At 33.8% G+C, this 51120-nt stretch overlaps 1 protein-coding gene across 1 annotated transcript; it reads left to right on the top strand.

The window, feature by feature from the left end:
• Positions 1–12988: 12988 nt before the first annotated feature.
• LOC107014201 (mediator of RNA polymerase II transcription subunit 18-like) lies at positions 12989–14336 on the top strand. Its single transcript, XM_015214050.1, has 5 exons — positions 12989–13024; positions 13146–13245; positions 13620–13677; positions 13754–14110; positions 14237–14336. The coding sequence occupies exons 1-5, from the start codon at positions 12989–12991 to the stop codon at positions 14334–14336; spliced, it is 651 nt and encodes a 216-aa protein (XP_015069536.1).
• Positions 14337–51120: the final 36784 nt, after the last annotated feature.

Raw genomic sequence — 51120 nt, forward strand, 5'->3', positions numbered from 1 at the left:
TGTTTCAAATATTATATGTATGTAATTGTTGATGATTTAGGAATGTGGATATTCGGATTAAGGTGGAAGTGACTTTTAAATTGTATATGACAAAAATACTTTAAAAATTATGCTAATTAAACAACTTATTAAAGTACTTCGCAAAAACTTTACTTAGTCATTAAAAAGTATCCTACTAGAAAAAAAAGGTTAAGATTTGAAGTTTGAACTTTGATAAAATTTGTAGAATGCAAGATTGCGTGTAGCTTACTTTTCATTTTAAAAGTTCTTTGTTTTGTTTGTGAAAATTTCACCTCNAAGATTTCTATAAAAAAGAAGAGAATTTGAGAAAAATTATGCTTGATTTGAAGTTTGAACTTTGATAAAATTTGTAGAATGCAAGATTGCGTGTAGCTTACTTTTCATTTTAAAAGTTCTTTGTTTTGTTTGTGAAAATTTCACCTCTTCCAAATGGTAATATTCACGCACATGCAAATATCAAAATTCAAACGACAAGAAATTTTAATACATGAAGTATTAGGTAGCAAATACAATATCAAATAAAATGTCTTAAAATCCTCTTTCCAAAGCCACTGAGTTTGATAATTTTCAAACTTGTATGAGGGAGATATGCCCGTTTGAAGTTGGGTTGTCTAGATAAGGAAAATTATCTGAACTTAAAATGAGTATTATGGTCTTTTCAATACCCAATTAATTTATTTAATTTTTTGTAATTAAGTTGGGGTCTAAACTGAATTTTTTCAGTTTAGGCACTCAAAACTCCCCGCTAGAGTTGCAGAGAAAAGAACTCAAGAGGAGAAAAGAGAAGAAAATGTCAAGATTCTTCAAGTTCTTGAGATTTTGGTTGCGGATTACACCAAGGATTTGTCCCTAAGAGGTATGTGAGTTCACGGAGCGTTGAGTTCGTTCACCCACATACAAAATATGTTTAGTTCAACGTAAACAACATCCTAAAAAGTTTAAAGTTTGATGTTCTTGATGTGTGTTCTTCAATTTGCTTTCGTTCTTGAATTGGCCTGAGATCGGTAAGTTTCTTGAGATAATTGTGTTGATTATTAGAGTTGTTTTGAGTTAGATTATTGTGTACATGTTTTGGGTAATTGGATCTATAGAAAGATTGAGAAAAAGAATAGAAATTAATCGAATTAAGATCAGAAAAATAGTTGAAAAATTCTTCAGGAAAGCCTAAGGAAAAGTTGCTGCAGCACGCCCCAGATGCGCCAGAGAGGCTGGGAGGCGCGCCACCAGTGCGCTTGAAATGGGTCTCTGAACTTTAAGGCTAGCGCGCTGCTCCAACACTGCGCTTGGGATGTTTGCCCCAACCCATTTTCACAGCTTTGCCCGTTTTAGTCCTTGCGAAGTGTATAAACACTTCCTATTGATTCTAACTTCGCTGAATGAGTTCTAAACATATAGAAATTATCCATAAAGATGAGTGAAGAGCCAAGTCTATAGAGTTTTTAGAGTCATTTGAAAAGTATTTTAAAATTATTTTTTGAACTTGTTTCAAGACTTGAGAGTTGAATTGAGTAAGAGTAAGAGTGAAGTTTATTTTCTTTAAAAGATTATATGTGAACTAAGTACTCCGACCCAAAGAGTAAATGCTTTCACATTTAAGAAAGAGAGGAAACATCGATTTCCAAGAGAGCCTTTGAGCTATTTTTTGAGTCATTATTTCAAACCACAGAACGTCATATTTTATACATATGATTTAAGAATTTAGGGAGTAGCATTGAGAAATGATATGGCAATGAGTTTACAGTAACTCAAGTCTCCATAAATCACATAACCAACGTGTGTAGAAAAAATGATACTTTTTAGATGATAACCTCTGACAACTTCTACTTCTCTTTTGTATGGTGGGAGATGTATATTATTTCATTATACATTGTACTATCTTAGTAGCTCTTGTACCTGTTTAGATTAGTTCATTGGGAAGATTTTTCGGTTAATTGTAAAAAAGAAAGATTCTTACATTCGAGTTTCATGTTTATGATATAGTACTATATTAAAGAGATCTCTTGTTTATTGATTTCCGCATTGCTTGTTTTAAATTGGATAGCAATAATTTTCCTTTCTAGGTGTTATAGTAGGTGACCGAACGACCCGGTTGTGACATATTTTGACTCAATCATTTCATCCTCCGAATTATTTTCACTTTCTCCAATCAATAGAGTTATCTTTCATAGAATAAAATGATTTTCTAGCTCTACTTAAGCTAATAATTTCGTAGTTATAAATTACAATGAGAAATGGACGAAAGTATAAATTTTGATGGTGCATGAACGTATATTTTTTTTAAACAAAAATTCACCAATACAATATTTTTTATACAAGAAGTGAACCAATACAATTTAATATTTCAAGACTAAAATAAAAATCAAATATACATTTTTATATAATACAAATTAAAGTTATTCACCCTTGTATCGATAAATCATTAAATATAAAATTTTATACTAGTAGCAAACTATTAATACGATAATTCAACACTAATAAGCCAATTAACCAAGTTCAAGATTAGCTTATCAATTATAATTCTATTTTAAATAGCCCTATCTTTTATCATCTATACCGGTTGTTATGAAATTACAATATCTTATTTTTAGAGATAAGAATGAACAGTATAGAAGAGATATTTTTTTTAAAATATAATAAATAATAATAATACATAAATAATTTTTTTGTGAAGATTTTATGTCGAGAAAACAAGCAAATTCTTTATGGTCAAATGCCTACTTAATTGTAGATATATTTAAAAAAATATAATAACAAAAAAAATATTTATTTTTGAATGTTTGAATAGCGAAAATAAGGAAATTCTTTAAAATATATTTCTTAAAGATATATTTATTTTCGAATGAATAGAGAAAATAAGGAAATTGTCAGTGTGACATTTCTGTTGTGATAGAATATATGCCTTCACTTAACAGAACAATGGACCAGGTCCCTTACTACACGAATAAGTATAACAGAAAGTTAAATGCAGTTTGAACCAACACAATGATTTTACGTGGAAACCTCCTTGCTTAAGGGAGTAAAACCACGACCTGTTTCACAGGATTTTCAATCGTTTTCACTAATCTTCAAAAGCAAAAGTAAAACACGATTACAACAAATGTGAGAAGAAGTTTTTAATCTCACGTTCAAGCAATAGTCTCTATTGCTTAACAAGCCTAAGTAGAAATGAATCTACCCACTAAGCTATCCCACTTAGACAACTTAGAATTTCAACACTACCCACTGATTCCTTTATAGATTCAGGAATAGTTTACAATGTATGAACAAGAGAATATATTCTTAAACAGCTACACTAAATGCTCCAAAGATTTCTGTTGTTCTTAGAATAATTCTGTCGTTTTCTTGGTAATGGCCTTTGCAAGAGTTCTTGAAAAGTTCTTTGTCAAGTTGCAAAAACCACCGATGATGTTTAGGAAAGTGCCTTTTATATGGACAAGTCACTTTCCTTAAACTCTTTGCCATTGGTTGGAGAAGTCCCACTTTCTGACGCCGTTGGGAAGAGTGCACCTACTTTCTGTACCTTCTCCAGCTGGCAGTCAACCGGCTCGTCACATTGAGAGCCTGGTACCTTTACAAGGTCCCTGAGTTTGTTTTCATCTTCAACACTCAAGTAAGAAACCTGGTACCTTTACAAGGTCCCTAAGTTTGTCAAATCATCAAAACTGCAAATAACATGTTGTGTGTGTGAGATTATTACTTCAGTCATGACATTCTGTTGTGTGTGTGAGATCATAACTTCAGTCATGACATGTGCTAGATGATAAAAATTAAATTTAATACTTTGAGAAATGTGCTAGATGATAAAAATTATTTAATAGTAAAAATAAAATAGACATAAAGTGTAATTTATCTCTTGATTTTCTAAGCTGGACAAATATTGTTGAACATAATATAGTGGACAACTATTATTGGACGGATGGAGTAATTAGAGTAACACTTGCATGTTTGTTTGTTACATTATAATTACATATGTATTGTTTGAATGTACAATGCGATCATAAGATTATATTAACTTTTAAAAATAATATTTAAATACTAAAATTTTATATTAGACAAATAAGAAACTTTATAAATAAAATTAAGTTAAATATTTAAGATATATTGTCTTAATAAATGTATTAATCAATAAACATATGCTCTTAACCAATATTATTTAAAAAATGAGTTATTGTGACGACATGTTCCCGTCGTTATAAATAAACCAATAGGGAAGAATTTGGGCAAGAAAGCTTTTGAGTAGTAACTTGGAAATTTCCAGCATAGGCTAGACATGGACGGAATCTAAGTCAGGTGCGGTCTACAATAATTCGGTAATGGATGGAGAATTTTTTATGAATTTAATGATTTGAGTGATATTCAAGATGATCAGGAGCATGTACGACTTTACAAAATCGAGAGTCGAACTCCTTTAATTGATCTTAGCGTGTGAAATGATGGTTTTACAACGTCAATGTTTGAGGGTGTGCTGTAAGATGGAGACTCGGAACATATATTTTGAGTCTCTGTGTCGTGCAACATGCCTCGGTGGGATTATTTCCTCTATGGCGGAGCTGCTAAACGTTATTTTTCTGCAAACTTCGTTCTTGGAGAGAAAAAAGGGCGACCTAGGACTATTTCTTCTGGTATTTCATTAATCTCGCACTAAAATTTTTTTACTTAGAACTTGTGGGTGTTACAAGGTACCATGTTGATATACTAATGATTGGATAGGATGCCACACATGTGCATTAACATTTTTTTGTGAATTAGGTTCGATGAGAGATTTGAGCTTACTTTTTCATGACATGATTGTTACATGTTGGTACTGTGTGTCGACCAAATTTATCACAATTCATATTTTTACATACGTGTCATGAGGGATAGGGTTGGCGTATTTAGATGTTGGGGTGGCTGTTGTGTAGACAAGGATGAGATACTAAATATCGTAATGGTAATTTTAGGGATCTTTGGAGGTGTGGGCTATTTTATACTTATAGGTATAAATGTATATATGTTTTGCTAAACTGTATTGCATGTTTATATCTCATTTAATTTAAATGTCGTTAAGCAAGTTGTTGGCATGAGAGCTTGAGGGGAATAATAGATTGATTATCAGAGTTAGTGGTGGTCTTGTATTGGTGGAAATCTCTATGTGATATAAGAGTTAGACTATGGTTTAATATGATGATAGAAGGGCTTATATAGAAGAGTCGACAACAGAAGGAGGTGGGTGACTTGGGTGAAGTGTGTGGATCCTAATGGCATTTTTAAGTTCTTGTTCTTGATTATGTGCATGATATCATGTGATTGATTTAGGTTGACTAATGATCCTAACAATATGTGTTGTTTGTACTGATACTACTCTTGTATGCCATTTGGGGTAGTCTAGTTGCAGGATTCAATAATGTTTCTGAGGTGAAGAAATGATAACCTCCGGCAACTTCTACTTCTATTTTCTTATGGTGGGAGTTGTGTATTATATCATTATACATTGTACTACCTTAGTAGCTCTTGTACCTATTTAGACTAGTTCTTTGGGAGGGTTTTTAGTTAATTGTAAAAAAAGATTTTTATATTCGAGTTTCATGTTTATTAATTTGTATTATATTAAAAAAATCTCTTGTTATTCATTTCCGCATTGCCTGTTTTAAATTGGATAGCAAGAGTTCTCCTATCTAGGTGTTATAGTAGGTGATCGAATGATCCGATTGTGACATATATTGACTCAATCATTTCATCCTCCAAATTATTTTCACTTTCACCAATCAATATAGTTATATTTCATAGAATAAAATGATTTTTCTAGCTCCACTTAAGCTAATAATTCTGTAGTTATAAATTACAATGAGAAATGGATAAAAATCTAAATTTTGAGGGTGCATGAACATATGTTTTTTTTTAAAACAAATATTCACCAATAAAATAATTTAATATTTCAAGGCTAAAATACACTTGAAATATACATATAATATATACCTAAAAATATTACCTTATACTATATACCTAGGATTAAAAATATAGTAAATAATTCTTAACAGATTGACAGGTTTTTCTAATAAAGAATTGAAGTTATTCACCCAATAACGATAAACCATTATATATAGAAGATATATTTTAAGAAATATAACAAATAATAATAATAAAGAAATAATTTTTTTGTGAAGATTTTATGTGGAGAAAATAAGGAAATTTCTTTATAGTCAAACACCTAAGATATATTTTGAGAAATATAATAATAAAAATTCTTTGTGACCGCACCAGCTTCATCTACAAATTATAATGAAGTTGTTACGTCTGTATCGTCTTTTGTGAATATCGTCTTTAGTGAATATCGTCTTCTGTGAATATCTTGAAGCGTAAGCATCTTTATATTGGTTTGTTGTCCGTAATAATAATTGGCTAGTTGTCTCTGGTATAATATATTTTATCACTTTCTTCAATGATCATATGTTGAACATAAAAATAATTTTTATTGTTTTCAGGCTCATTCATTTGTCAAAACCTGGTGTCTCAACAAGGGTTGTTCCTACCGCTGCTGCAGCTGCTGGTCTCTCATCTCGGATGGTTGAGGCACCAAGTAACTAAAATGTAGTATTACTCAGTGCCCCATATTTCTGTCTCAAAAAATTGGAACAAAAAAACTAAGTTTGTTATCCCAGTGACTGCTAAATTGCTGGAGGACTCTTGCTCTCTTTGATCTATAATAGTTCTCTCTTAGGTATTTTATACTTTCTTTGTTGATGTATTAAGCGCACATGAAATGTTTAAATGTTTTTGGCTTGTGATTATTACAGTAAGCTATCTGTTTCAAATATTATATGTATGTAACTGTCGATGATTTAGGAATGTGGATATTCGAATTTAAGGCGGAAGTGACTTTTAAATTGTCTATCACAAAAGTACTTTAAACATTAAGCAAATTAAACAACTTATTAAAATACTTCACAAAAACTGTACTTAGTAATTCAAAAGTATCCTACTAAAAAAAAGGTTAAGATTTCTATCAAAAAGAAAATAATTTTGAGAAAAATTATGCTTGATTTGAAGTTTGACTTTGATCAAATTTGTAGAATGCAAGATTTCTATGTGTAGCTTACTTTTCATTTTAAAAGTTCTTCGTTTTGTTTGTGAAAATTTCACCTCCTCCAAATGGTAATATTCATGCACATACAAAGAGCAAACTTCAAACGGCAAGAACTTTTAGTACAGGAAGTATTAGGTAGCAAATACAATATCAAATAAAAGGTCTTAAAATTCTCTTTCCAAAGCCACTGAGTTTGCTAATTTTCAAACTCGTATGAAGGAGATATGCCCATTTGAAGTTGAGTTGTCTAGATAAGGAAAATTACCTGAATTTAAAAGGGGTATTTTGGTCTTTTTCATTACCCAATTAAGTTATTTAATTTTTGGTAATTAAGTAGGGGTCTAAATTGAATTTGTTCAGTTTATGCACTAAAAGTTCCCCGCTAGAGTTGTAGAGAAAAGAACTCAAGAGGAGAAAGGAGAAGAAAATGTCAAGATTCTTCAAGTTCTAGAGATTTTTGTTGCAAATTTCGCCAAGGATTGATCCTTAAGAGGTATGTGAGTTCACGGACCGTTGAGTTTGTTCACCCACGCACCAAATATGTTTAGTTCAGCATGAAAATCATCCTAAAAAGTTTAAGGTTTGATGTTTTTGATGTGTGTTCTTGAATTTGATTTCGTTCTTGAATTGGCCTAAAATTGGTGAGTTTCTTGAGATAATTGTATCGATTATTAGAGTTGTTTTGAGTTAGATTCTTGTGTACATGTTTTGGGTATTTGAATCTAAAGAAAGATTGAGAAAAAAAATAGAAATTAATCGAATTAAGGTAAGAAAATGAGTTGAAAAATTCGCCAGGAAAGCCTAGGGAGGAGTTGCTGCGGCATGCCCCAGATGCGCCAGATAGGCTGGGCGGCGCGCCACCAGTACTCTTGAAATGGGTCTCTGAACTTTAGGGCTGGCGCGCTGCGCCAACACTGCGCCCGGGACGTTTGCCTCTACCCAATTTCACAGTTTAGCCCGTTTGAGTCCTTGCAAAGTGTACTAACACTTCCTATCGATTCTTACTACGCTGAATGAGTTCTAAACATCTAGAAATTATCCATAAAGATGAGTGAAGAGCAAAGTCTATAGTGTTCTTAGAGTCATTTCAAAAGTATTTTACAATTGTTTTTTCAACTTGTTTCAAGACTTGAGCGATGAATTGAGTAAGAGTAAGAGTGAAGTTTATTTTCTTTAAAAGATTATATGCGAACTAAGTGCTCCTGCCCAAAGAGTAAGGGGTTGTTTGGTTAATGGTTAGAGTTATGCAGGTATTAGCTATGCAGGATTTAGTTATGCAGGTATTAGTTATATAGGGTTTGGTTATGCAGGTATTAGCTATACAAGGTTTAGTTATGTAGGGTTTAGAGATTACAATACATGAACTATTTATTATTGAATATTAAACTTGTTGTAAATTATTAATATATACTAGGTAATTTGTCCGCGCTTCCGCGGTCATAAATAATGATTGCATTGATCTTGCAAATGATTTTTTTACTAATATCCATACATTAAAAATAATGGAAAATAGGTTCTTAAAAACTATTTACAATTTTCAAACATAAATTTGATTATTTATCATTATCAGATAACTCAAGAACCTTTAATGAATGAATTATTCATGAAATAATGAATCATTGATTCTTTAATCAACATTAAAAGGAAAATAAATAAGAAAATAAGAGTATATACAAAGGTATTTCATAATAAAAATAAATATTTAAGTTGCATAGATTATAGAATTGTGATTATATGTCTTAGGAGAAAATTCAAAAAATTGTTAACGTATTAAAAAAATAGAAATTAAGCTTGAACATGAAATAAATTATAACTTTTGAACTTGCATAATGATTTTCTTCAATTGATAAGTGAGAATTTTCATATCTATGTAAACATAGATAATATATAAGCTTATATATAGTACTTTTAAGTCATAGAATTTGATATAGAATATCAAAACATGAATTCTTGGAACTGAGTACAATAATTTTTTTTTGCACAATGAATATACATATTATATGTGTATATGTTCAATATCACCGGAGACAATAACATTGCAGAATCATAAAGAACAGAGTTTAAAACATGTACTCAAAAACAACAATTTATATCATAAGAATAAATTAATGAGTGTAAGAAAACTACACCAGCATATGTAAAATAGAATGAAAAAAAATTGAGTCCACTGAATGCACATTGTCCAATTAAAAAATTATTTCTCTTTAATACCATATGTTTAAAGAATTACATCAGCAAAGTACACGAATATTTAATTTTGCGGAAGTTGAAGAAGAAAATCACAATTTTGGTTGTTTTAAAATTAGAGGAAATCCCTCTATTTATATACAACAAAGGGTAGTGTGAACAAATGTTCATTGTGCCTTATCAGAAAGGTAACAACTATTTGGAAAAGTTTCAACCCTTCGGAAAGTTCACAACCTTTTATAAAAGCCACAACTTTTCATAAAGTCGCAACTTTTCATAAAAGTTGCAACTCTTCATTAAAGTCGCAATTTTTCAAAAAAGTCACAACTTTTGATAAAAGTCGCAATTCTTCATTAAAGTCGTAACTTTTCATAAAAGTCTCAACTCTTCATTACAGTCACAACTTTTCATAAACGTCACATCTTTTCATGAAAGACGAAGACTAGTCTTGAATATAAATAAATTTAACAGAAAATTCTTGCTTGTGGTGGCGCCACGTAGGCGGGCCTAGGGTTCTCTTTTATATAAAGATATGATTATTTACAAAATAATAATACATACTAATAAAATGTGAAATACATGAAATAATATATAATGCAAATATTTGATTTGCATATGTACCGTTAAAAAATATACAATCAATTTCTAATATTTACCAAATATTTATATTTATATAAATCAATCAAAAGATAAGTATATAAAAAGATAAGAAATAAAAACAACACATGTTGATAGGGAACAATAAAGTTTCCAATTAAAAGAATAAAAGAAATAAATATGGTCTAAATATAAAAAAGAAATAAAAACAACAAACTTATAATAAGAAATAAAAACAACACATGTTGATAGGAAACAATAAAGTTTCAAATTAAAAAAATTAAAGAAGTAAAAATGGTCTAAATATAAAAAAGAAATAAAAACAACAAACTTGTATATAGGAAAACAATAAAGTTTCCAATTAAAAATAATAAAATAAATTAATAGGGTAAATATGTAATTTATCATTTTAGTACATGCATTATTAATACCCACATAATTTTTTTTACCTTCTACCCTACATAAATTTATACATATACTCCCACATAAGTTATGTTGGTATTAATTATGTAGAAGGACAAAAATGCAACCAAACATGGTATAAGTAATGTTGACATTTCTACTTAAACAAAAATTTCAACCAAACATTGTATAACTTAATACACTATTTTATACATGAATAAGAGGCAAGTTATACCATAACCAAACGACCCCTAAATGCTTTCACATTTAAGAAAGAGAGGAAACAACGATTTCCAAGAGAGCCTTTGAGCTAGTTTTTGAGTCATTATATCATACCACAGAAAGAGTCATATTTTAGACATATGATCTAAGAATATTTAGGGAGTAGCATTGAGAAACGATAACCGACGTGGGTAGAAAAGGTGATACTTTTTAGATGATAACCTCCGACAACTTCTACTTCTATTTTCTTATGGTGGGAGTTGTATATTATATCATTATACATTGTACTACCTTTGTAGCTCTTGTACCTATTTAGACTAGTTCTTTGGGAGGGTTTTTAGTTAATTGTAAAAAAATATTCTTATATTCGAGTTTCATGTTTATTAATTTGTATTATATTAAAAAGATCTCTTGTTATTAATTTTTGCATTGCCAGTTTTCAATTGGATAGTAAGAGTTCTCCTATCTAGGTGTTATAGTAGGTTATCGAATGACCCGATTGTGACATATATTGACTCAATCATTTCATCCTCCGAATTATTTTCACTTTCATCAATCAATAGAGTTATCTTCCATAGAATAAAATGATTTTTCTAGCTCTACTTAAGCTAATAATTCCGTAGTTATAAATTACAATGAGAAATGGATGAAAGTCTAAATTTTTGAGGATACATGAACGTATATTTTTTTAAAACAAATATTCACCAATACAATATTTTTTTTATACAAGAAGTGAACCAATACAATTTAATATTTCAAGTCTAAGATACAAATCAAATATACATTTTTTATATACAAGAAGTGAAGATTCGTCCATTATGATATATATTTTCTAACTTGTAGATCTGGAAGAATTTTAACTCACAAATACGTATCAAGTAATATAAAGAACGGCAAAATATTAATGAAATTTTAGGTCTAATAATTTGTATGTTATACTATATACCTAGGGTTCAAAATATAAGTAAATAATTCATAACAGATTGACCGGTTTATGTAATACAGAATTGAAGTTATTCACCCCCGTATTGATAAACCATTAAATCATTAAATATAAAATTTTAAACCAGTTGCCAACTATTAGTACGATAATTCAACACTAATAAGCCAATTAACCAAGTTCAAGATTAGCTTATCAATTATAATTCTATTTTAAATAGTCCTATCTTTTAGTATCTGTACCGGTTGTCATGTAATTACAATATCTTCTTTTTAGAAAGAAAAATAAACCATATAAAAGAGATATTTTAAGAAATATAATAAATAATAATAATACAGAAATAACTTTTTTGTGAAGATTTTATGTGGAGAAAATAAGGAAAATTCTTTATGGTCAAACGTCTACTTAATTGAAGTTATATTTTAAGAAATATAATAATAAATATATATTTATTTTTGAAGATTTGAATAGAGAAAATAAGGAAATTCTTTAAAATATATTTATTTTTGAATATTATAGAGAAAATAAAGAAAATTCTTTAAAATCTATACTCATTTTTCTTCTCTTCTTTTCCTCCATTTTTTTTGCAGTCATTCTCTGAATTTTTGCTGAGCTTGTTAAGTGGAATATCGATGATAACCGTAAGTTTTGTTTCTTTACTTATATATTTACTATTTGAATGAATCATTGCATAAACAATCGATTTTGATGGATACTTGTTCTTTCATGTCTCTGTATTTTTTCTTTTTCTTGTTTGTTGGTTACCTGGTGGCTTGTGTGTGTGGATTTTTGAGTTAAGTATATAATTTTACTTTAAGATAAAAGGAAGGTGCTTGATCCTTTGGACTCAAATCATGCATTAGTATTAGCAAATTTTGAGAACATGTCAGTGAAATTTTACTAGTCGAGTCTAGAGAGGATAGAGTGTACATAAGCTGCTATACGTATGTAGAAATACATTTGCCGAACAAGGGGTTCAACTATGTGTACAGTGACTTAATTGATAGAACCTGATAGCATTCCAACATTACCACCTAATTTCTTGAAGGAACTTAGTAAGTTTGATGTTGTTATAGCTAATGATAGGAGCAAGTCTGATAGTTTATTGTGCATATTGGATCAAACATTCCATCCAAAAGTAAATTCATATGAAAATCCATTAATGTCAACGCTAATATGGTAAATCAATTACTTCGCTTTAACTATTCTATGTTCCAAGTATGATGTATTTGATTGTATAACTTTCTTTTATATTAATTATAAATCGTCTATTTGACTGCAAGCAAGAGTTTGATAAACAAAAAACTCACTTGTAAGAGGTTTACTTATAAGAACATTAAACTTATTTACTCGTTTGGCAAACAGCAAAAGTACTTATAAGCCAATATTTTCAAGTAATGCACTTCTCATATGAAGAGTGTTCACTCTGTTATGATTTCGGTTAGGTATCAGATTTTTCTTTTTTTACTCTTCAGTTCAACTTAATTTCTTTTTTAATTCACAGGTGTGTTATAAAGAATTTGTTGCACGTGTGTTAGAATAAATTGAAGTGAGAAATGGAGTGTGTTGTTCAAGGAATTATTGAGACTCAAGTAAGTTCCCCCTATCTCTCTTTTTTCTTCTTTTATAATTAGTAAGGTAAAGTATGTTACTTCTAAAAACTGGCCCTGCAACATTTTGAAAAGATATTGATACTGCTAATCATACCTGCAGCATGTCGAAGCCCTTGAAATTCTGCTTCAAGGGCTTTGTGGTGTGCGTAAACAAGGCTTAAGGATCCATGAATTGTGCCTCAAAAGTGTTCCAAACTTAGGTAAGTGAGATTTCTCGTTGAACTGTTAGGTACTAAGAATTAACTTAATGGTCAGGTATGTATTGATGTGATTGAGACAAATGTTTGCAACCATCAATGCATTCGTATGGAGGTTTGCTCGCCTTAGAGTTTTGACATATATAACTGTCTTCGCAGTTGTCTACATATGATCACAATTCACATATTTGTTTAAGACTAATTTCTCCTCTTGGTTAGACAAGAATAAAAAACAAATTATGATCATTCAAATGTAATTGGTAAAATAATGTCTAAAAATCATTTATGGCTTCTCCCATTATTTTCCTTTTCCCCTTTCCTGCTTGTTTTGTCTGTGGGTTATATTGACCATGTGGTCTGTTGCTTACCATTCTCAGGGTCAGTAGAATCAGAAATACGGCTTGTATGTGATCTTGAGAAGCCAGAAGACACATGGTAAGAGATTTGGTTCGTTGTGCGCCTGTCTCTGAGGATACGTGAAGCCTAACATTTTTTATGTGATCAACAATAGGACTGTTAGGCATGTTGGTGGTCCGATGAGAGGTTCTGGCGCTGAAAAAATCTCATTCTTGGTGAGACCAGTGCAAGAAAGGAAAATAACCAAGAATGCACTAATCTTCTTTAAAAATATTGGCTACAAGCTAGACCACGAGCATCTGAGAGTCGGTTTTGCATTTCATTTCCAAAGAGATGCCCTGATAACTGTAACAGTTTCATCCATCAATAAGATGTTGAAACTTCATGCTATCGATGATGCAGTGCCCGTTACTCCGGGCATTCATCTAGTTGAAGTGACTGCACCAACTTCATCTACAAATTATAATGAAGTTGTCGCGTCTGTATCGTCCTTCTGTGAATATCTTGCACCGTAAGCATCTTTATATTGGTTTGTTGTCCATAATAATAATTGGCTAGTTGTACCTAGTATAATATATTTTATCACTTTTTTCAATGATCATATGTTGCACATAAAAATGATTTTTTTTGACTTCAGGCTCCTTCATTTGTCAAAACCTGGTGTCTCAACAGGGGTTGTTCCTACCGCTGCTGCAGCTGCTGCATCTCTCATGTCGGATGGTAGAGGCACCAAGTAACTAAAATGTAGTTTTACTCAGTGCCATATTTCTGTCTCAAAAAAACTAAGTTTGTTATCCAGTGACTGCTAAATGGCTGGAGGACTCTTGCTCTCTTTGATCTATAATCGTTTTCTCTTAGGTATTTTATACTTTCCTTGTTGATGTGTTAAGCTCAAAGCACATGAAATTTTTAAATGTTTTTGGTCTGTGATTATTACAGTAAGCTATCTGTTTCAAATATTATATGTATGTAATTGTTGATGATTTAGGAATGTGGATATTCGGATTAAGGCGGAAGTGACTTTTGAATTGTATATGACAAAAATACTATAAAAATTATGCTAATTAAACAACTTATTAAAGTACTTCACAAAAACTGTACTTAGTCATTAAAAAGTATCCTACTAGAAAAAAAAGGTTAAGATTTCTATAAAAAAGAAGAGAATTTGAGAAAAATTATGCTTGATTTGAAGTTTGAACTTTGATAAAATTTGTAGAATGCAAGATTGCGTGTAGCTTACTTTTCATTTTAAAAGTTCTTTGTTTTGTTTGTGAAAATATCACCTCTTCCAAATGGTAATATTCACGCACATGCAAATATCAAACTTCAAACTACAAGAAATTTTAGTACATGAAGTATTAGGTAGCAAATACAATATCAAATAAAATGTCTTAAAATCCTCTTTCCAAAGCCACTGAGTTTGCTAATATTCAAACTTGTATGAGGGAGATATGCCCGTTTGAAGTTGGGTTGTCTAGATAAGGAAAATTATCTGAACTTAAAAGGAGTATTATGGTCTTTTCAATACCCAATTAATTTATTTAATTTTTTGTAATTAAGTAGGGGTCTAAACTGATTTTTTTCAGTTTAGGCACTCAAAACTCCCCGCTAGAGTTGCAGAGAAAAGAACTCAAGAGGAGAAAAGAGAAGAAAATGTCAAGATTCTTCAAGTTCTTGGGATTTTGGTTGCGGATTACACCAAGGATTTGTCCCTAAGAGGTATGTGAGTTCACGGAGCGTTGAGTTCGTTCACCCACATACAAAATATGTTTAGTTCAACGTAAACAACATCCTAAAAAGTTTGATGTTTGATGTTCTTGATGTGTGTTCTTGAATTTGCTTTCGTTCTTGAATTGGCCTGAGATCGGTTAGTTTCTTGAGATAATTGTGTTGATTATTAGAGTTGTTTTGAGTTAGATTATTGTATACATGTTTTGGGTAATTGGATCTATAGAAAGATTGAAAAAAATAATAGAAATTAATAAAATTAAGATCAGAAAAATAGTTGAAAAATTCGCCAGGAAAGCCTAAGGAAAAGTTGCTGCAGCACGCCCCACATGCGCAAGAGAGGCTGGGAGGCGCGCCACCAGTGCGCTTGAAATGGGTCTCTGAACTTTAGGGCTAGCGCGCTGCTCCAACACTGCGCTTGGGATGTTTGCCGCAACCCATTTTCAAAGTTTAGCCCGTTTTAGTCCTTGCGAAGTGTATAAACACTTCCTATTGATTCTAACTTCGCTGAATGAATTCTAAACATATAGAAATTATCCATAAAGATGAGTGAAGAGCCAAGTCTATAGAGTTTTTTGAGTCATTTCAAAAGTATTTTAAAATTATTTTTTGAACTTGTTTCAAGACATGAGAGATGAATTGAGTAAGAGTAAGAGTGAAGTTTATTTTCTTTAAAAGATTATATGTGAACTAAGTACTCCGACCCAAAGAGTAAATGCTTTCACATTTAAGAAAGAGAGGAAACATCGATTTCCAAGAGAGCCTTTGAGCTATTTTTTGAGTCACTATTTCAAACCACAGAAATTCATATTTTATACATATGATTTACGAATTTAGGGAGTAGCATTGAGAAATGATATGGCAATGAGTTTACAGTAACTCAAGTCTCCATAAATCACATAACCAACGTGTGTAGAAAAAATGATTCTTTTTAGATGATAACCTCTGACAACTTCTACTTCTCTTTTCGTATGGTGGGAGATGTATATTATTTCATTATACATTGTACTATCTTAGTAGCTCTTGTACGTGTTTAGATTAGTTCATTGGGAGGATTTTTCGGTTAATTGAAAAAAGAAAGATTCTTACATTCGAGTTTCATGTTTATGATATAGTATTATATTAAAGAGATCTCTTGTTTATTGATTTCCGCATTGCTTGTTTTAAATTGGATAGCAATAATTCTCCTTTTTAGGTGTTATAGTAGGTGACCGAACGACCCGGTTGTGACATATTTTGACTCAATCATTTCATCCTCTGAATTATTTTCACTTTCACCAATCAATAGAGTTATCTTCCATAGAATAAAATGATTTTTCTAGCTCTACTTAAGCCAATAATTTCGTATTTATAAATTACAATGAGAAATGGATGAAAGTCTAAATTTTGATGGTGCATGAACGTATATTTTTTTAAAACAAATATTAACAAATACAATATTTTTTATACAAGAAGTGAACCAATACAATTTAATATTACAAGACTAAAATACAAATCAAATATACATTTTTATACTTAAGAAGTGAAGATTCGTCCATTATGATCCAGACTTGCTAACTTGTAGATCCGTAAGAAGTTTAACTCACGAATACGTATCAATTCATATAAAGAGCGGCAAAATATTAATGAAATTTTAGGTCTAATAATATGTACCTTATACTATATAGTAGGATTAAAAATACAAGTAAATAATTCTTAACAGATTGACCGGTTTATATAATACAAAATTAAAGTTATTCACCCTTGTATCGATAAATCATTAAATATAAAATTTTATACTAGTAGCCAACTATTAATACGATAATTCAACACTAATAAGCCAATTAACCAAGTTCAAGATTAGCTTATCAATTATAATTCTATTTTAAATAGCCCTATCTCTTATCATCTATACCGGTTGTTATGAAATTATAATATCTTCTTTTTAGAGATAAGAATGAACAGTATAGAAGAGATATTTTTTAAAAATATAATAAATAATAATAATACATAAATAATTTTTTTGTGAAGATTTTATGTGGAGAAAATAAGCAAATTCTTTATGGTCAAATGCCTACTTAATTGTAGATATATTTAAAAAAATATAATACCAAAAAAAATATTTATTTTTGAAGATTTGAATAGAGAAAATAAGGAAATTGTCAGTGTGAACATTTCTGTTGTGATAGAATATGTGCCTTCACTTAACAGAACAATGGACCAGGTCCCTTACTACACGAATAAGTATAAACAGAAAGTTAAATGCAGTTTGAACCAACACAACGATTTTACGTGGAAACCTCCTTGCTTAAGGGAGTAAAACCATGACCTGTTTCACAGTATTTTCTATCGTTTTCACTAATCTTCAAAAGCAAAAGTAAAACACGATTACAACAAATGTGAGAAGAAGTTTTTAATCTCACGTTCAAGCAATAGTCTCTATTGCTTAACAAGCCTAAGTAGAAATGAATCTACACACTAAGCTATCCCACTTAGACAACTTAGAATTTCAACACTACCCACTGATTCCTTTATAGTTTCAGGAATAGTTTACAATGTAAGAACAAGAGAATATATTCTTAAACAGCTACACTAAATGCTCCAGAGATTTCTGTTGTTCTTAGAATAATTCTGCCGTTTTCTTGGTAATGGCCTTTGGAAGAGTTCTTGAAAATTTCTTTGTCAAGTTGCAAAAACCACCGATGATGTTTAGGAAAGTGCCTTTTATATGGACAATTCACTTTCCTTAAACTCTTTGTCATTGGTTGGAGAAGTCCCACTTTCGGACGCCGTTGGGAAGAGTGCACCTACTTTCTGTACCTTCTCCAGCTGGTAGTCAACCGGCTCGTCACATTGAGAGCCTGGTACCTTTACAAGGTCTCTGAGTTTGTTTTCATCTTCAACACTCAAGTAAGAAACCTGGTACCTTTACAAGGTCCCTAAGTTTGTCAAATCATCAAAACTGCAAATAACATATTGTGTGTGTGAGATTATTACTTCAGTCATGACATTCTGTTGTGTGTGTGAGATCATAACTTCAGTCATGACATTCTGCTGTGTGTGTGAGATCATTACTTCAGTCATACTATGTATACCAATTTAGAACTTGCCTTATTAGTCTTGCTTTGGTGATTGACTGTTATTAAAAAAGGATCATAGACTGTTATTGAAAATATTCCACTTAGCCTAAAAGAAACCAACCAAATTAAAGTTATACGCCTGAATACAAATCTTTGAGCCTTGAACTGTTCTTTTATTTAATTACCCAATTCACGTCCCCGTCGTTCATTATTGACTTATATTTTGGCTTTGGTCTCTCCTTGATCTATAATTGTTTTTTCTTAGGTATTGTATACTTTTCTTGTTTATGTGTTAAGATCAAAGAACTGTTTACATGTTTTTGGTCTGTGTTTACTACAATAAATCTTGTATGTATGTAATTGTTAGGAATGTGGATATTCGGATTAAAGGCGGAAGTGGATTTTAAATTGTCTATCACAAAAATTCTTTATACATTAAAGTAATTAAACAACTTACTAAAATACTTCACCAAAACTCTACTTAGTCATTCAAAAGTATCCTACAAGAAAATAAATGTAAATAATTCTTTCAAAAGGAAGAGAATTTTGAGAAAAATTATGCTTGATGTGAAGTTTGAACTTCGGTTAAATTTGTGGAATGCAATAATTCTACCTGAAGCTTACATTTTATTTTAAAAGTTCTTTGTTTTATTTGTAAAAATTTCACCCCTTCCAATTGGGAATATTCATGCACATGCAAAGAGCGAATTTAGGAAGGCCAAAGAAGAGTCACATGACACTATTTCTTTAGAAAAATTTACTAAATATGTACATATAGTGAGAAGTAAAAACATATATAAGAGATATATTATGTAAAATGACACTTTTTAAACTAAAGTTGTGCATACCTAAATTGGTTTAGCGCAGAAATTTTACATGTTAAATTGTGTTTAAACCTACGTAGCCTCATTTTGATACATCTAAGAAAAATGAAATTCAAAGAATAAAAGTTGTTTTCATTGTATAAAAAAAAATATTATTTTTACTGATGTTATTTTGATTCACTTCAAACAAAGAGAAAATCCATCAAGAAGAAGTTATAAAATGTAATTTAATTTTGTTAAGAAGTGTAGTACTTTACGTGAATTATGTTTTTTTTTTATATTTTATTGCTTTTTAATATCATGTTACATTATTCATTTATAGTTTCTTATCTTAAAAGGTCGCACTATTGACGAAATATGTTGTGTAGGCCAATATACACACATATCCTTGATCAATAACAATGTCAAAATCTCAAACCTCGAGTCATGATGACACTTACCATAACTCAACAGTAGGTAGCCAACTCATATCCTAGAATAACAAGTAATTAACATATTAGGTAGAAACAATAACCAACAAGACAGATAAAGAGCTATTCAAGGAAAACAGTGGTAAATGACAACATCAAAACAAATCCACAATAGATCCCGTTGACACCCAATTTATTTTTTCCCAACTAATTTCTTCCAAATTATTTTCTTTATGCGTCTACTGATTTTGAAAACTTAATAGTGTATCAGCTATTATAATCGTCTTTAACTTATTTTTTTTAAAAAAAGAAATGATCTACGTAGTTTACTATCTGTTATATTACTCTCATTGTTAAATTTATTGTTATTTTGCAGAAGATGTCATATTGTTAGTTTGTTAAATCTATTCATCTATGTTCGCAGTCTTCTTTTGTAAAAAATAATTCACCAATTGTAACGACCTTAAGTACCCCCTAGGCGTTACCGGCGTGTTCGTCCTCGAAGAGGACTTAGACTAGCCCTTAGCATATGTCATGACATATCATAGGTAGAGAAAAGTGTGGAAAACTAAAACTTTTACATAGTGAAGTATACTTAGACTTCTCGTTTATCATTTATGGAGTTTACATGGACTCCTCGCTTATAAAATTTACATAGACTTCTCATTTAGCATATTAACATCAACATAGTCTAATACTTGTCTCACATATAACCATCTAAATAGAATTACAACATTTGGGCATAGCCCTTAAAAGTACAATATGCCACATATAGGCTTACAACAAAGTCTCAACATAAGAAATGAATAAGTGTCTTTAGACATAGACAAAACTACTAAAATCTAGATATGTGACACCATCCTCGAAACTTTGAGGACTCACCAACAACTTGGGAAAAGATCCAAGTCTTCCTTTCAAATGGCCACAAACTCCTCAACGGCCCGAACCTTAAATATTTGGGAAAAAGAGAGAAATATGGGTTAGTACATCACACGTACTAAGTATGACTTCTATGTACAAAAATCATCAATGCATGAGAAAAAGGACATTTTAGTCAAATCATGTTTTCTAACAATTTAACTCAATGTGCACATATAGCAAGCATAGTAAGTCAATTAAACATGATATCAACCCAACATGTAGATAACCTAAGTAATACTTGTGCAATTCTAAGGATAGAATTCCATAACCCTATCCCAAGCTAAGTACCACATTAGATCACCCACTTCATACATACTACATAACTTCATATATCATCATGGCATGCTTTATGCATAAAGACCACACATATAAATTGACATGCATTCTATATAATCAACTTAAATCATAAAGAACACTACTAGAACCATCCTTCAAGAACCCACAAGTGCAATGTGTAAGAGAAGTCTCATACCCTCCCTCACACTATGTAGAAACATAAGGAAAAGCCCTTATATGAGTTCATACACTTACTTGTTCATTTACTTTTACATTAGGGAAATAAGTGCAATAACCGACATTATACCATGTGAGTTACATGGAATCCGGTGTTCTACTCCACACCTAAACGAGAGGGTTAAAACTTGCCTAAGGTGTAACCATTCGTACATAGCTATCTAGGTGGATCCACTAAGTTATAGTCCTATGTAGGCACATAAATAAGGGTCAAGGAGATTGTTGCTAGGAAGCCTAACTTACTAAGGTGGTGGGTCGCATCTCATGAGACAACACATAACATGGGAATTCGTACTCACTAAACGTGAGAAAACCCATGTGGGAGGCCGAACTTACGAAACATGAGACCTCCAACTCATTTTACATGCCCTTTCGGTGCTAAACATCTATTCCTTTCTTGTAACCAATACAAGAAAGGAATAGATGTCCACTTAGCACTTTAGAAACTAATACACATGTCCACTTAGCACTTTATTATAATGATGAAAACATTATCAATCATATAATAATCATATTATAAGATGCATACATATTTCATGGCTATCTTAGATGTCTAGGGTTAAGGATGAGGAACACTTATAATCATCATCACAACCACACAAAACAGACATAGAAGAAGTGGCTTACCCAGATTTTTGTCCTGGGGGTTCGAAAAATAAATATATAAATGTGTATATAAGCCAATACAAAATTAAAGGAAGTAGTAGTATATAATTTTAGTGGCGGACCCTTGAATTTTTTTGGGTTTAAACCCACACTTTTAGCATGTTTTATAAATAAAAAATGAAAAAAGTGAAAATCGGAACTGAAATTAAAAAAGAGAAGAGAAAACTGAAAATAAGAAAAAGAAAATGCTAACGCGGGGATTCAGTCCCTCGACATGAAGGGTAATTTCTAAGGGAAATGCCGTTGGGATATCTGCTCTACTTTGTCATTTAGGGGGTTCAAAATGCATGTATCCACATAAATAGAGAAAATTACCTTACATATATTGTGTAATTTTTTGCAGAGGGATTTCGGATGAACCCTCTGGAAGCAACATGGGTCCGCCCCTGCATAGAAGTATTACTATCTAAGCAACATCATCGTTCATAATTGAATGCAAGAAGATTCAATCAACATATCCCTTGCCCTTTCATGATCTTCATACTTCCATTACCAATAATACACAATTCAATACATAAACAAAGTAAATTCAAGAAGTAATACATAGCAATTAGTATTCTACATAATCTATAACTCATCATCTTCCACAATTACGTAAAACTTGCAACATAAAATGAGTTTAGAGAAGAACAAGGGTCTGAGAGGGAATCTCAAGTAATCATCAACAATTAGACATAATTCCATATTTAATCAACAATAACAGATCATAATTCATCATAATTGAACAACAATTTCGTTTTGATAAGAGGGCTCATGTAAACCCTAGTCTTGGGGGATTTAGAAATTCATCTTTTGGAGGGACCTATTGGGGAAAGGAATCCCAAGAGTGAAAGAAACCATAAATTAGGGATGATTTGCCACTATTTGAGTTGTATTACTTGGTGAATTTGTCTCCTTCTTGAAGCTCTAGTATTCTTTCAATAGAGGTTTGAGTTGGGGAGAGTGAAAGTTGAGAGTAGTTGGAGCTAAGTGGGTTTGGAGAAATAATAGGGTGTTAGGTTAGTCAATGAGTCGTAACCCTTTTTATAGTCCTTAATTAACTTAATTAACCACCACTTAAACCCTAATTAATTACCTAACTAATTGACCAACTATCCCAAATTAATGAAAAACTTGGCAGTGAAGTGGGATTCCAAACGATAGAACCCCATTTACGGTCCGTAGACCAAACAACGAAACCGTACTGGTGCTCCGCGGTTTTGGTAAGAGAGTGCATTTTGGAGCCTTTCCAATATTTGACTTAGTGTCAACCAACGGCCCCAAACTACGTAGCATCGTTCAAACGACGGCTCGTCGTTTCTGTTTGTGGTTGCACACTGTCAAATGGGACAATTTTGGGGTCAATGGATGGGTCCTCCTCAAGGACCTTTAGGGTGGTCCTTGGGGAGTCTTACCCCGATGTTTAAACCTAAAAACTATCTAACACATGTTTAGTACATTTTTACCAAATTTGAGTGAATTCCGACTCTTAAAACCCCTTGAAACATGCCAAGGCACACTAGCACAAATTTCACTACTCTCCGGATGTATAGGTCGTCCCTTGACTTTATGACTCTAACACATCCTAATTCGGTTTATTACTTTTATTTTAGGTCTAAAAAATCTTTATTAAACATATGAGGGTTGTAATCTATGTCATGGAATTAACTGGGTGTTACAATATCCGTTCCCGAATGACACCTTAAACCTTCTATTAATAAAAAGGAGAAGACTCAAGACTAGCATCCCAACAACAAGCAATATCATCATCATGAGTCACAGATCATAGGAGGAATTTCAACTCCTATCAACCCATAAACATAGCATCAACATATAGGAACTTAATCCACATTTCAAGAAACATAAAAGCTTATCATTTACGTCACATAAGGATGAACGACCTTCTCCATATTAGCATGAGCTCAATATGGAAACCTTCAAAGAGTTGACATGCAAATTCCTTATCAAGACAACTCTAAACATGTTCAATACAATTCTCATGAAAACAATATAGCACACTACATATTTAAGTGCAAGTTAACCATTGAGGCACACTTCATGAAAACCCTATTTAGGCATGAATTTCAACAAAAATATGCACATACTAGAGATACATGATAAGTCCAACATTTTCCGTAATATTCATTTAAGGGTACTACTAACCTCAACCTTGGCTAGGAGTAAGAGGAAAAAGATGAGGGTAGTGGGACTTCGTGTCGGCCTCCCATGTTGCTCTCTCAACTAGATGGTTCCTCCATAGAAATTTTACGGAGGCAACCTCTTTAATCCTCAATTTCTTAACTTTCCGATCCAAGATCTTAAACGAAACCTCTTCATAATAAAGGTTCTCATTAACCCCTAAACCTTCTAGAGGGAGAACCGACTCCGGATCACCTATACACTTCTTGATCATAGACACATGGATCACCGGATGAACCGAGGCCAATTTAATCGGAAACTTTAACTCATATTCCACTTCCCCAACTCTCTTTAATATTTTGTAAGGTCCCACATAACAGGGACTAAGTTTCCCTTCTTTCCAAACCTCATCACCCCTTTCATGGGTGAAATTTTCAAGTAGACCCAATCTCTGACTTCTAATTCAAGGTCTCACTTTCTATTGTCGACATAAGATTTTTGCCTACTATAAGACGTTTTCAACCTCTCTTTTATGAGTCAACTTTCTCGGTGGCCTCATATACTATTTCAGGACCAAGAAGAGCAAACTCACCCACTTCAAACAATCCAACCGGGGATAGACACCTCTACCATAAAGTTCTTCAAAAGGAGCCATAGCGATACTTGAATGGTAGTTATTGTTGTAGGTGAACTCTATCAAAGGTAGGTAATCATTCTAGTTCCCCTTGAAATCGAACACACAACATATCTTCTAGGGTTTGAATGGTGCGATCCGCTTGTCCATATGTTTGAGGGTGGAAAGCGGTGCTATGTTTTACTTGAGTATCAAGCCCATTTTGGGAAGATCTCAAAAAATTCAAAGTGAATTGAGCTCCTCTATCCGAAATGATCGACAAGGGGCCCCCATGCAACTTTATGATCTCCTTAACATACAATCTAGCATACTCCTCCGCCGAGTAAGAGACTTTTATAGGACGGAAGTGGGATAACTTAGTCAACCTATCCATTATAACCCAAGTGGATTAATGTAGTCTACACGTCCATGTTGATATCATCCCACTTCCAATTGGAGATATCAATTTCTTGTGGTAGACCTCCCAGTCCTTGATGCTCGGCTTTGACTTTTTGGCTATTTGATCACCTAGCCACAAAATTATCTATCTCTCTTTTCATTATATTCCATTCCACCAATAAATCTCACGCAAGTCATGATACATCTTGGTGACTCCCGGATGGATGAAATATCGGGATCCATGATTCTCTCCCTTAAACCATCCACATCCGGCAAGCATAACCTTCCTTGGTACCTAAGTACACCATCCTCCCCTTGGGAGAAAGATTCATTATACTTTCTAAGGACCGATTATTTCCACTCCATCAATAGAGGATCAAGATGTTGCTTAGACTTCACACACCCCACTAAAGAAGACTCGGGGTTATGACGGATCATATAACCACCCTTTGAAGATTCTTCTAGTAGGATACCCTACCGGGCCAATCTATGAAACTTCTTCACTAGCTCTTTTTTTTCATCAAACACATGAGTCACACTACCCATGGACACTCGACTCAACGCATCCACAACCACATTCGCTTTTCCGGGATGGTAAAAGAAAATCATGTTATAATCATTTAAAAGTTCTAACCATATTCTTTGGCATAGATTCACGTCTTTTTGAGTGAACACATATTGAAGACTCTTGTGATCGGTGAACATATCAATATGTACCCTATAGAGGTAGTATCTAAAAAATTTTGAGGAAAATACTACGGCCGCAAGCTCAAGGTCATGAGTTGGATAATTCTTCTCATGTGGCTTGAGTTGCCTAGAGGCATACGCTATCACTTTGACATGTTTCATGAGCAAACATCCTAGACCCACTCGGAAGGCATCACAATAAACCAGAAATCCTTTGGTTGCCTCCGATAAGGTCAATACCGGAGTGTAGATGAGTCTATCTTCCAATAATTAAAAGCTTTGTTCACACGGTTCCGACTTTTCGAACATGGAATTCTTTTGGGTCAAGCCGTTAATGGAGATGGGATAGACAAAAATCACTCAAAAAATCACCTATAGTAACCGTCCAACCATAGAAAACTTTGGATGTCAGTAGGATTCAAAGGTCGAGGCAAAATTTTAACCACTTCCGTCTTCCTCGGATCAACCTCTACCTCTTCACTAGAGACAATGTGACCAATAAACACAACAAATCTCAACCAAAATTCACATTTACTAAACTTAGCAAAAGTTGTTTATCCTTAAGAACTTGCAAAACTATCCTCAAATGGCTCATATGATCATTCTCACTCCTAGATTATATTAAAATGTCATCAATGAAGACAATCACAAACAAATCAATATAATTTCTAAAAACTCGATTCATAAGGTCCATGAAAGCCACCGGGTCATTGGTTATACCAAAGGACATAACTAGGAATTCAAAGTGACCATATCTTATTCGGAATGCCGTTTTTGGAATTTCAACCTCCCTCACTGTAAGTTGGTGATAACCTGACCTCAAGTCAATCTTTGAAAATTAACTCTTGGAGTTTATCAAACAAATCATGAATCCTAGGGAGTGGGTACTTATTTTTTATGGTGACCTTGTTTAATTTATAATAGTTGGTACACATTTCAAAGACCCTAAGTGAGAACATCCCTTTCACTTTAGAAACCAATACACAAGTGAGTAAATCTTCCACTTAGCACTTTATTGTAATCATGAAATCATTATCAATCATATAATAATCATATAATAACATGCATACATATTTCATGGCTATCTTAGATGTCTATGGTTAGGGAGGAGGCACACTTATTATCATCATCACAACCACACACAATAGACATAGAAGTATTACTATCTAAGTAACATCATCTTTCATAATTGAATTCAAGAAGATTCAATCAACATACCTCTTTGACCTTTAATGGCCTTCATACTTCCACTACAAAGAATACACAATTCAATACATAAACAAGGTAAATTCAAGAAGTAATACATAACAATTAGCATTCTACATAATCTATAACTCATCATCTTCCAGAATTACATAAAACATTCAAGATATAATAAGTTAAGAGAAGAACAAGGGTCTAAGGGGGAATCTCAAGAAATTATCAATAATTAGCCATAATTCCATAGTTAATCAACAACAAAAGATCATAATTCATCATAATTAAACAACAATTTTGTTTTGAAAGGAGGATTCATGTATAGATTGAGACCCTAGTCATGGGGAATTTAGAAATTTATCTTTTGAAGGGACATCTTGGGGAATGGAATCCCAAAAGTGAAAGCAATCATATCTCAGGGATGATTTTCCATGGATTTGAGTTGGATTCCTTGGTGAATTTGTCTCCTTCTAGAAGCTATAGTGTTCCTTCAATGGAGGTTTGAGTTGGGGAGAGAGAAAGTGGAGAAAAGTTGGAGATAAGTGGGTTTGGGGAAATAATGGGGTGTTAGGTTTGTTAATGAGTTGGAACCCTTTTTATAGTCCCTAATTAACTTAATGAACCACCCTTTAACCCCTATTAATTACCTAACTAATTAACCAACTATCCCAAATTAATGAAAAACTTGGCAGTGAAGTGGGGTTCCAAACGACGGAACCCCGTCTATGGTCAGTAGACCAAACCACGGCACTGTACTGGTGCTCCGAGGTTTTGATGAGAGAGTGCATTTTGTATCCTTTTGATATTTTACTAAGTGTAAATCAACGTCCCTAAATGACAGAGAATCATTAAAACGATGGCTCGTCATTTGTGTGTGTGGTTGCACACTGTCAAATGGGGGTCAATGGATGGGTCCTCCTCAAGGACCCTTAGGGGGTTACTTGGGGAGTCGTTCCTAGATGTTTTGACCCTAAAACAATATAACACATGTTTAATACCTTTTTACAAAATTTGATTGACTTTCGACTCTTAAAACCTCTTGAAACATGCTAAGGCACACTAGCAAAAATTTCACTAGTCCCCGGATGTCTTGGTCGTTCCTTGACGTTATGACTCTAACACATCGTAATTTTGTTTAGTACTTTTTATTAGTTAAAATAACATTATTCAATATATGATGCTGTAATCTAGGTCATGGAATTTTCGGGGTATTACACATGTCCTTTATTTATACTAAAATAGATACACTTTGAATAGTTATAAACTTTGACTTCTTAATTTTAATCAAAGATGTCATTCCTTATTTTCAATGTTGATATGGAATGTTCCTTACAAGTAGTAAATTTCTAACTAAATTGCTTGGGACAATTTATACTTGTAGGTAACTTCGAAGTAGTAAATTTAATTAATCATAGAGTATGTTGTTTAGATAAATACTTGAATTAGTAGTCTAAATTTAATTTCCCAAACATTGGCTTAACCTTGAGAATATTTTTTTTTTTTTTAAAAAAAAAGGAGACTTATTTTTTAGTTATCATAATTAGGCAAATCATTTTTATTATGAGCTAATCATGGAGGCACTTTGCTAAAGTAATTTATCATCTTAAAAATCTTATTTTAGTTACGACGTGCGAACAATTTCCCTTTTTCTAACTTGGTTTTTTTAGTTATTTGGATATTATTTATTTATATATGTAAAGCCTAGATGTGTGTTACATTAGGGATATTAGAGTTCCCAAACTTAGCTAGGTTACTACAAATTGCTATCACTAGTGTAGTAGTGTGTCCTACTAGGTCCTCCGCTAATTGGTGTGCCACCATAGTAGGAGGGGTTACAAAAACTATAAAGCAATCATTATTACTACTAGATCTTGCTTGACTTGACAAAATGTGGGCTACTTTATTGCCTTCTCTAAAATTATGTTGGTGCACCAGGTTCTGCGTTTTTCTTAGCGAGTATCTGTAATTAGAGATTAAGGAGGTAAACATTGAAGCTTGAGAACCTGTGAGAAGGTTGATTACCTCTATTGAGTCAATAACAATAAGGAGTGGAAGAAAACTATGTTGTAAAGCAATTTCAGCACCATTAATAAAGGATATGATTTCCATAAAAGTAGAGTTTAAACATCAAAGTCTTTGGTTATATCCCAATTTGTAGTTACCAGAATTGTCCCAGATGAATCCTCTGATGCCGCTGACTCTCATAGTAGTGGAAACGGAGCAATCAATATTAAGTTTATAGTAAGGGGGGAGGAGGAGGTTACCGATTTATTTGAATGGATATCCTATCCGAGGGGCAAGTAGGGAAGGACTTAGTAGTATACTTATACTCGATGGCGTGAGTAAAAACTTGGGGGGTCAAGATTCGACTACACATGTTGTGGAAGACATTGTTGTTCCCGTTGATCCAAATATGCCAAATTGCGAATAGGTACAGCGCGTTCCAATTAATGAGATGATTTGTAGAGGGGATAAAGATTTTTTAGATCAAGAATCCAATCGTAATGTTAACCACTATGTTTATAATAGTGTGACTGAGCCCCAATTCTATCTAGAAAGCTCGGTCAATAAGACACTCTAAAAAGATATTTTTAGTAGATTATATACATGTGTTGCAGATATTACTCTAATTTGAGGTAACCACTTTGAGTTTATGGAGATAAACACTTGAGGGAATCCTATTATGGTAGAAAAGCCATAAGAAGAATTTATTTTAGGGAGGGTTTCTAGACACAAAATCCAACGAAAATCTATGTGGTGCTGCTAGTTTGGGATGGGGATCATGACCTTGTAAATAGAGTTTATGGTGAATTTACCATTATCATTAAGGGACCATCAAGGTGTATCCCCTTTGAGATTATTAATGATAGGGGTTGAATGAATTTTATCTAGGATAGATCTAGGGAAGTTAAAAGAACACAAATCAAAGTTCCACTGGTTATTAACCCTTAACTCAACGACTTTTTTGTTCAAGTTGGAGATGTTAATAGGACCCTCAACAAGCTATCTAAGGTTAGTGGTGGGAATCCAGTTATATGATCAAATGTTGGCTCGAACATTTGTCACAATAAGTCATCTATTGCCTTAACAACAATATTTTCACGCTGACATGACATTTTTCCAGATAAAGGACATGTTCTTCCTATTGCGCCTATAGTTGTTACAATAATACAAACAGTTTTCCCAGGGTGACTTAGGATCACTAAAAATTCTCCAGGCTAGACTGGTCAACATGGCTTTATTCTTTGTGTTAACATCACAAATTCCTAACCCTCCGAGAGGCTTGGAAGAGGTGTTGGTGTCCCATTTAAGATAATGAATTTTCTTCCTACTAAAGGAGCTACGCCAAATAAAATCTCGTTGAATTTTGTAGATACTTGGAAGGGTCTTTTTGGGAAGTAAAGGTAGGGTAATTCGGTATAGAGTTAAGGGTGGAATATTCTACGGCGATTCTGCCCGCCATGGAGAGCAAATTAATCTTCCAGTCCCCTACTTTTTGTTTCATCCTATCTAGAATGAAAAGGAAGTCTCGAGGCCTAGGACAGTTGTAAAGAATAGGAAAACTAGATACTTGACGAAATTCCTAGTATGATCAATTCCAAAGGTAGTAGATAGCTGGGAGATTATGATAGTACTACACTTAGATGAAGGGTTGATCTTGGATTTTGTTTTACTAACACTTTGTCCAGAAACATGGCAGAAGATCTCAATACTTTGGGCCCGTAAAATTGATGGAGTTATCATTTTCTTTAGCCATAAGGGTAAGATTATCAGCATAGAATAGATGGAACCAAAAAAGGCCACGAGTAGAAAGATTTATAGGAGTCCATAGACCTATATCAACCTGGTAATTAATGTAATTGGAAAGAGGGTCCTCCTGCCGGATTCCTCAGGTGGGGTTAAAAAAACTATTTTTTAGACGAGGTAGTAACATAAGGCATGATGAGTTTAGAGATGTTGTGGGACATTTAAGGTAAACCAGAGCACTATAGAAAAATGACCACTCAAGCTTATCATATGCTTTCTCTAGGTCAAGTTTGAGCATAAAATTGCCTACTAATGAGTGCTTAAAGTTGTTGATAATTTCTTGGATCACAATGGCATTATCCACAGGTCTTCTACCCTTAAGAAAAATGGATTGAAAGGAGCAAATAATTTTTTGAAGAAAGGGTTTCATTGTAAAATTTTACAATCTTCGAAATAATTTTCTAAACAGAGCCCTATGGGTCGGCAGTTTCTAACGATGTTGGCATTTTGTATCTTTGGAATTAGACAAAGATAAGTCTCATTGATAATAAGAGGGACTTTCGAATTTTTGAAAACCTCATGATTCCGATCTCTGATGGTCGGACCAATAATATGCTAGTATTGTTGACAAAAGAAAGGGTGTAACCCGTCTGGGACAGAAGCTTTAAAAGGTTGGAAAAAGTTAATCGCCTGAGTCATTTCCAAATCCCTTAAAGGGAGATCAAGTCCGGTAATGTCAATTTTGTGAAATAATTTAGTAATGTTTGCAGTGGTGCTGAAAGAGGACAAGTTGTGATAGGTGGTAAATATTTGAAAAGGTAATCAACAGTATGCCGAAGTAGACAATCATGATTGGTAATCCAATTGCCTTGGTCATCCACAAAATTAGGGAATTTTATTGCGTCGGTGTCTATTAAAAACAGAGAGATAAAAAGACCTAGTATTTCTATCACCATCATTAAGCTAGTTAATGTGAGATCTCATTTTCCATTGCTCTTCCCCAATTTTCAGAATTGTTTATTCAATTCTAAGCACATGATCTAGATTCAAAAGAAAGGAACTAGAAGGGAAATTTCTGGATTATTAATTCCAGCTAGTTGGGCTAGTAGTTGGGCCTTTTTTTAAAATAAAAACCCCCAAACTATTTTCCACTCCAGTCTTATATAATCTCTTGAAACTACAGGTTTGCATGGATATTCTTTTGGTTACTCCAACACTTCTGGACAAGGACTTGGAACTCTTGGTGGCCACACTAATAGGTTTCTAGACGGAAGAGTTTTCTCCTAGAACAAACACGGTTAGAGTTAAGAGTGAGTAAAATAGGGAGTGCTCAGAGAGAGTTCGAGGAAGATAGGTCACATCAACATTTTCATATGAAAGAAGCCATTCTTTATTAGCAAGGTAACAATCAAGTCTTTGAAGAATTAGGCCATTTCTATGTCGATGATTTGACCAAGTGTAACGAGACCTTTTAAAACCTAGGTCCAACAGTGAGTAGTAATTGCAATCAACAAACTTATTAGCCCTACTAATATTTTATGGTCACCCTTCCCTCCCTCTATTTATCGTCTTGATAGGTGAGCTCATTAAAATTTCCTCCTAAAAGCCATGGACTCATATAAGAATCACTAATTTCTTTTAGATTGTTCCATATCATATTACGAGTAACAATGTAAGTACAGGCATAAACAACACTTAACATCCATGATTTTTTATTAGGGTTTACCTGGACCATTGCATACAATTCCTGATTGGAATTTCTCACTTGGCTAATAATGACCAAATTATTGTGCCAGAGAAGCACACTTCCTCAAGAATGTCCCATAGCAGTGACCTGTAACATTCAACTGAACTGCAAATCATCCTTCAGGGTTAAATGTTCCTATAGTCTAGTTTCAATTAGAGATAAAATGCAAGGATTATGACTCCTAATAACATCTTTAATATTTCTTATGGAAATATCATTATGAGCACCACAAATATTCTAGATATTTATAGGATGGCTTGATTCATAATATTAAAGTTTGTTATGGTCACTCATTCCTCTATTTGAGTCCTCAGGGTTGGACTTAGGAAAATCGCTATTTTCGCTTCTTGGGTCATGAATGGCGGACAAAAGTCGATTGAGAATTTTTTAAGATTTTATTGACAGTTAAAAATGTACTTCTTGTCTTCAATCTCCGGGAAGAGCATAAGGGATACACCTCTAAGACTTGCTATTTCTTTAAACAAGGGAGGTTGGGCCTCCTCCATAGTGACCTCTATCACATCTTCTACTCGGGGAGTAACTGGGGGAATTGGAGTTTGGCTTGGTTGAGGTATCCATGGATTGAACAATGAATTCTCCAGAGTTAGTTCCACTGGGGAGAAAAGTAAAAGGTCCTCCCTCACCGTTGTTATTAGTGGATTGAAGTAGATGGGTAGGTTCCACATATATTGCATGTGGTGAAAGAGGGTTGGGGCTATTGAGGGAGCTAGAGGGTTCAACACATTGTTCAACTGAACCCGATTTATGTAATTTTCCATTGCTAGAGCATGCCCTCCAATATTATCTGTGCTATAAAATTTAGATTTTGAAGTATGATCAATATTTCTTGTCCCTCAAAATCGAGGTAAAGAAGATGGCTTGTCCGTGGAGGCTTTGTTTGATCCATGACTGAGGAGGTTGGGATAGGGGGAGGGTTGATGTGGTGTAGATTATTGGATGGGCATCCTAGTTGATGGTAACGGTGTGTTGTCCACATCAGTTGTTCTTAGGGCCATTGGATTTAACCTGTGCCTCTTCGATATAAGAGGAATCCCGTGTTGTTGCGTTAAGACTGTAGGGAGTGAGAGTATCGAATAGAGTCGAAGGGCTTGGTTCATGTATTGTGGGTTGACATAGTTGATTGAAGATCTTTTGCTTCTGATTGAGTATGCATGGGATTGGTGGCATTTATTGATTGTTTAAAGTCTTCAGTCAAGGAGTAATCCATCTCAAGCAAGTGAATCTCATCATCCACTTATCCAAAGTTTGTGCCAAGTATGAAGGGGACCTAATTAATTTGTCATTTTGTAGAGTATGCCAAGTGTCAACCATAGTAAAATTTGAGTTACAACTATGTAAATTGGCTCAGGTAAAACATGTGTCTACAGAGGGAGTAGGTGTTTCATTCTGAGAGTCTTTAGCGGTGGGTTCATCTAACATAATCGTGTAGGGCGTCAAAGGCTGATTGTTTGCCACTGGTTGTTCACGTGTTGCAAGATTACTCGCCGAGTCCATCACCGAGGTGGAGATTTGGCAAAGAGGAAGTATGGTCGCGCGAAATTCCCTCACCACAATTTTTCATTTAATCGATGTCATTAGAAGCTAAAATCTCAAATTTAGTACTATTAAGGTGACTAGTAGAGGGAATGGTTTGGGAAGAGGAATAGTTATTGTTGGTCTTACCAATTGGTGGGTTACTTTTTCTAGTCTCAATAGTGTTATTATCGATGCTACTATAATTAGCTGAAGAGGGGGAAAACTTACCTGTTGGGCTCCTCAAAGCGTTATTTGCAGTTTCCATAGACGAGCATGACAACTTACTTTTATCTTGATTGGCTCTGGCATGGTAATTTTTTGGGGAAATTTATTGTGTGTCATTCCTCTATAGTTGGATGTAGTTCAAGTGGCTCTATTGGCGAAGGTTGTTTTGGGAGTGTACAATTACATTGTGTCCTCAAGTGGACAATTCTACCGCAAGTCTGGCATAGTTGTCCAACTCATTCATACTATATTTCTTGAGTATGATTATCAATTTTGAATTTGAGTATTTCAATGGCTTATCCATTGGCACATACATACACAACCTTGCATATCTTCCTCGAATTGTTGCACTTGTACAAACGTCAATTTTCAGCAATTTTCCTATGACATTACCTATCTTTTTAGTATAATACCGTCATTGAACTCAGTGGAATGATGGGGTAGTTTGATCCAAACGGCTGTTTTTGTGGAAGTTGGTCTATTAGATATGAAATTTGGGACCCATTTATGAATTAAAAGGAAGTGGTTGTTAATAAACAAAAGCCCTGCTTCTAGAATACTGTTAAGTTGTTCTTTACTGGTAAGTTGGAAATAAAGAAATCAGGGCCTAAGTCTATTAAAGGGAAATCCGAGGTTATCCTCCAGATTTTTTGGGCTTTGATTTTAAAATTTGGTGTAAAATTCGCATAACAATGAGTTTAACTATAACAGATTATTTCCATGGGAAATATATCCATGTTTTGTCTTCATCTGTGAGGAGAATTTGGTCCAACAGTGTTGTGATTTCCTGTTCCTTCCCCACCATTGCGGTGTGTTAAGTTTTCTCGTCATGTCGTAGTCCACTAAGTTTTTGATTATGGTCTCTTTTGACAGAAGAGAGTCTTTATATGTAGTACGCTCTTTAGGGCAAGATCTACGGGCAAGATCTAGAGGTTTTGGAGGGATTTCATGATTGCAGAGGTCCATATTTGGGTTTTGGAACTCTATGTTCGTATGTTCTCTAGCTTGAAAAGGAAGATATATGTTTATAGAGAAAGCATAGAAATCATAAGATTGATTTGATTTTAGTTTGATACTAAGAAAAGTGGTTTAACTTATGACTTTACTTTTTCAAACTTATTACAAACCATTTCTTACATCTCTTAAAATACTTATAACACATTTTCCATTAATATTTATGTTTATGTCATAGAGAGATGGTCTAATGAGCCTCTATACTTGTATGACTTTGAATAATGAATCCTTCTACTTGACTCTCTGCAAAATAAATATTTATACTCAGTAAAACATAATATATCAAACCTTTCTAACCAACACATTAAAGGGCAAGTGAAGGTCATACTAAATTATGAAATGGTAACATTATAAATAATTGATTTTAAAAAGAAATGTAAAATTTCTTCCAAATAAAATCAGAAAAAAGGGTCTTCTTCTCTCCAACCCAAGTTTTTTTAGACATCACCTCTTTTTCAATCAACTCCTCACCTGAGTCAACCTCATCCACGCCGCAATCTACTTTTTCCTTTGTAATACCTTATTGTCTTCGTCTTCAGCAGATTTATCCATCTCTTCTTGTGTGTGCTTCCAATGTTGACACACTAAAATTTCGAGCGACCCATTTCCAATTTTTTCTCAGTCCCCTCTTTCTTCCTCACAAATCGGCATCAAACTTTACATTCAAATCAATCTCTGATTTTTCTAATTTGTTCTCTCCTCTATATATTGATAGTTATTCGAGCTACTATTACAACTGGTTTTTTGGGTTTCTTGGTCATTATGTTGTTGTTGATGTAGATTTTCAAGATTCAAGATTCTTTGAAGACGTTCATTCTCGATATTGAAAAAATGGAAGAAAAAACAAAAGAGAATGAAGGTGATGATAATATTGAATGTGAGGATGGTGGTGTGTGGTTGCGGTTTGGGGGAGGTGGAGGTAGAGGTAAGCTAGATGGGAGGTGAGAGAAATAGAATTTGTTTTTTGGAAAAATTAGTTTACCTTTTATATAGTATTTGAATAATAATTTTTAAAATAGTCAATAAAATAATTATGACTTGGTATTTATTTTTGTGACATGGATTTGTCATAGAAGGCAGAGTGAGCGACACACATGATAGGAGGGGTTTAAAAATCATCTTTTTATTGTCAATAAAAATAGTTTGGGGGAGGTGGAGGTGGAGGTAAGCTAGATGGGAGGTGAGAGAAATAGATTTTTTTTTTGGAAAAATTAGTTTACCTTTTATATAATATTTTGAATAATAATTTTTAAAATAGTCAATAAAAATAATTATGACCTGGTATTTATTTTTGTTACATGGATTTGTCATATAAGGCAGAGTGAGCGACACACATGATAGGAGGGGTTTAAAAATCATCTTTTTATTGAGTTTAAGGGTTTAATATGTAAATGATTAAGTAGAAATACAAACACATACAAGTACAAGGGTCCATTAGAGAATTTTACCTATTTTAAAATCAAGTCTTACCGAGTTTAATGTTTTAAAAGTTATGATAAGTATTATCTCAATTTTAAGGAGGCCTTCATATGTAAAGTTATCACGTATTAATATTTTATACATTAATGTTTTTTCATAAGGATTTTCAATCTAAATATATTAGATATAAACATTGTCTTAAGCATTTCCATAGTATATAACATAATTTTCTTTAATTAAACTAATTTGGTCGGTAAATTATTTTTTTAACAAATCTTAAAGAATAATTTACCCCTTCCCTTTAAGATAGCTGAAATCCTTTCCTAGAATCATATAAGATCCAACAAACCTTAATTTAGAGTTAACTTAGAATTATTTTAGCAAAATACGTGCCCTAATTCATCTTTAAAATAATTAGGTGGAAACTCTTCAAATTAGCATAAGAATCACCATACTTTGTACACTATTTGACCCTGAGTTAAAATGGAGTATAACGATTCAGTTCCACGATTTGGTGGACACAAGTACCGAGATAATAAAAAGAGCACAAGTCCCCAAAAGTGGACAAAAATTCATCTTTGTATCATATACAAAAGACGTGTCTAGTATAGGCTAAATTGGATGCTATAAGTTGACCCTTAGTCTCTGAAGAAGCCCGCAATTGACTCAAGCTCAATGTTGACAACCTGTGCTTGGATCTTCATATAAAAATAGATGAAGAGTGCAGTATGAGTACCAAAACAACAAGTACTAGTAGGCATCATTGTCTCACTAATCTAGAAAAATAAAGACAATAATGAAAAGCGAAAAAGCAAACCAAGTAGAGGTCATAGAACAAAACAGAAACAAAAACCTATCTGCAAAGCACACGAGTCTAGGGAAGGGAGATAAAATTAATAGGTAACTATAACCCAACTAGACTACCATAAGCTAGAAGCTACACTGATGCACAAATAAAAGTAAATAAACCAAATTCACCTACAGAAGTCTGATGAATAACAGAAGAACTAAGGAACTACTAGCTATGTTTAAGAGTATGAAAAACTTCCACAACCATCCACAGATTTGAACCACAGTAAAGGCACCTCATGCATCCAATAGATTCACCAAGCCAGGACTCAAACCTGACTAATAAAAGTGATGCTCGAACTTTCACCAAGGATAATAGAGAAGTGTCATGTCCTCGAATCATGACTTAAAGAGGTAAACCACAATCTAAATTACTGTCTAAAAGAAGATATGTTAGGGACTCGACACATTGCTAAAAAAATATATGTAAGGGATTTGAACTGTTGCTAAAACAGTATACACGTAGGCATCTAACCTAGGATGAACAACTCCAAATGCCTCTAAATATCCAGTTCTTAGTCATCCAAGATCACACCATAGAGCACAACAATCTTTAGAGCCACCAGGACCCACTCCATTTCCAAACCCAAGATTCGATTATACTAGCCTACGAGACACGAAATTTTTAAAGAACCCACCTTGGTTGAATCACAATGGAATTTATGGATGAACGATCATATGAGCTGAGTTTCCACCTATAATAGGATCATACTATCATACCCAAATATGCTAAATTAGTCTATAGGGAGCTAAGCCATCTGACATAACGTCAAATAAACTCTAGACCTAACGACTCCCAATGCAAGCAATCACTAGTCTCTGCCAAGGCTAAGAAAAATTAAAAGCTATCAATAACATCAACAACATTACGGAAATCACAAGGGAATATATAATCAACACAACAAAACTAGGGATGCTCAAGCTTGTGTGAATATGATTACAAAAGAATACAAAGCGTACCATTGGAGATTTCAAGCCTTGTTGAATAAGCTGGAACCTTGTTGAACCATTTGTTGTGCATTAGTTGGTGTATCCCATATTCATATTTGCGTTCACGCACCCTAGGTCGAGTTCATGATGACTAATGAAGCTACAGTCGTGAAGCCTTGGGGGATCGACCTTCCATAAAACTGGTCTTGCTCTCTCATTTGCCACCATAGTGTGATAACGCCTATGCCTCACTTTGGAAAATAGTATCTTGACTCGAGACCCTGTAGTGGTTGTGGATAACATTATGGAAAGTTACATATTGATTTTTGCCCGATTCTTTATCGAGGAGGTTCATGAAAGGGTATTTTGGTGGCTCCATGAAATGACCTTCCCATGTTTATTTTATAGGCTCTGTTAGGACACCAGAACATTCTATGCCCTTCCATGCCGATGGTAGATCAATAACTGATGTGGACCGGACTCGCGATGCAAAAATGACACAAATCTGTCTACAGAGAGACACACTCCACAACTAGATATGAGATTTGTAGATTTGTTTGTGAGACCAACTGCAAAGTAGAGTGTTGATGGATATGTTCCAGAAGGGGACCCCACTACTATTCTTGGAGTGGTCACTAGTATACCTCTCACTAGAACCCCGACTGACATACCATACTCATATGATGCTAGCTTTGTTATAATATTGAACAAGCTCTTATTAAGTATAATGCAGAGACGAACTCCACTAGAGTCTTGTTTAGCCTAGTTGATCCAAAAGATCAGGCCATGGGTCTGCACGGTGATTGCTCAGACCGTTGTGGAGACAAAGAAGTAAGTAACTATGAGGATTTAGACAATTGTGAATGAAGTGGCTCGTGTATACACGGGTGGATAGATGCTTTTGTGCAAAGGATGATGATGCATCTTCATACCACACAATTCCAAATGTTTAGGGTTTTTAAACTAACTTAGAGAAGCTTCGATTAAAGATCAGTTCCTTGGTCACTGTATCATCACCACTCATTTCCAGATTTACTATGCATATATTTGTTGACTTACCATATGCAATTATTAATCTATTTGAAGATAAGGACCATCTACGGTCAGTTAGAAAGTAGTCACATAATGATGATGACACTTTGAATAAGCCAGAGGATCATGCTAGAAAGAGAGAGTGGCGTGAGATTCAGGTGTCCAAACATGCCTACATAATATATGAGTAGATTTGGGTGGATAGAGAAAGGTAGAAGGCTAATGATATATGAGTTCAGGATTTACCACTGATGTTGTCCCATTGATTGATTCGAAGATCTGCTTGTAGCCTCGGGTTCCACGCCAATGGACCTATCCTTCACTAGTTAGGACTTTAGTTCTTCGTCAGCAAAAATGTGTTTTCACTCAATGTCTTATCTATTTAGTATAGTGTATTGGGGATATATTGTGTTTTCCTTGTGAGTGTATCTATGAAGTCTAAGTAGCCCAGACACTTGGATGTGTCCTTGGTGTTTTATTGCTTATATTATTTTCTCGAAGACCTTTTAAATTCATTTTGAATCGGCATACGTAGGATGTGTTGTAAAATATGAAATAATAATAGGAAAATAGGGAATGGTTGTTAATGTTTGACTTAGAAATAAGACCCCTCAAAAATTTTATTTGTTGTATTTGTTTCATTTATGTGTTGACTATGTGGTATCTTCGTATTACATGACATAGACCAATATGATAAGCATGACTTAAGATAAAGCATTAAACATACATTTCAATTATTGATAGTGTGACATTGTGTCGTGTGTGAGACTATTACTTCAGTCTTTCTATGTATACTAATTCAGAACTTACCCCGTTAGTCTTGCTTTGATAATTGAATTGTTAATTAGGAAAGGATTATAGGACGTTATTGAAAATATTCCTCTTATCCTAAAAGCAACCGACCAAATGAAACTTGTATCCCTAGATACAAATGTTTAAGCCTTAAACCCATATTTTATTACCCAATTCATCTTCCCCGTCGTTGACTGTTGAACTTTGTTTTGGCCGTGGTCCCTCCTTTGACATTGTGCACCACAACTTAGGTAAAATTTCTGAGTTGAGTGTGGCTATAATAGAGGAAAATAAGAAAAAAAGAGTATGAAAAGAATAGTGTAATTAGAAAAAAAGGAAATAATTTGGTGTGGCCGCGGAAAAGATAGAAAAAACAGGAACAAGAAAAAGATGAATAAAATGATGAACAAAGGAAAAAGAATATAGAGTAAAATAAGAGCAAAAGCCACATCCTAACGTTGATGAAAAATTAAGGGGGGGGAGACAATGAGGGATGAAATGAGTATTTGCTGTTAAATTGGAGTTAAGCAAAGGCAGTTTTAAGGAGGGCAATAGTCAACATACTACTCCAGTTAGCTCTTCTCTTACAGAGCCTTGTCTGTTCGATTGCTTTCCTAGTCTTCTCCTTGTTCCTTAGTGTAGTCTCGGTCCATAGTTTAAGACTCCGTTCCTTATAGCCTAGTCTATACTATAAATATAGTATACTTGTCTTGAAGCCTAAGTTACAAGCTAAAAGTCTTATAGTGATCTTAATTCAACCATTCAGAGTCTAAGAATTGAAAATAAGGGCAAGCCTATGGCATTATGTGTAACATGGTTCAAATTTCTTTTGTGAAAGTGAGTGTATACCTAGTCCCCGTTCTTGAGAATGTTTTCATATGCATGTGAAAAAATTGACTTCTTTGTTATAAGGTCACAACAACCACTATGAAAAATTTGTTGATTTGGTGATTGTTGTCTTTGTATGTAATCTTTGTCTATTGCTATAGTGGTGTCATGTATTGATCCGCATGTTTTAGCTTGATAAGAAACTATTGATGCACTGGTTTTAGAATGAGAACCTATGGTGTTATGATTGTAAAGGACCGTGTGATTGTCGTAGGTTCTTGATCTTCTTTTGCCAAGTGTCATTATGTGAAAGTTATGTCTCTTGAGGACAAACAACGACTTTAAGTTAAGGGTGTTAATGTACCACTGATTTATGGTACTTGATTCTTTTACACTTAGGATTTTTTGCAAGTCTATTAAGCGTTTTTAGTGGAGTTGATTGTGTTTTGTCTTTTTGTTCTAGGGAAATAGGTTTTTGGCAGCTAAATTTGCTTATACAGTGTTGACAGGAGTATTTTGACCTTATGTGACCCATACTACGAGTCGTGGTACTACTCATGAACCATAGATGTACTCGTACGTAAATGATCTGAAAAGTTAAAGACAAGTTTGATGTCTATAAACTACCGGTATGAGTAGTACTTTGGTTGACGATTTGTATAACTATGGTCATAGATGAAAAGATTTGAAGAAGAGGAACTCCCATACCATGAAAGAAAATTACGAGCCGTAGAAGGTTCTACGAGCCATACATGGGGGTTCGTAGATGATATTTAGAAAGTTGAAAATAATGGACTCAAACCATAATTGGATAGGACGGGTCGTACACTGGTCTACGGATAATAACTTAAACTCCTAAAAAGTTCTTGGATATTAATTAAATGTTGCCTTATATGAGAGGACTCCACGAGCCTTACAATAGACTACGGTCCATATAATTGAGTTGTAGATGCTGTGGAGTCGAATTTTTTGTAGTTTTGTTTGGCTTAGGTTTTGATGTCTATAAATACTTTTCTTAGGTTTTATTTATTGCATTGTCATTTTGGAGTTTGAGGATTAGTAGTGAACCACTTTTGCTATAATTCTTGAATTTATTTTAATTATACTTTTGATCGACGATTCGTGTTTTGAAATTCAGTTCAAGATTTTGGATTTTCAATACTCATCTTGTAACTTCATGATTTCTTGTAACCAAATTATTGTAAGTTGTGAAAAAAACTATTAGTGGCAAGGAACCGTGAAGAATTAATGAAAGTAGACCTAATAACTGGTAATTCTTGAGAAGTACTTAAGGATGTATTATTTTTTCCCTTCGCTTTGATTTCTTTTTAACGGAGGCCTACATTAGAACTCGCTTTATTCTTACTTGCTAGACCAAGGGGGTAAAGAATGGTAAATGTGATTATATAATGAAGAGTTGTGTCAATCAACCCTCATCAAATAGATTAAACGGACCTAAGGATAACTAATTCAGAATCAACGGTAAGGGTTAGTAAAGCATATACCCATAGACAGACCAACTTGCATGGAGAAATTCACTTATATAGGTGACCATTCACTTAGGTGATAAATAACTTACCGATCTTGAATGCTAGACACTACACACTAGACATGAATACTACTATAAGGCTCTTTTGAGTTAAGGATTCGTGGATAAAACTAACACCCTAGTTTCGTATTTTATTGAGTTGAAACACAACATTAAGCTACTTTTCTAATTGTTACATGACTGCATTCCAATCAATTATTTTTACATAACCACCCTGTACAAAAATAAAACGACTAAGAGAATAATAATTATAATGATTAAACTAAGTTTGAACCTCATTCCTCGTTGGATCGATCATAACCTCTGTGTTGGGTTCTTTATTTGGACAACGCCCACTTTATACTTCTTTTGGAGGTTTAATTTGTGATATCAACCAGGTGTGATAGCATCTGTCTAATCCCACCAAGATAATACAACTTAAATGAGCCTTGACAAGGGTAAATGTGTAAGTAATAAAAAAAAAGTAAAGAACTAATCATAATATAAGTATATTACGGAAGCCATACTATAACATAATTTTCCCTAAAAACTAGTGTCATGTGTACAAGTGACTAATTAATACAACTGATTTATACAAAATATAAGTTTGAATGTCTCCACATCTATAATAGATTAAAGACATAATAAAAGAGTAAGTGACATATGCCGGGATGACTAGAAGATACCCTAAGAACTCTGTAACAAGTCACGAACCATGATGTAAGGCTGATCAAAATGATTCCGGATCATAACCTAAAAAAGTATAGAAATAAAGGGAAAGAGTATCAAAACAACAACGGTACCCAACAACCACCCCTAGTTTACTGTAACACCCCGGAAACTTGTAGGTTAAACTAGAGCCTTACGTAAGAGTCTTAGAGTTTGATTTAAGGTTTAAGTTGAAAAATCAGCTTTTTGTTCTTCGGTTGAGGGGTTTAGGGGTAAAAAGTCAATGTACTACTCCCCTAGGACCAATCAAGTGGTCCTTAAGGAGGACGCGAAAGCCTAACCCCCAAGGCCCAAAGAAAACCAAAACTTTCCCCAAAAGTTGGGACCTAGATATGACCTATGCCCCATAGATCCATCCACGCCCCTTTGATGGAATCCATAGGTCAAGGGACCACATTAACAGACTCAGATACAAACCACGATAGGAGAGGACGGTCCACACATGGTCCATGGGTGGGTATCCGTGGATGGCACCTGTTTTGTTGTCTTGGTTCGACCAAGTAGGGGGTGGTAAATTTCTTTTTAATTAGTTTTCATTAGAGTTTGGTTATTATGGGGTCATTTCGCCAATATAAAGTATTTTAAGTATCTAAAAACCCTATTAACCCATCATATTTCAAGACCCCAAATCAAATCCCAAACGACCCAAAGTTCCCTCCAAAATATTCTCTCTCTAAGAACTCCATAGAAGGTCAAGGTTAAAGTCAAGCTAGGCTCCAAGAATCAGCTTTCTTCTCCAATTAATTGTGGAAAACAACCTAAGGTATGGATAACCTTAATCTTCAACATGGCTCTTCTTTCCAAATTGATTTCAATTGATTGTGTTCCATGATTTACTTGTCCCATAGGGTTACTCTTATTAACCTTAGTAAGGTTTGGGTGAATGGTTGATAGATCTGAATTGATTTTAGAGCCTCATAAGGTTATAGAGTCTTGGTTAGGCTTTCAGTTTGTTTGAAAGGAGTACTATTTGACGTTTTAGAAAAAGGGGCCTACTCCCAAGGTGGAGATAATGTGCTTAGTTAGAAAAAATTGATTGAGAGTCTCGATATCCTTATACCTTCTTCTATTCATATTCAAGCTTGAGACCAAGAGTTTCCTTGTAGCTTGTTTCATGATTTTGGGTCATGTGTGATTATGTGTTTCCATTATTTCCTTATGTTATGCATGTTCATTATGAAGTAATCTTTAAATGATAAAAACGAGTTTACATGATTTATATTCCTCATGTGATGTGAATTTAGTATGATGTTGGTGTATTTGACTTCATGAGATGATTAAACAGACATGCTTTGTTGTACATTGATAAAATGGCATATTAGCTCCATAATGTTGAGTTGAGCTTGTTTTTAGTTGGAAAAAGGTGGTTCCTTGTATGATTATGTGATTGATGATGTTTACAAGTATGTTTATGGGATTGCTCTCAAGGGTGAGATGATGTGCCTAGCTAGCAATATTGTTACATCCTTATGTTGCTATGACTTCTCTATATAATGCACGTTCATAAAAATTTGTGATTTTGAAAGAGAATGAGTTTTTGGACATTGTTTCCTTCATGTTGTAGTGCTTTGAGTAAGAATTTCATATTGTAATTAGAATGTTTTAGTTGGAGTTGAGAAATTCCTTCTTGAATGAAATGCTTGGTTTTGTGAAATGGTGCATATGAAATCCATGAGAGAGTATGTTGAGCATGTTATGATTAGGAGATGGTAGTTCCTCATTGAACATGGCTAGTTATGAAAATCTCATGCATAAATGGTTGTTAAAGGAAATTCATACTTCCTTATGTTGCATTGAGATGTTGAGACGGAGTGAAGTTTCCTCCTTGTATATGTGCAATATGTTGATATTTCATGCATGATTGGTTGCTAGTCTTCAGTCTTCAAATCCCATAATTTTTTTAAAGTTTCATTCGAGCACGAACGCTCCTAAGGGGAGATAATGTAAAATCTCAGAAACTTGTAGGTTAAACTATAGCCTTACGTACAGTCTTAGAAAGTTGAAAATTAAGTTTCCGATCTTAGGTTGAGGGGTTTAGTGTCACGACCCGAGCCTACACCCTGAACGTGGCCGGCACTCAAAGACCATAGCTGGTCCCTAAGTGAACCCTCATCCTGGATGACTACAAGCGGAAGACTTACTTAAGCATACAAAGCTTCAAAACTTATAAAACTCATGAAAGTGGAACACAATCTTCATAAACTCAACTTTCGAAACTTTAACTCAAATGAACAACTCTAAATAAAGTAATATATTGAACTAGCCATAAAATAGGCAACTTTAGTCTTTAAAACATTTGATGAAATAAATGATAATGCAGACTCCTCAACTATACTGACTATCTATTTATGAAGTCTAACTAATAAAGATGGATGTTGGGACAAGACCCATGACATCCTGAATAAACTGAAAAGTAAATGAAATCCTCCGGAAACAAGGAGGCTCACCATGGCTAACTCGAACTCTGGGATGTATCAACGAAGCTTCTGTTGATGACCCTGAATACATGTGTCTGTATCATCAAAAGATGCAGCCTAAATGGCTCAGTACGTGGAATGCACGAGTATGTAAAGGGAATTCTAATGCATAACATAAGCTTGATATTGAATAAAAAGATGGAAACATACTTACCTCTTTTCAACTTTACTCAAAGATTAAATACTGAATTCAGAGATTAGACATTTAACTCAAAGATTAGATACTCAACTTCAAAGGTACGATACTTGACTCAATGAAGCACAGCGTAACTCAAGATACTCAACTTAAGATATTCATCTCCTGATACTCAACTGAACTCATTTAAATATAGAGCATTTTAAAATAAGTGCAATATAAAGAAAAGTTGTTTAAAAACATGATGTTAACTCAAGATAATAATATTATAAAAATATCGTACTTTCTCTCAAAGTCTACTTGTGCAATGCATGAATGAAGTCTCATACCACCATTCATACTGAACAGAACTCCTTGAGGAACTATGTAACTACTGCTGTGGGAGTTTCTCTAACCGACAACCATCACATAAGAGCTACAGTGATGATACAATAGTCTACAGCACACTGCAAGCGCATCTTATACCCGGCCAAATGTATAAGACCTGCACTCCCCAATGGATCCACTAGTAAATTGTGAAAAGGAATCATCTAAAAAGTATGACCATTTTTCTACCCATAGTGGTTAACATGGTTTATGAGGGCTGTGAGTTATCTGAACTCTCTCGCATATCGGTGCTCAATACTACTCCTAAAAATTATACTGGCTCTTATATTTAAAAACATACTGATTGTGTGATTTGAGATTAGTGCTCAAAACATAGCTTTGAAAATCTCTCTTGAAAATCATAGTTTCCTCTTCTTTTACTGAAACTAGCCATAGGCACTGTGAAGTTTAGCTTCCTTTCTTTCTCAAAAGTTTAAAAACATTTTGTTTAAACTCTTAGGGATTACTTAGTTCCCTTATAACTTTTGAGAACTGAACTCAACTTTATACTATTTGCTTACTTGAAACTTTAACTCTTAGGGAATACTTAATTCCCTTATAACCTTTAAAGAGAATAACCTCAACTTAATCTTTACTTAGCCTGAAATTTGAGTATTAAAAACAAAGTTAAAAATGTTTAAATAAGACTCTTGAAAAATCTTTAAAAACTTCACTTTGACTTACTTCTGAACTTTAGACTACTCTTAACTTCCTTGAATTGGAGTATGGATTCAAGGATAATGATCTCATGTTTATGGATGATTTCATTATTTTCAACTTGGAGGGTTCATGTAGAATTATGAGCATGAACTACTCAACTCTAGAACTCAAAGGCACTTCTTCTCTCAAGATTGTTCGATTTATGGGGTCCATGTGAAATTATGGGCATGAACAATTTAACTAAAAGACTTCGTAGGTAATATGTAATAATCATATTATTAGGAATAAATCGTAAAGATGAACTAGGAACTCAACACTTAAAGGCTTTGAACTTGAAGATCCTACTTCTCTAAAAAATGCTCAATTTACCAAGTTCATGCGGAATTATGGGCATCAAACAACTGGACTCGACCCGAAGGTCTAAGTAACTAGATGGAACTCATGTATATGACTCTCTCATTCTCTTATATAATTTATTCAAAACTTATTTCAAATCAATAGTTGACTTCGAAAGGACTCACAATGGAACTCAAAGGCTTTCTTGAACTCTACTCTTAACTTTCCCTTGATGTGAATTAAGAATTCAAGAGTTATAGTTCATGATATGAAGGATATAGGTGATATTGTAGACTCATGAATACATACTCTTCACTTTTATACTCAATTTTTTGAGTCTTAAAAGAAGTTACTAGAAGTTGTGGAAGACTCCTCAAAAGGACTTTCTTAGAACGTTTGAAAGAATTTTCAAAATATAACTCTCAACTCTACCTGAATTTGAATTATGAATTCAAGGTTATGATCATGTTAGGACTGATTTTAAGTGTTAATAAGTAGCTTAGATTAGTTAGAATTGAAAAGGAGTGAAGGTGCTCTTTAAACGAACTCAAACGGAGCTACCGGAGGCAAACTAAACTGGGCAGACGACTCTGGGGCTATGGATGGCGCAAATCCCCAGATCTTAACCCAGAATTTCTATCGAGCACTTTTGCTCGTTTCTCACCCTAAATCGCCTAAATTCAAACTGTTTCTTCCCCAATCTCTTGGATTCGATAACATAATTTAGTTACAGTCTAATATAATGGAAGCAACACTTAAATTACTCAATTTGATCTCAAGAAATCATCAAAACACAAACACAACAAGACTTAGAACGAACTTCAAGAACACCTTTCAAGAACTCATCAAGAACTCTAATCTTTAAACTTTAAGCATGAAATTTCACTGAAAAATATACATGATTGGATTGTGGGTGAACTAAAACAACACTATGGAAGCTTACATACCTCCTAGGGATTAGACCCATGGAGAAAATCCGCAAGTAAACTCAAGAACGTCGACGAACGCCTTCATCCTTGCCTTTTTTCTCCTTTTTTCTCTTCTTGCCTCTTCCTGAACTCTCAACTAAAACCCTAAGCGTATTTTTGGATTATGAAACTGAAAGTAAAAGGATTTTAACCTAAAAATGTGACTAAAAAACGAATTAAATCTGATTGGGTAGGAAAAGGACCAAAATACCCCTCATTATTTTGGGCTAACTTCCTTAACTGGACAGCCTAACCTCAAAAGGTCATATCTCACTCATCCAAACTCAAAATTTTGAAAACTCGGCGGCTTTGGAAAGATAATTCAACGATATTTCCAATGGTGTCTTGTAGCACACCTAAATCAATCTGTACTGGGATTTATGGTCGTTGACCCAAAACTCATACTTCGCTTAACTCTCCAAGTTTCAGATTTTTGTTATTTCCAATTTAATTCTTTATGGAACTCAAGGTATTAATCTAGTGAACTGACCTTAATACTTCAGAAAATCATTCACTGCGATGAACGGTTTGAGTCTTAGCTCAAAGATTTTCGGAGGTGTTACACTTAGGGATCAAACATCAAGGTACGACTCCCTAAGGATCAACCAAGGGGTCCTTGATGAGGATCCTAAAGCCTAACCTCCAAGACCCCAAGAAAACCAAAACTTGCCCCAAGGGTTGAAATCTACGAATTGGACCTACGCCTTGTAGGTTTATCCACACCCTTTATATGGAATCCGTAGCCCAAGGGACCAAATGAAAAGCCTTTGATCCGAACTACAACAGGACAGGATGGTCTGTGGACCCACCCACGGTCTGTGGATGGCACCTGTTTTGTTGTCTTGATTCAGCCAAGTGGGGGATGGTTTAGTAAATTTATTTTTCATTAGGGGTCGGTTATTATGGGTTTATTTCACTAATATAAAGTATTTTTAGTAGCTAAAAATCCTATTAACCCATTATATCTCAATACCCCCAAATCAAATAAAAAAATACCCAAACTTTCCTCCAAAATGTTATCTCTCTAAGAACCCCATTGAAGGTCTAGGTCAAGGTCAAGCTAGGGCTCCAAGAATCAGATTTCTTCTCCAATTTCTTGTGGAAATAAACCTAAGATATGGATGTTATTCATTTTTGGGAAGATATCACCCAAAGAGCCCCTTCAACTTGAGTTTTCAAGGTTTCAGATTCCCCAAGCCTAAGGTTTTTCAATCTTCAAGATGGGACTTCTTTCGAAACGATTTCAATTGATTAAATATGATTCATTATGATTGATTATGAAGAATTAAGATTAGTTCGATGGATTATTATTGTTTTATGATAGAAACTCCCTTTGGCACCAAAATCAATCCCTCACTTTACTAAATGGATTTAATGATGTGAGAAGTGTTGAGTATTGATCCAATTATATGATTTATGATTGTTCTTTGTGTAATTACATGATTCTAGTATATTCAAACATGTATCCTTGATTAACCTAAGATCCGATGGTGAAGTTTATATATTCTAGGGTTATGACATGAGAGGCAAATTGTGGAGTTAGATGTGACCTTCTAAGATTGATCAACTTCATTATGAATTGCCTTAGACTAGATCACCTATACATTAATTTCTTACAGGTAAACCTTGATAATGTGAACTAACTTGATTAGGGCTTATATGAAGGGCTATGGTTGTGTAGTAATAAGATTGAGTTGAATGTATCCTATATGACTGTAATTGATCAAGCATGAGGCATGGGGTTAGTATATCTTGAGACTAAGTATACATGATGAAATGTAAGGTATTGCCTGAGAGAAAAGATTGCAATATGAAAATGACTCCTAGGGCTTTAAGGGTAAAAGCTAAGGTGAATAAGCTAGGGACGTTAAGGCTTGAAGAAAGAAGATATTATGTATGTTGAGTTGTATATAGCATGATATGATCACATGAGGTTATTCATGGAATGAATGGATTACTTGATTCATGATTGTATCTGTGTTGCATGGATTGAATACTTGACGTGTTGACTCAATATGACCCTTGATGCAAGATATGAATTATATGCATGATTATGGTATTATGATATGTTTTATGAACACTTTGAGGGTGAAGTATGTATGATGATAATTTTGTTGTTGTGCCACCAAAAGGACAATCACACACTCACCTATGCATGAATATGACTATGATTTGACTATGGTGTTGCTTGTGGTTCATGTCCCTTGGAGGGAAAAGTATAATGGTCTGTACAGTTGTGTATAAGCTTATGATTCACTTAGAAAGTTAATATCTTATGATTATTGTGTAATTGTGGTATTGTGGTATTTTTGAAAGGTAAATCCCTCATACCCTTACATTTTATTATGTATGAACTGTCGCGATTATGATAAGTATGATTGTGTTGATTGAAAGACTATTCTCATAAAACTATGAATATGTTGTGACAGGTTTACTCACATATTAATGATTCTAAGGTTGAAAGGGCATTCCCATAAAATGAATCAATGAGCTATTATGACACTATGTTGGTTTGAGTGCCTAGTGCATTCTTTCATGAACATGAACTTCAGTAAAGACTTAATATAACTTTTAAAGGGAATTATTCTTAGAACCAAGTGGATATGAAATGAGATGGAGGTTTTTATGTTTAGCAAGCCCGGCTTCCAATGTATGGTATCTTATGAGATTTGTTCTCTAGTATCATTCTCCTTATCCCATAACTATGTGCCCACATAGTTCTTTATCTAGTCGATCAACCTAAAAGTTAAAATGCATATTCTACCGTAGATAAGTTGGAAACCTCTTTTCGGTATGGGGTAGAACACCAGATTCAATGTAGCTCACATGGTCTATGTCGGTTAAGGCTATTGTAACGACCTGTTTAGTCGTTTTGAGCAGCAGATTTTATTTCTGGAAAAACTGTGTGAGTCTACGGAACCCACGACGGACCGTCATGGGCGCGACGGGCCGTCGAGGGTGTCTCATTCCAGAAGACTTAGACTTCTGAAATTAGGGTACTGGAATCGACTCTCTGAACTTGGCGACGGACCTGCAGGACGAACCGTCGTGGGCACGACGGACCGTC

The sequence above is a fragment of the Solanum pennellii genome, chromosome 3, assembly GCF_001406875.1.
Source record: "Solanum pennellii chromosome 3, SPENNV200".
Classification (NCBI taxonomy): Eukaryota; Viridiplantae; Streptophyta; class Magnoliopsida; order Solanales; family Solanaceae; genus Solanum; species Solanum pennellii.

Coding starts and splice junctions, on each gene's coding strand:
- LOC107014201 (XM_015214050.1), top strand. CDS start 12,989: ATGGAGTGTGTTGTTCAAGGAATTATTGAGACTCAA. Junction 13,025..13,145: donor AAGGAATTATTGAGACTCAA/GTAAGTTCCCCC, acceptor TCATACCTGCAG/CATGTCGAAGCCCTTGAAAT. Junction 13,246..13,619: donor CAAAAGTGTTCCAAACTTAG/GTAAGTGAGATT, acceptor TACCATTCTCAG/GGTCAGTAGAATCAGAAATA.